This window comes from Grammomys surdaster, unplaced genomic scaffold (assembly GCF_004785775.1).
Source record: "Grammomys surdaster isolate TR1022 unplaced genomic scaffold, NIH_TR_1.0 170, whole genome shotgun sequence".
Taxonomy (NCBI): Eukaryota; Metazoa; Chordata; class Mammalia; order Rodentia; family Muridae; genus Grammomys; species Grammomys surdaster.
The window spans coordinates 21,030,419-21,099,114 of NW_021604618.1; the positions used below are offsets into that span (position 1 = coordinate 21,030,419).

Genomic DNA, 68,696 nt, shown 5'->3' on the forward strand with positions numbered 1-68,696 from the left:
CTCCCTTGGCTGGCTTCTGAGGCTCTCCATGTTGCCCTTAACCTCCCAGGGTTAGCCCTGCACCTCCTCGGACCAGCCTCACTCACTTCTAAGGCCACCCGGCCAGGATCTGGATGGGTGCCCACTCCCGACAAAAGGCTTTTCTTTTTCATCCTTTTCCTACTGCAATGCCAGCCAGTTTTGGTTATATTCTCTTCTCTCTGCTCTGACAGCAGTGGGGAGCCACTCCCGTAGTCACTGCTTCCTATGCAGGCTCCTCATAGGGGATGAAACACTTAGCCATCAATAAGCTAAGCTGCTGCTGGGCTCACTGCCAGTGTGGAACAACTCAAAGACTGAGAGCCACTCCCACTCGAGGTCTAACTTCCTGGCTTTCCTGTCCCACAGACATGAAACCTCCAGCCACAGAGGCAGGCAGTTCCTTACAAATGACACAATCCTGTGCTGTGTCATCTAAGGAAAGAGTGCAAAGCTCTCCCATAAGCCTTGCCTCTGCTCTGAATGCCTCTAAAAGCTGGAGCTTGACCCCAGCTCCTGCACTTAGCAGTCCCTCCTGACTTCGGACAAGTTCTTCAGACACTGAGCTGCAGGTTTCTCTGTGTAGTTACACTCAGGAGTCAGCACAGAAATAAGGTAAAGAGACCCCCCCCTTACCACCCCTGACTGTTAGAAGCCCCACAGTGAGGGCTTTTCTCTGTGCAGCCTCTCTTTCATGAAGTTGTGGATCTTCACATTTCCACACATCTCGTCCTGGGAAAAATAATTCCATCTCCTAAATAGAGAGTTTTCTACTTGGAAATTCCTGTTCCCAGCAAAACCTCCCCTGGAGGAGAGTCTCTTCCGAGGGTCACTCCTGACCCTGTGACATTCTGACTCATGATCCCTCACTCACTCCCCCTCCCCCCATAGCATTGTGACCAAAAGTGGACAAGAAGGGAAAATCTTATAAAAGGGTGATCCTGCTGCTCGCTCTGGGTCTGTGCTTATAACCCTGCTCTCCCATTCCCTAGCTCCCTGAAACGGGTGTTGTGGGTGTGGCGGCTTCTCAGGGAGTCATCTCCACCTTCCTTCAGGTCCCTCAAGGTTCCTCCTCATTTGCTCCTGCCCATTGGCAGCCAGGAATGGAGCCCAGTCCTGGATATTGGAAGGCTCGTCTTCCTCCTCTTTGCTTCCAGGAAGAGAAGCAACCTCACCTCAGGTTAAGACTGAAGGAGTGTGACTCACGGCGGCCTGTACTAGAGGTCACTGGTGGTCCCTTCTCCTGGTACTCTGGCAGACATTCCATAAGCTGATGCCACTGGCACCCACATCTAAGTGTAGAATGGTGGCAGGCTTGCCATCAGACCAGGCTCTTCTAACTTCTGCATCTGACAGGAAAGGGGGAGCAGAGCCAGGAGGGCACACACAAGAGACTTAGAGCATCCCCTAGGACAGGACCCTGGAGTCTTCTTCCCTCTAGGAACATCTTGAATAGATATAATGATTCTCCCCTTTGTGGCCAACACCCTAGAGTGGATAAAGTAGCCTTGGATGCCTGTGACCTCTCCCTCTCAGTCCCCTAAAGGCCAGGATAGGCCAGCTCTGAGGAGCTGGACACATGGGCTCCAGGGACCACACCTGCTCATGCATCCAAACTGTCAAGCTGTTCCTCTTGAGCTTGCACTGGGTTGGGCTGGGGTGGGGTGGGTGTGACAGTCTGTTCTTCCCTTCCAGGCACTGACAGTGTAGGCAGGTGGAGACAAGCCGGGCTCAGTCAGCAAAGGTGGGTGGGGAGTCTGGGGAAGCATCAAAAGATCTAAACTTTTGGGGCCATAAAGGGGACATTTTTGGACACACTGGCCCCAAAGTTTGTGTCTAAACATTTTTATTACTTAGAACAATTTTGGAATTATTGGTTTATGAAAACTTCAGATTTTGTTATCGAGATGGCTTTTCCAAATGCACCCACAGATGACAGTTTAGAGACAAGGTAAGTATATGTTGTTATTCCCACCTAGCTGACTCCCCGAAGGAAGGTCTGTTACTATTGAGTTTGTAAGTATGTGCTCATTCACAAAAACAGAAGACAGCAAAGTGAAAGACTTTATTTTAAAGTTGTGAGGACACAGGCTTGGCTGCTTCACACTGTGAGATCCCTGGGAGCCAACGTGTCCCCAAGACAAGACTGCTACTGTCTCAACAGAGTTACTGGAACGTCGCTCTCAGGACTGCCTCTATGATGGGCCTGGTCAGCAGTAAAGGAAACAGCCAAACCTGTGGGTGGGGAAAGTTAAGTTCTGGTCCTGACTGCCTCGAATTTCCTCTGTGTTTTTGCTGAGTCACCTTATCTCCCCGAGCTGCAGTTGGCGATTGGCATCTTCAGGAGAAGGGGTGGGGCTTCCTGGAATCCATCTAAGCTCTGAATCATGTGTTCTAAGTGAGAGCGGCTGGAGTACAGAGCCCCTTCAGATGTTCACTCATTCATTCAACTAAAGGACACAAGCAGCCACCATATCCTGTCCTAGAGAGCTCACGGGCTACCGGAATGAGAGAGATGATTCCAGAAAGATAAGGAGGGCACAGGATGTGCCACTGGCCAGGACTTGAGATAGCTGAGTACTCTCACTTGCAACAGGCAGCCAAGCCTTTTCAGAAATTCTTTCTATGGCTGGCAGATCTTCCCTTTATATGGACTCTGTATGTGTGTGCGCTCGCGCGCTTGCGTGTTGCGTGTGCTCGCACGTACAAATATATGTACCCACTTGTACAAATGTGTATGCGCACTGCGAGCACACATGCTTACAGCTATCTCACTACTACATTTCTCACCCACGCATCACTCCGAGGACTGGGTCTCAGTCTGTGCAGGCCATCAGTTTTCAGAAGTCCCGAAAGATATGAGGAATCTAAGAGTCAGCAACTGCTGATTGACTCTCAGACTCAGGAACTGACCTTAATTAGAAAAGGTGGAAATGTTATTGTGACGACCCCTGGCTGATGTATTTGTTGTTGACAGTACTTTGGTTGGGGAGGAGGTATCCTGGGACACAGCTCACTTTCCTTTAATGGTATCACTCTAAATTTTCAGCCCACATGATGTATCTTAACAGAGCACTGTCTCCAGAATCTCCCTCCCCTTTGTCAGGAGTGGGCACATGACCTGAGCCAGCCAATCAGAATCTTCTTGGTCCCAGTGCAGGGCTTCAGTAGGTGTTTCAGAGCACCTTTTGTCCAGGTGTGGGCATCTGTGAAGACTGTGGTCAGTGCTGATGCTTAGAGGCCCCAAGGCTGCCCTGATTTCTCTGTTCTATCCTCCGTGCCCGGGCTTGGTATTTGGAGAACGTGGCTGATTTGGAGGGGAGGGGGATGGGCTTGTGTTGCTCTCTTCCTGCACTGGTTGTTATACGTGGTTGCTGGGATTGTAAGCAGAAGGCAGAGTTTCCTGGACTGGGGCTGCTGACAGTTTCTTCAGTAATTTCTGTTACTTCTTATAAACCGACAAGAACTTAGAAATGTCACATTTCCTAAAGAGAGTGGGTGTAATTGTTATTCCAATCAATTATTCCTTCAAATTTAATATAATAAGCAACCTACCTCCTTAACTCCTTCAATCTTGCTCTTCCTTCTAAAATATTTCTGGACATTTGAAAGAAGAAAAAGGACTTTTCATATGCCCACATTGCCTTAAAATGGAATTGTGGAGGACGTTCAGATGTATGTGCTCTTTACAGATTGTGGGCTTCCATGTTAGCTTGGCATTCTGTATTTCAATTTTTAAAACCTTGCTTTTCGTGGTTTTATTTTATGTGTATGAATGTTTGCCCGAATTTTTTTGCACTGTGTGTGTGTTGCCCACAGAGGTCAAAGAGGGCACCAGATCCCCTAAAATTAGGGCTTCAGGTGGTTCAAGCTGTCAAGTGGTACTGGGTGGGAATCAAACCTGGGTCCTCTGAAGAGCAGCTGGCTCTCAGCCATTTCGATATCTCCCCACCCCTTCTTGCTTATTTTTAACTGGGTAATTTTTTTTTAAAGTAGAAAAATATGCAACATGCTCAGTGAAAGTTTGATATAATGCAAAAGTTAAGATTTAAAAGATAAAGTAGAAGATTCACTAGCCCCCCCCCCAACAGGTACAGAAAGAGCCTGTGCTTTGCAATGACCATGAGATGATTTCTATTGCCTCTCAGCACGTGGTGTCACCTCCCTCTGTTGTCAGTGCCATTCTGCCCCCATGGAGAAACAGATACAAATTTTAATTCTTATTTTATTATTACATGTGTGTGCATGTGTGCACATGCGTGTGCATGAATGTCAGGGCACACATGTGGGGGGAAAGAGGACAACTTCTCTCCCCGCCACCATGAGATCCAGTGTTCTAACTCAGGTTGTCAGGTTTGTGTGGTTAGCACTTTTACCCACTGAGCCATCTTGCTGACCTAACTCCACACTTCATCAGGATCTAGGTATTTGGCTGCATGAGAAAGTACCATCCTATATTAGTCAATCCCCTAATTGTGAACCTTTTTATGGCTTCCATTTTTTTATCATAAATAATATAAATATATATATGAGGAGACAAGAGAGAGATATCAGATTCTCTGTAGTCCTGGCTGGCCTAGAATGCTTTACATAGACTAGGCTAGCCTCAAACTAACAGTAACCCTCCTGCCTTAGTTCCCCCCAGTGCTAGAATTGCAAGTATGATCCACCATAGATTTGCTTCTGGCCTAACTTGCTTCTGTCTGCTTTTACAGTCTACATGGATTGTTTATAACTGTTTCCTCACGATGTTACGTTGAAGGACAAAAAGGAAATAGAATTCTCCAAAACTGCCTACCTAGTTCAAGGGAAATGTTTCCTGTTGGCCCCTGAGTGACGTTAGTATTTTGATTTTGATGTCCATGATTTGTGACACTGAAGTTGACACTGCAGCCTAAGACCTTTGCACAGGCAGTGACTGAGAGTCCTGGTTTTAGAAGATAAGCTTGGTGACTAGGTAGATAAGAATGAGCAATAGATGACGTAGGCGAACGGGTAAGAACGCAGGTGTTTTTTGAGCTCTCAGATGAGCAGTCCCTGACTGGGGAGCTTTGTTCACTGAATTCCTATAATCCTGGGAAATTGTTTACATTTTATAGTCGATGACACTGAGGTTCATTTGGTTAAACAGCATGCCAGGGTCACTCAATTAGTGAACAACAGAGCTGAGGTGTGAACTCAAGACTCAGGACTTGATGTCTCGATCAAGACTGAGATGTAAATTCAGAGCTCAGGGTGTTAGCCAAATTTCCAGAACGAATATTCAAAAGTAATGTGTACGCTTTAGTGCCACCTTGGGTATTTAGAATCAAAACAGCTTTTGGCTTTCTCCAGTTAGTACTTGTGGGTCTAGGAACAAGTGCTTGGCATTGCGGGCTGGATCATCCACAATGGGGCAGCTGCTACATAGGTTTGAGGTCAGCCTTCAGCAGATTTTAGTGGAAGCTACAGAGAGGGGGCGTTTCAACGGAATGATGCTTGGGAACATCGAAAAGACAAACAATTGCCCACGATGGGAATCTGGGCACTTCCCAGATGGACATGAGAAAAAATGACCAGTGAAGGAGGCAGGAGGCTCAAGGCAGGAAGGGAGGGGCCAATCTCACCAAGTGCTCTCCAGGGAACTGGCTGATGGGCATCCTGAGAGCCCAAGTCTCCTTTCCAGCAGATGCAACTGTTTCTAGTCATGGGAGGGACGACGCTGAGGCAGAGGAGAACGGACAGATAGTACCCACAGGGCTGAGTACCCCACCCTTCATCCTCACCCTTTTTACCCTTTAGGACAAAACCAGATGAGAACCAGTAAGGGCGTGCAGCCCAGCTGTGGCCACGCCTACCAGGGCTGAGACCCACAGCTGCAAACCTGGGGTGAGGATGGGAAGGGGGTTAGGCTTGGCTGTGAGCCAAGATCTGGCTTCAGGGGAACAACGATGAGGTGAACTACAGTAGGCTCCCTTGAATCCCGCCCCTCAGTCCTTCCTCTCCCTCCCCCTCAGCAAAGGAAAGCAGTGAGAAACGTGTTTTTTTTATAAATAGCTCCAGCCCCAGCTGATTTGTAAATTCAGTGGGTTTTGTGTGTGTGTGTGTGTGTGTGTGTCAATGACATCACCCTCCTCCCCATGGCAACTCCCAACGATATCAAAATTGCCAGGCAACGTTGGAGCTGCTCGCGCCCTACAGGAGCAGGTCGCTGCCTGAGGATCTAATGGAGAAATCCCAAAGTCAGCTGGGGTGCACAGAGGAGGAGGGGTGCGCCGCGGCTGGGGCTGCCGGGCCCTGATCGATTGGCCAGAGGAAGGCGGGAGCGGCTGTTGCTTGCTCCACAGCCTGGACACACCGGGGGCTCCACGCCTGCTCTTCCTGACAGCAGCGGCGGGCCACAGCAGGTGGGGGGAGGGCACTGCTCGGTTCCTGACATGCCGGGAGCAGCAATCAGCCATCCAGGTGACTAAACCGGCCCACCGCCACTGAGTCACCCACCCACCGTGGCTTTTCTTCCTTCCCCCTTTGCATCTGATTATTTGGGGAGCTGAAAACTTGGAGGTGTCCCTGAGGCCCGCCCCTTCTAACTCTCCCCGCCCTACCTCGGCTTGGAGGAAGATGGAACTCGCCGGGAAGCTGCCACTACCCCCTAAGGACATGGAAGTCACGGAGGGAGCCAGAGGTGCCCATGGAGAGACCTCAGCTGGCAGAATACAATAGCAGACATGGTGTTCGGGCTGCCCGTGTGTCCTCTGAAGGTTCTGGGAGAGAAGGGGAGTCTGGTCCACACCGACTGGAGTCCTTCTGGGCTGCCTTTGAGCTCACCTCTCAAGGGGATCTTTCTGTAAAACGTGTGGCTTCCAGGGTCATTGGTCTTTGGAGAGCAAGACTGGATTGGCATAGGCAGGCCTGTGCAGGTAGGTGGCTCTGTACTGGGTGTGACCCACGTGTGTGAGAGGGTGAGGGTGTGTCACAATGGGTATGTGCCCAGGCAGATCTGAGGACAGTGGCTGGTCAGCAGAGAGCTGGGATGGGGACCCAACAGCAGTTGATTCTAACTGATGCTGGGCCAGCCTAGTCTTGAATGCATGCTGGGGAGAAGGGACAGCAAATACATGGCCTGAGCAGACTGAAGAACAGCTGCCTGCTCAGGCAGGCCCAAGCCCTTGCTGGGTCCACAGGACAGAGACATGGCCAGATGCCAAGGTAGGAAGTGGTCCTGAGGCCTGGCTAAGTGTTAAGAACTAAACTCATAGGCATGGGACTGCCGGTTCACTGCTTGTCTTCCTGACAGCCCTGGGTGCCCAGGGAACACCTTCCTACTAAGGATCTATCTTCTCACTCTCCCAGGAAGAGCTGTTCAGCTCCTACATGTGTCCCTGCTGAGCTCATAGACACATTCAATGAGCAGGCTACAGGCTGGGGCTCAGCTGGGGGCCACCCTGAAACCCCCTTTCAGGCATGCCCCAATGTAGGTCAGGCAGAGCGGTGTGGATCCCCTGCTTCCCCCACAGGACTGACAGGCTTTTAGGCACACCGGTGAGTAAGCTGCCGCAGGCAGAGAGGTTGTACCCACAGAAACAAGATGACACCAATCAGGGACCTTCTGGAGAAAAGCAACTGAAAGAGAAAATCACTGGGGTTTTTCTTTTTCTTTCTTTCTTTCCTTCTTTCTTTCTTTCTTTTTTTTTTTTCTTTTGTGCCTAAAGGTAGCAGCAAGCTTCTGGGCTCCAGACAAGCACCAACCTGCAGAGGGAGAGGGTGAGGCCCGCTGCCCAGAAGGAGTGCCAAGGTAAGGTCTCCACTGTGGCAGTAGACTCTGGATTCTTGAGCCGGGGACAGGGTGTCCGTATATTGTGGTCACTCAATAGGTCAAAGAAGCTAACTCCATGTTCACACAAAAGCTGTGAGCTCTTAGACTAAAGATCCCTGAGGCTGCCTGACTGTTGGCCACCCCCTACCTCTTCAGGTAGATTTTGAAACAGCTTGGTGGAAACCAGTTTCTGGCTCTGGGCTTGTTTCTACAGTCCCTGTGTTTGTTTCCTGCTCCTGCCAGACCAAGCCAGGGCCACCAGGACTCCTTCCAAGAAGCCCTTCTCACCTGTCCCTCATGTAGTCATTCCACAAATATTTATGGTGTGTCCTCTGCCTACTGGGTTCCTGCTCCCCACTGGGTGCCCTTTCCCTGAACTTAACCTGGCAGACTCTGACTCTGAAAGTTAGCATGAAGCCAGGGCCAGGGGCCTGCCCTGGGTGTGGGGGGTGGCAAGCTAGTGCTACCCTTAGTTTTGCTTGGGCTCTCCACTTCTGCTCAGGGTTCTGGGCTGGTAGGCTTCATCAGCCCCAGGAACTCAGGTCCATGCTCCAGGGAGCAAGGCTAATGCTGTGCAGCCACTGGTGTAGAGTGCCAAGGTCACAGAAGTTTGCATTTCTTTGGGGGAGACGGGGATATCTTTCCCTAAGTTGGTTATGATGAAAACTGAGTTCCCAGAGTGGGCTTGGGAGCTCACCTAGTTAAGATCAGGGATTGGCCTTTGGGTCAAGAGGGGTACCTCTCTGTAAGCATTTCTACCCACATTTTTTTTTTCTGGTGATAAGCCTGAGAACTTGAATGACAAAGGCACCAGGGAACTAGGCATCAAGAATAAACCCTTCTAGAAGTATCTGACTTGGGTGGAAACTCTGAGTCCCTGCAGGGCATATAGGAACTGCATAATCTTTCTGATGACCCCTCCCCCACCCACATACACTGAGTGCATTTGAGATTTGCCAGGCACAGGGAAGGTGCAGGCCAGGGGGGCTCCAGCCTTCTCTATGTAGTTTTGCTCAGGATGGCCGACACTGCTCCTGTCCTGGGAGAGAGGACACAGAGTACCACAGTCAGGAGAAAACTATAGTATCTTCTATACCTGACTCCAGGATGAGGAAAACTACCAGGCTGTGGAAGGGCTTCTTGTTTCCTCCCAGAAGGTGACTCTTAACCTTGGGAGCCTCCAGGTCTGCAGAACTGAGCAGAAGCCAGATCCCAAGCAGAATGGCAGATGCTAGTGAATATGCAAGCAAACAGTAGTCCCTTAGGGAGGCAGCTGGCTTGGCCAGGAGGAAGCCTAGGGTAGAAGCCAGGCCATTGGGAGATGGAAAGTCTGCTGGGGTCTTAGGAGGGTTCAGTAAAGCCTTTGGGCTGCTTTCTGACATATCTGTCTCTGGGATTCTGGGCACAGAGGACTGGCAGAGCCAGTCAAGGAATAGGCTGAGATACTAGAAGATGGTATTCCTTACCCATATGGCCCAGAGGTTCCCCCAGTGCAGTATATCTCCCTTGCAGAAGGCAGGAGGAGTTTCTGGGAGACCTGTGGCTGAAAGCAGAGAGCCTTTCCTAGTGTCTGCCACCCAGATGTCAGTGGGAACACCCAGCAGTAGAACATGTGGTCAGATCTGGGCAGTGCTGGGCCCTGCAAACCTTACTGTCAGGCATTTTGTAGCCAGACTTGTCAGGGAGGCAGCTTGAGAAAAGAGCTCATTTCTGTGAGTCTCCTGGTAGAAGTGGGCTAGCTAGCAAAGCAGGGCACAAAATGGAAACCTCTTAGCCAAGGTTGGCCCTCCTGTGTGTATGAGCTATACGCATGACCTGGGAAACTGTCAACCCCAGACCCCCTCCCCCCATACACTCTACCTTCCTCATAACTTAGACTTTGGGTCCAGGAAGGAATAAGCAGAGAATGGGACCAATGAGAGGGAGGAGGCTTATCTGTGTGTGTTGCTACAACATAGTACATAGTTTTTGTGTTGTTTTTAAACACAAAATCCCAGCTGTTCGGTCTACCAAATGAAGACTGAGGAGCCAGACACTGTAGTGGAAGCCTGCTAGCTCCAAGAGCCAGAGAAGCACCCAGCTGACCTTCCTACTCTACTGACATCCCAGAGGGGAAATCTCCTTCTCCTTCTCCACGCTGTCTTAAATACCTTTTGACTCAAAGACCCTCCTTTCTGTTTACTTATGCTCATCCCCTGTCAGCTGGTTCCCTGTCAGCTGGTCAAGGCCTGCCTCTTGACCTAGGGTCTTATTTAGATCTGGGATTAAGGGTGCATGCTAGGGCTGAGCCATAATACAACACATTTTTTCTAGTTCATGATCTTGGGGTTCTCAATGCGATCAAATATCTGACAATAATGTACTGCTAAGTAATTTACACACAAAGGAGCTTTATTTGTATCTCAGTTTCAGAAGCCAGGAAGTCCAAGGTCAAAGGACCCACATTTAGCGAAAGCCTCTGTGCTGACTGAGATGTCACATGGCAGAAGGCAGAAAGACAAAGGGCTGCACCCACTCTGATCTACACTGTGTAAGGACAATTCACTCATAAGGGTGGTATCCTGGTGACCCAAATATCTCTCAACCCTGTGGAGTTGGGGGTTGAGTTGCCAGTAGACCATGGTACCTGGCAGGCTGTGAGATCCAGACAGTGCTTGTCCCCTCTCACTGGCTCACAGCCTGGTGTCATTGCCTGGTTACTGAGTACCAAATGCAGATGGCTGGAAGAGAGGGCAGGAAAAAGATAAAGAGAACTCTGGGCCTGGGAAAGTTTGTACAGAGTAGAAGGATGAAGAGAGAAGCTGAGCTTGGGGTCAAGGCAGAGCCACAGAGCCAGGTTATAATTGGATGGCTTCTTATGCCTTCGACGGCCCATCTCATCTCTTAAATTGTCACCCATGATTCATCCAGTCCAAATAATTTATGAATTTGAGCCAGGCCTAAATTAGAACTTCATAAAAATGTACCCCACCTCCACAAAAGCCCTGTGTTATGAGAGAAAACTCTATGTGGAACCAACTCCTATCTCTAGGTCCAGGCAAAGATTGCTCGGGGTAAGTCCCAGACCCGGGACATGTCACTATGCAGAGTCCATAGTGTGTGTCAGGCCTGCATTGATGCTTCTGATGACTGGGATAAGTTATTCCATGCCTCTCCACCTTAGTTTCCTCTCCCAACCCACAAAGATAATTAGCACCTGTGAGCTAGGGCTGTTGAGGGGGGTAGCTAGGATGCTCTGGAAACTGCTGAGACCATCAGAGGAGCAAGGTGCTGGAAAGAAGGGACCCATCTTATTTAGGGACACAGCAAAGGCTTGCCGGGTGACTGTGGAAGACCCTCCCCCTGAGACTAGCAAAGGTACCATAATGCTGACAGGTCCAGGCCCAAGAAAGCTAGGGGAACAGCAATACCAGATCCATTTGCCCCAAAGAGCAAATTGTTTGCTGAGGTTCTTTAAAGATCCCCAGGCTACTGAAAACAGTTCCTTCTGAGGTTCAGAGTTCAGGGTCCAGAGGATTTGGAGTGGGCTGTGCCCATGCAAGGGGTGGGGAGGCTAAGTGACTGCTTGGTACCACTCCTCTGTGGGCCTGACATCTTTTCTCCCAGTGGAGGCTGCAGCTCCTGAAGAGCTATGCCCTCACTATGCCCATCTGAAACACAAAACTAGGAAGGCTGCATACAGAGAGGACCACTGATGAAAGACTTGGGATGCTCAATCCCAAAACCTTTTAAAACTTCTCTTACCAAATGGTTATCTGTCCTAGTCATTTAGAAAAATTAACCACCACCACCTTCTATCACCATACCACCATACCACTTCCACCCCAACCCCCCCTCCACCACCTCCACTGCCAGCGTCACCACCACCACTACCCTCTATGACCACACCACCATCATACCACCTCCAGCCCCCCACCCTCATCCTCCTTCTCCACCACCTCCACCACCACCACCACCACCACTGCCACCACCACCACCACCACCATGCATTCTGATTTCATCTAGAAACAAAGGCAAACCCAGAACACGACAAGTTCTTTTGTTGAGCTGAGAGAAATTTCCTGTCTGGACAAGAAGCCACAGGACCTCAACCTCAGCAAAGAAACACTCCTATTGGTCAGTATTGTCTACAAAAGCTCATTACGGCATTATTGCAGTACAGAGACCCAAGTATTTACAGAGGGATGCTGACGACCATTTTTGGACAATCAGGACTTCTCTGGGGAACTGATTCTGCTCGTGATTCAGACAGCACTATCCTGAGGATGCTGTGCTTGGGTCAGCATTTGTGTCTGTATCCTAGGGCCCTAGACCTCTGGCTAAAGAGGGAGCATCATGGCTGAGTCCTTCCTTCTCACTTCAGGCTACCCAGAGATTGGAAAAGGCTTCCCTGAGTGCACAAAAAAGAAATATATGCAAAAACCTCAAGTCAGCTGTGTGTTGTTCTGGCCTCTGATCTCAGTGCAGGAGGGGCCCAGCCTACTCTCTCCCAGGGTAAATAACAACAAACCAGTCACCTTGCTCAAGGCTGCCTACATGGCATCCCGGACTCCCAGAAGCTCTGGCATCAGCAGAGTTAAAACTGGGAGGACTGGTTCTGTAGTTTGGTATCCTGGCCTGGAGCATCTCCAGTTTCATTTTCTTTCTTCCAGCTTCAAATGAAGCATCATGTGGAATTGTACAAGAAGGTACTGAGGTAGAAGGAGCTAGGGGACCATTCGGCCACTGTACAAGTTGCTCAGTAGAGGAAAGGCTATCCATAAATGAGCTGGCCCTCTTAGACGCTGCAGCACCTTCAAGACAAAGGAGGGGTTCTCTGACAATATTTAACCCAACTCTCATTGATGTATAGAGGAAACCCAGCCCAGAGAGAGAAGGGGGACCCTGAGGCCACCCAGCTAACTAGAGCCTTGCCTCTCTTGAGCAGCAGCAGTGGGTATAGCTGGTGGTTTGATGATTTTGAGAAAGGTGGTCTGGCCTGACAGTAGGAGGGTGGACAGGTCCCTATGCCTCCTCTGTGCATGTTGTTCTTGCAGGGGCCAGCATTGGCTGGCTCACCCTGCATTCTGCTCAGCACAGGGCCTCAGTCTGGGCTGTGTTTATTAACCAAGTATTCCCCGAGGACAGATATCATTCCTGGGCACTGCACTAGGCCACTGGCCAATAAACAGACCTAACGAATTTGAAAGTGGACTGACTCAAGTTCTGTTGTGTCCCAGGAAGTATCACAGGCTAAGAAGGGGGCAATGAAAGAGTATCTGGAAATGAGAGACCCTGGGCAGAGGGGAAAGGAGGCATGTGGGGAGGGAGATCTCTTCACTAGTATATTTTCTCGTGTGTGTGTGTGTGTGTGTGTGTGTGTGTGTGTGTGTGTCTGTCCGGCTGTCTGTGTGTTACATGCTGATGAACTCAGTGGACCCATGAGGAGGCCAGAAGCCGACATCATTGTCTTCCTCAATTACTTCTCTATCTTACTTTTCTTGAGAGAGAGAGAAAGAGAGAGGGAGAGGTTTAGTTTCCTATGTGTGTGTCTGTGGATGTGGACACCAACATGTGTGTACAGGCCAGAAGAGGGTGGTGGGTCCTCTGGAGCTGTACTTGCAGGCAGTCGTGAGCCACCTGATATGAGTGCTGGGAACTTTGTGTCCTCTGGAAGTGCCAAAAGACCTCAAGCGTTGAGTCATCTCTCCAGCATCCCACTTGGAGACAGGGTCTCTCACTGAACTGGGACTCGTTATGTCAGCTAGACTACCTGGCCAGTAAATCCTGGGGGTCTATCTGTCTCCTGCTTGCCCCAGGAGCTAGGGATACACTGTGCTGGGCCATAGCTGGCCTTTTATGTGGGTTTTGGCAGGGGACAAGGTTTGAATTCAGGTTCTCATACTTGCACTGTAAGGACTTTGCCCTCTAAGCCATCTTTTTAGCCCAGAAGAAGGAATGTAAGTGGCAACCATCACCATCAGTGGTCAGTTCCCAGGGGGAGGAGCATGGTCTCATGCCAGCAGGTCTGAGACAGGCAAGAAGATTTTAGGGTAGAACTGGAAGAAGAAGGTGTGCCCAATGTCCAGAAAGGAGGGCTGAGGTAGAAGTGTTAGCCCATGGGAAGGATGGAGTCAGATTCACAGCAGATGGAGCAGGAAAATTAAATATTCAGAACTCTACAAAGCATGTAAGAGCAATATGGAGGACACCTCCCCACCATCCACCAGCTAAGCAGGGGTGCACGTATGGGTGTGGAGGGACCCACCCTGTCAGTATTCAAAGGAATGTTCCAGTAAGTAAACAGGAGCTTTGCCCAGTATGTGCCAAAGAGCCAGAAAAGGAGCTACTCAGGGAGAACAGTCAGTCAGTCAAGCACAGACCAGCCAAGTAGCAGTTAAACAAGCCATGTATTCAGATATCAACCTAGTGGTCAGAGCTCCCCAGTGGTCACACAGCCCAGACCCTGTGACTTTCATGCAACTACACCTAAGTATAGTTTCCTATTCAAAGAATTGGGGTGGTACTTGGGGAGGGCAACATCATACACCCTCAGAAACTTTGGTCCTCATCTGTCCAGGTACTGGTGGAGTCTCCTCCATGACCCCCATACTATCACCATCTATGGCTCCCTGAAAGTCAGACCCAAGGGCTACAGTCATAGCCTTTCCTCAGCCTCAGACCTGAGGTAGCAACTGTAGGTCCAAGAGAGAGAAAGGATAATGAAGGGGTTCTATCCAAGGGGCCTTCCAGTAGTTAGTTCAGCCAGTAGCAGTGGCAGCTAGTGAGCTAAAGCACCAGCAAAAGGCATTTGGATGGAACTTTGGAGGCCATTAATAGTAGAGCCTGCAAAGCAACTGTAGCAAGAAGATATTAAATGAATTCATCATGTCTCTAAAGCAAGTGTCCTTACTGTAGCTTTGTTCCCCAGGCCTTCCCAGGATGGCTTAGCTCATAGTCCATGTACCCAGGAAGGGTGCCATGGTCTGCAGAGAGACCAATGTTCCTGAATGGCTTATCTCAGGGTAACAGATCCCTTGGGAAGGTCTGGATAGTTGAAGTGAACTCCCATTGCCAGTTTTTGTTTGGAGAGAAGTCTAGAAAAGGTCAGAATTTGAGAAAAAAAGTAATGAGAGAGAGAGAGAGAGAAAGAGAGAGAGAGAGAGAGAGACAGACAGACAGACAGACAGACAGACAGAGAAACAGAAACAGAGAGACAGAAAGACAGAGACAGAGAGACTGTTATGGGTGAGGCCAGTATGTCTGAGTTCTTGTCCCCTCAGCAAATAGATGGATGGTCCCATCAGGTGGGCACCCTTGGTCTTTTCCCAACAATAACTGGACGTTAGGAGGGTTGGGTTCTTTTCTAGGCCATAGAGTAGTTAGACCTGTTGAATTGGTTGAGTAGCAGGCAGTTTATCTTCTGGAAGAATCCTGGGATTCTGCTCTATGGCATACCACAATGGGCTTGACTGATCTTTATGGAAGATGTGTGAATACACTCTGTGTGTGTGTGTGTGTGTGTGTGTGTGTGTGTGTGTGTGGTCTTCTTGCTCTTTCATCAGATGTGTCCACTCTATTTGGAGGTCCTGGCCCTAAGGACCCCTGCACTCCAATGCTTAGGTCTCATCGCTTTATCCTCCCAAGGGAAGGGAACAAAGTTTCCCCACTAGCCACATCAAGAAACCAAAGCTGAGATCACGGGGAAGGGTTCCAGTTCTGCAGGAATCAGTGGTTTCTACAGCTAGACTCTGTCTGCCTCCTCCTACAGGAGGACCCAAATGTCTGACAAAGTTAGCTCTCCCAGGTCACACTGCCAGACCCGTAGAGCCAAGCACTGTGCTCTTGTCCCATCAGTAAACTCATGGATGGGCTGTCATGGAAAGGGCAATAGCTAGAACCAATCCCAGAGCAGAAAGAGATAGGTGTAGAACATCCTAGAAGAGAGGGCTGGGAGTTCCAGGAGCAGGGCTGCTGCTCCTCCTAGAGCCCAGTTTCCACAAGACCCCTCCTCCTCCCTACTGTGTGCAGTGTGTCAGTGCCTGCCTACCCAGTAGTCTCTCAGTGTGGGACTCATCAAGTCCATTTGGGTCTGTGATGGACAGAGAGTGTGAAGCAGGGTCTGCAGGCATGGTGTTAACTCATGACTGGTGAGACCTCGTGCTTGATTCCTAGCAGTGGTTAGGTGACCACCTTTGCCTTGCATATTCGGAGGCTCTCCTGTCCTCTTCAGATTCTGGCTGGAGATAGCCACTGTATGGGACTCACCCTTCCTGAGTAGTGGTATAAGGTGGCCTCTTCCCACTACCACTTGTTCAGACTGTCCTTGGCCTCAGGAACTTCTGAGCACCTACACCTGTGTCATAGACATGTGGCTTCTTCACTCAGTAACCAGCTTGGGCCACTGGCCGCTGTGCAGAATCCCACTGACCACATGCCTTGCATACCAGACTGTTTCTCCTGATTCTGAGAGCTCAGAAGTCCAAGGTTAAGATGCTGGAAGATTTGATGTTCAGTGAAGACCCATTTCCTGGTTTATAAGTGGTTGTCTTTTCATAACATCAGGTGACCAGAGATGGGCCTACTCTGGGGCCTCTTGTGTAGGGCACTAATCCCTATGATATGTTCTGGGTTTTTTAGGGTAGAAGCCTGTGCTCTGGCAGCCCCAACAAGCTAGGCTCAGCCACCTCACTGATATAGGGCCAATTAAATAAAGGAGTAGTAGGAATTGGGAGTAGGGGGAAAAAAGATTTATACAATATGGCCACCCTGGGAAGAGGAACAGAAGGGGGATCCAGTGACCCCTCCCCAGACCCACCCCACTAAATCCATCTTCAGAAGTATGACAGGTTTGGTTTTAAATAGAGAGCAATAAGAGTGTATAACAAACCAGTCCTTATTGTCAGTGTGTGGTTCTGCACTTTAGAAGCCCATCTCTGTCTCAGCGACATCCTGCTAGGTGGGTGGATGGGTTGTCAGATCTGTATGAAGTCCCTCCCTGGGAGGCAAGTTCTGGCTGGCACCAGGGATTCCGCTTATCCTTTCCCTTAGAAAGGAATTCAAGCAGAAAATCATAATTCCTTGTGGTCCACTACCTCACAGACTGATAGCTGGAGGAAAGGAGGGGCACAGGTACTTCTCTTTAGAATGTCTCCCTGCTAGCCAGGAGTTACTTTGGTAGTGTTTGTTGTTTGTTTGTTTTTGGAGACAGGATTTCTCTCTGTAGCCCTGGCTTTCTTAGAACTTGCTATGCAGACCAGGCTGGCCTCAAACTTACAGAGATACATCTGCCTCTGCCTCCCACATGTTGGCTGGGGTTAACCATTAGGGTAGTTATAGGGCCTTTAGATGCTAAACACTTTTAAGACCCTGCCTCTTAATAACCTTTTCACACTGGTGATTAGATCACAAACTACGAATAGGTAAGTGTGGGGGTGGGTGGGGAGGACCTACACATTTGCTTTACACAGGAATGATTAGTCCTTTCTTAGCCACAGTGTGCCTCAGTTTCATCACCTGTAAAGCAAGAATAATAGTACTGCATTTCCACACAGGGTTATCATGCAGACCAAATAAGACAGTGTATGCTAAGAGCTACACTCAGGGCTCCGCCCACAGGAAGCATTCAGTAATTGGCAGGTCTGATTACTACTGTTAGAGAGTGAGGCATCCAGAGATAGGAAACTCGCAGGGAGCTTGTCAGCAAGCTCCTGGTTCCTAGGAAGCGTTTCAAGTCCTGAGCAGAAAGGTGCCGGGAAGGATAATGTGTTTGTATTTCTAAACCACAAGTTGATCCATATCTTCCCTCTTTGGCCCTAACCTGGGCTCACAGCCCTAGCTGTGCCCGTCAGATGTTACAACAGGCCCGACAGCCACTGGCTGTCAGAGAACTGGGAAGTGCTCACCCCACCCCATCTGCCACCCCAGGCACTTGAAGACTGCTCTGGCTGGCTGACTGGCCAAGAGTCCCAAGAGCCCTTTCTCCTGGTGTTACCTGTGCTTTCTCCAAAGCTCCTGCCTGATGTGTGGACATAGCCCCTGCACTCCCTTGGCAACAGACCCATGCTAGAGACCATGTCATGTCTCCTCAGGGGAGTGTGTGCCTGCTTGTCCCATATCCTTGGCACCACCATGGAGAGAGAGGCCTAGAGTGAGCTGCATGCACACTGGAGACAACACCCTTTCATCTGTTGCTAGGACTTTCTACACTGTGGTCCTGCTCTCTCCTCTGAGGCAGGGTTGAGCTGGGCATGGATCAGAGGAGCACAGAGAAGGGGGAGAAAGAGACACAGGGGAATCAGCTCCTTAATCTACCCTGCAGGTCCCAGTCACTCCAACCTGCTGGGCATCAACCAGCCTAGTGCTGCTGAACTTGTATAAAGCAGTGGGAAGTGTAGAAACGTGGCTTGGTGTGTATTAGACCACGCACCTGGGAGGTCCCCCAGTGTAGTCCTGTACTGAGCATGGGAACTTTTCTCTAGCAAATCTTACCAATAACAGATTTGGTTAACTTCATCAACAGAGGAGTCATTACCTCCTCAGTCCATCTTGCTTGGGAGCCCCTGCCTTTCTTGAGGCCCCCGTCCTCAGTTCAGCTTCCAAGGGTAGAAGGGGAACCCAGAGTTTTCTAAACCATTCCCTGTAAAGAAAAGATGAGACTTGGCTGATAACTACTCTGGGATATGTAATCCTTGCTTCAAACCAAATTTCTTATAATATTCTAATACTTATATCTTATTGTAGTTCCACAATTCAAAATTAATGCTTAGAGCCATGGTTTTAGCATATAAAGTATTTTATTAAAAGATAGTAGTTGACATGTACGCTTGTGAATCAGTAAAAAGTAATTTGGGGTGTTGGTTCTAGATTCAATGCTCCATTTCTTTCCAGCTTTGGTTTGTAGTTCATTTTAAACACACACCAACTAATCCTGTCCTTCCCTCCACACAGCACAACCTTCTTCCTACAGCCAACACCAGACAAGTACCTAGGCCCCAGAGATTGTGGGAAGCCATTTATATCACTGCAAGGGACTCGGGCAGCTTCCTGGCCACAGAAGTCAAGGTTTTGCTTATCATGTCCAAAGGAAAGAGAATCCACTTAGGAAAGACACAGAGGCAAAGTAGAGAGCAAAGAGTCACAAAATGTGCATGTATATGTTGGGCGGGTGATCAGCTGCCAAAGCTTCTATACTACCCTTCCACTGCACATAAGCCTGGTGCCATGCCTTCTCCAGTACAGCGGAGGGCATGGAGGTCTGAGGGGCAATCAGACAGGGCATAGGCCTTTGTGGGTCTGGCAAGTTCCCATGGATTACCTTCATGCTGGTTAGTGGGAGCCCTGTCATAAACTCTAGGTAAGTTACACGGCCCCCAACGCAGATGACTTAATCAGAAATAAACCTATAGGGCTAAAGAATCCGTGAGCAAAAAAGATAGGCGGCAAGCATGATGTCACTTAAAAGCAAAGTTTGAGATACCAGCAATGGTGGCAAAAGAAGCAGGCTTGTACTGTCCTGTGTCCATATTCCCTGTCACCAACAGTCACCTAGCCCCTTGGGTGCCAAATGTCACATATTCCTAAGCCAGAATCCCCTTAGCACTCAGCAAGTACAGTTCTCTTCGAGGGCCCAAGGGAAGGACAGCGAAGGCCTTTTCCATTCCTTGTTTGGGGAGGAGACAGACAGGTGGTAGGTGGCCATTGCTCCCCCAAGCCAGGTAGAGGGCTCCTGCAGGGACTTATAATTCTGTTTCCGTGTGCCAACATGCTGGAACCGATCTCTCCCCAAAGTCCCTTTCCTGTTATCTTAAAGCCACATAAAGTTCTCAGGTCTAAGCCAGAATGACAAAGAAATCGGAATTCCTTTATATCCTTCTCTCCTGCCTGCACAAAGAGGCCACCCCAGGACAGTCGCAGAGCTGGGGAACTTGTCCAGACTGGCAAGCAAGCCAAGATGCGGGATTTCAGGGCTCCGGATGGGGCCCTGAGAGATGTGCGAGTGGGCACATCTTGGAGAGTGGACCCGGGGCTCCAAAGCAGGCATTTGCGAGTAATTTAACTAGCTGATTGCACAACAGCCGCTTAGTAGATAATCCGGGTCTTGGCCTGCCGCCACGGGGAGGTCGCGGTTGGCAGGCGGTGGTCGGCGGGACTGGGGCCGAGCTACTGGAGGGAGGGCGGTGGGGATGCAGCCGCCCCTTAGGTCGAGCCCGGAGCGCCCCTGGCGATCTCTCCAGAGCTCCAGCGCTCTGGGCGTCCCACCTGAAGCCACACCCTGCAGTCCAACTCCGCGCCAGGTGAAGCGGGCGTCGCACCGACGTGCTGCCGCCCCTCCTTGCCGTGCCCGCGCTGAGGTCCCTCCCGCGGAGGGCGGGCCCGGCTCCCGCGGCCTCTCGGGGCTCTCCGCGGCTTCCCGCTTGGCAGGTGGGTGCCTGGGGCCCCGCGGCGGACCGGGGATCCCCAAGACCCGAGCGGGGATTACGACTCCCCTAGGGGACAGACTGGCCGCGCACTCACGGCCCCTGCCCCGGGTCCTCAGTCCCCGAAGTTCGGGGATGGCTCGCCGCAGCTCCTAGGGGCCTTTGAGCTCCGGCACGCGGGCTCAGCGACCCACCTCTTCGTGAGCGCCGCACGGGACCGAGCGCGCGGGGACAAGGGCGACCTCCGAAGCGGCGCTGCGCCCCCTCCCCCACCTCTCCAGCCCCACTCTCTGCGGCTCAGCAGGCACCCGAGTTCGCTCTGTGGCTAGAAGGGAGGGGTGCGGTTCCCAACGTCCTGGACTCCAGCCAGTCGCAGAATCCACGGGGACAGTTAATTACATTGATCAGAGTGTGCTTCTCCCTAGGTCGGCAGAGGACTGGCTCTGTAAGGTCCTGGGATCTTCCCTCACCTCCATGCTCTAGAGAGCTGACCGCAGAAGGGAGAAAGGAGAGGAGAGAAGGCCACAGGAGGTGAGTGAGGGGCCTCCTGCTCCAGACCTTCCTAGAGGGGTAGATTGGGAGGGAAAGTGGGAGGGCAGGGTGCTTTGCTGAGCTGGATTCCTCCAGGTACTGTTAGACAGTAGCAGTGGCCGGTGGAGGTGCCATTTCTCAAATTTCTCAATCCATAGCGTGTGTCAGATAAGTCGTTTGCAACCTCTTCCAGCACATGGTAGGCCAGCAGGGAGTCAAATGGCCCGCCCAGTCTTGGGCCCAGCCTCTGATGTCATCAGGTTTGATAACCCGCTGAACAAGGCTGTATTCCACAGCCCAGGTTCACAGAATACATTCAAGAGGCTTCCAGACAAGAAAGACAGTAGCGAACCCAAGTTTGTGCTGATTAGTGCAGGAAGCCCTGGTAACAGGCTCATTCCTCTCTCTGTGTGGGGGTCTGCTGCCGGGAACACCAGGGGCTAAGGTACAAGCGTTCCGGGGATCTGAGTTATATTCTTTGTATTTTTGCCATATTCTAATGCTTTTTAAGTTCTTTGGCTTTTTTCTGTGTAAGGTGGGGAGCGGTCCCTGGTCCAGGTCAGCTTATTTTGCACCGCCATATGTTGAACAGTGGGCTGGGAACATACTTGGAACCAAATGGGGATGGGCTCAGACCCCCAATTTGCTGTTGATTACTTGGGCAGTTGTTTTTCCTCCTAAAAGTTTTAATGTCTGTAAAGTGGGGTTCTGTGCCAAATGTCGAGGATAAAGCTGTCCACATAGGACAGCTGAAATGTGAAACTGGAATGGCTAATGTTCAACAGCCCAAGAAGGTACCTCACCAGCCTTCAGCTAGGAGGGTTTAAAGCTACCCTGAGCTGGGGACTACCTTGAGAACAATGTGGTCCACTCAGTAAGATAATTTGGAGGGCATTAGAGCCAAGTGATAGACATAAAACCAAGGCAGAGAGTCAGTCTAAGGAAGGGAAATAATAGGAGGCCCTGACTAACTCAGCATCTCTAGCATGGGGGAAGGGACCATACCTAGGAGACCCAGCTTCACAGACAGGCCAGCAACATCTGTATGTATTCACATGCATTCTCACATATTTATGGCCTGACCTGAGCATATTGTTACCTTGAGTACTTTGGGGACACCAAGAGTCTTTGGCTTGTGGCTTCTGTGTCCACCTATGCTCTTAGGTAGCTGTGTGACAGAGCGGGCTGTTTGACATCTCTGGTACTCCTGGTGGAAGAGCTTGGAGTCAGAGAAACTTTGCATTCCACTTCTCCATGTATAATCAAGGGGAGCAGCTTTTCTCAGAACCTCAGTTTCTCCATCTGTAACATGGAGCCTAGAATGGCTGCACAAACCATAGATACAAGAATCAAAAGCATCCAGGATGGCATTATAATTGAGGAGCAGAGGCAGGAAGAGCTCTGTGAGTTCAAAGCCAGCCTGGTCTACATAGTAAGCTCTAGGACAGTGTCTATGTAGAGAGACCCTGGCAAAGCAGGTTCTACCTACCTCACAGTGGTTTTGAACATAAAGCAAGGAGGTCAACAAAACAGATCTGGAAAGCTAAGGGCTACAGACATGCAAAGCCGTCTTGTGGTTGGGGATTGCTGCTGAAGTTCTTCTGGAAGTGTACTGAGGACCAGGGCTTCTACATGAAATTTACTGAAATCTGACAGTAAGAAGGACCCTGGCCTGTAGCACCCTGAAGAAATGTCATTGTTCATTCTCCTTAGGGGCAGTGCCCAACTTAGAGCCTCATGCCCAAGACAGCCCAGTGCTGTCTTGCATCTTGCACCAGAAGCAGGATGGGACAAGACTGAGATTCTAGGCACAGCACACAGAGGTCAGAGAGCTGGGCTAGTGTGAGCGGCCACTGGACCACAGCACTGTCAGAACCGTCTGGAACGGGGCCCAGACAAGGCCCAAGTCAATATTGACCATCCTGAGCTGGCTAGCCTGCTCTTCAACCTCTCATTCAGCAGGAGTGTTGACATTAGCTACTGAATGAGCTTCATCATTGGATTCTTTTAAACAACAGCCCATTATCTCTCCCCTGGGATTCTCTGCAGGCCTGGAGTGTGGGAGTGGGAGGAAGGTTTAGACCCACTTCTTCTCCCTGGGTCACACAAGTGGAGTAACAGAACCTCTGTGTCCTGCTCAGCTTTCTGGGACCTTCTACAGTTTAGCACCATGGCCCTGTGGAGCTCTACAAAGCCAGTAGAGAGCCATAGCTTGAGTCTAAGGTCTTATGTGAAGGTAGCAACTGAGCAAAAAGCAGGTGAAACATCCTCCTAGTGTGGTTTGGAAAATCAGAATAGGAAGCTGGGTGCCACCTTTTCTGACTCTCAGAGCATGTATAGAGAAACGAAGGGCAGGCCTGGACCCTAGTGGAGGCTGAGCAATAAGGGGAACAGACAGGCCTGGGCAGGGACAGGAGCTCCTGGTTGCTGAACATATTTAAGCAGAGCACAGCCGGACTCCTCTTGGGAATGCTGTGGGGATAGAAATCTGGGTGGAGGCAGAGGGTAGGTCAGAGGCTTCATGGGATGGGCGTCTCTTCCTCTGGGGCAGGATAACCAGCATCTATTTGGACGACTCAAGCTTACCTTTCCCAAAGGTAAATGATATAATTTGATATTTAGGCAAACTCCAGATAGTAAGGGCTAAGGAAAATCTTCCTGGCCAACAAGACAATTGAAACCATCTTCTGTTTCCAGAAATTTCCAATCAGGGGGCTGAGGAGGACCCTCATTCCTCCTGGGGGGTGGGGGGGATGCTGGACCTAAGGTGAGTTTCAAGGAAGCTCACATGGAGCAGGGCTCCCCTACCGCCACACGGGGCCTTAATAATGGCAAAATGGGTACATTTCTAAGCACTGTAGAATCCAGGAAGGTTGTCTCTGTCTTGCAGTCTGCTTTTTGAAGTATGCCCTTCCTCAAGAAATCTTGGGAAACAACACTTAGGTGGTGTGGGGTCCTGACAGTTGACTGCAGCCAAATTTGCCTCAGGTCTAAACAGATCCACTTTTCCCTTGCTATTCTCCTTGGGCAAGTAACTTAGTTTGTGTGGCCATCTCATTCATCATCTCCGTGATAGAGAGTAAAGAGGGCTCTCTCAGACCAGTGGATACAGATCTTGAATTCTCAAGGTGCTTGGCCTGCAGCCTGGCCCTTCAAACCTGAGGGATTCTTGTTAAAAATCACTCTAACATCTCCCTTAGTAAGAACAGGCTGTTCTCCTCTATCTCTGTGCCTGAAGAAGCTGGCCAAAGGAAAGAATTTCTTCTCCCATCAGCACTGGATACAAAGGCTGAGACCTAAAGATTAGGTCAAGGCCACAGATTCCAAGATTCCTGCCGAGCTTTAGGGCCCTAGACATGAGCTTCAAGAAGCATGGCCTGAAGCTTTGTGAGGAAACTGGGCCTTTACACCCCACTATGTCACCGGCACCTGAGCTAGGTGTCCTTCACTGTTCTATGATTCTCAGCTTCCTTCCAGTATCCAGGAACTCGCATGCATAAGTAATTCAATCTAACCTGCCTCAGTCCCCTTCCCAGGAGCTTCACACCCCTCTCCACTCACGTTTGTTCTCAGCCTGTGGTCCCTTCCCTGAATCCCTTTAGTGGCTGTTTTGAAAGGTATTCAAAGTGCAGAAACCTAAAGTCATCCAAAGCCAGGTGTGGCAGGGTAAGGTGGGTGACCACACTGGACACTCACTCCTGGTAAAAGCAGGGCTGTCAGGTTAGAACAACTGGTATTGATTCAAGATAGGACCCAGAAGTGATTCCAAATAGCAGTTGCAACAGACGTATATCCATCCCAAGGACTCTGCTGTAAGGTTTCTGTCCAACTCGGGCCTCTATAGCTCTGTCCTGGATCTGTGGGAGCAGCAGTTTGAGAGCTACCCTCTCATCCTCTAAGTGGATGCTTGAACTGTTTTTCCTTTGTCCCTATGGAATGATGGCATCAAACATGGAACCCTGCCCTCTCCCCTGTGAGTCAAGTCTATGGTTGCCACCCCCAGGGGCTTTGTTTTTAATATGCCAGTTCCCAGTCATCAAAGTCCCTAGTGAAACCTTTAAAAAACATCTTGCCTACCCCTTACAGAATACAAAACGTTTTGGTTCCATATAAGGTAAGGGACAGTATACAAGTCAGGATAGCCCTGCTTACCTGGGCTCAGACAAGCCCCAGGTCAGGTGGAAGGAGAAGGCCCTGTCCCTCCCACTTTAGACTTCCATTGTTTTCATTGGTCCATTAGCTAGACCTTGTTCCCTGCTGGTGAAGACTTCCAAGAAGAAGATCGTTAGCAGAGCTTAGCACATAATGCATAGGTGGGCATAGGGACAGCACTGTTCACTGCATAGGTGGGCATAGGGACAGCACTGCTCACCATGCATAGGTAGGCGTAGATACGGCACTGCTCACCATGCATAGGTAGGTGTAGATGCGGCACTGCTCACCATGCATAGGTAGGTGTAGATGCGGCACTGCTCACCATGCATAGGTAGGTGTAGATGCGGCACTGCTCACCATGCATGCATGGGTGGGCAGGCCTAGAGCCGGGCTCATCTGATCTAGGTTTAGTCCCCACCCCACCTCACACACATAGACAGTCATTTCCTGTTTCTATGATCTGGGGCAGGCTCTGCCCTCCTGAGCCTCGTCATCTAGATAATGAAAGATGATTACTCCCTTACAGAGCTGCTAGCCCTCAGGAAAGGCCTGACAGACACTCAACATCTCTGGCCTTTTCTGATTCTTCTGAGTCTTCATATCTTCTTGGACTCCAATCCCTCTTTCTGTGGTCCCAGGCCTGTGGCTCCCCGAACTGTCACTCCAGCACTCCTGGGTTTACTGCGTATGGCAGCACTTCACCCAGAAAGCTTCTGCCAGGAACTGCTACATTCTTTCTGCTAGGCTCCCTGCCAGAGGAGCCTCCTTCTCTAACTGGAATTGGCTGGAATCAGCCCTCCCAGCACTGGGCACCCTGCTCTGATCCAGTTATGGGTCAGAGAGCTGGAAGGTGATGTTGAAAGCATGCCTCAAACACCATAGTGCATGCCTAGCCTGAGGTCTGATTCTCAGCCAGCCTCCCTCTTCTGGGTTAGAGCTGGTGTCTGACAGAAGGGGAGAGGCCAGCCACCTTGTGTCTGCCCACTTCTACATCAGGTCTGAGGCCACACCCTTTCTCTCAGGCTAGGCAGAAGGGAAAGTATGGTTTGGGAGGAAACTCCTGCCCTGCTCCTCTTTGGTGCTAGCTCCTCGTTGTATGAATAGAGCGGTGACATTTGAAGACTGGCGTAGCCTGATTTGATTGAACACCCCAGCATGGTGGCAAATGCAGCAACTGCCCTCTCAGGGCTCTTGGAAATATGTGGGACAGAGGCCCTAGATGCCAAGTTGGAGACCTCTGACTAAGCACCTGTTCTTGGCAGAGGATGTGGATATCCTAAGTCTCCCTCATGGACCCTGGGCAACACTGGCTATCATGGATCACTCTTCCATTTTAAAATATTTTGAGGTCTGGAGAGATGGCTCAGTGTTTAAGAGCATGTACTGTTTCTGCAATTTGGTTCGCGGCACCCAGGTCAGTCTGGTGGCACACAGCTGCCTGTAACTCCACTTCCAAGGGATCCTACACCCACTTCTGGCCTCTGAGGGTACCTATACTCACATGCACATACAAGAAGAAATTAGATATCCTGACAGTGAAGATCAAACTTGCCCCAAGGAATTCGATGCCCCTGATCAGCAGGAAGTAGTCTATCGAAAACGTCACCCCCTTTCTGACCCCTGACTTTATTCAGGGATCTCTTTTCTTTCCTCTCTATCCTTTTTTTTCTCTCTTATCTGAGGGAGTTGAAAGAGTAGAACAAGAGTGGAGAAGGGGGGCTAGAGAGATGCCTCAGTGGTTGAGAGCACTGACTGCTCTTTCAGAGGTCCCGAGTTCAATTCCCAGAGCCACATGGTGGCTCACAACCATCTGTAATGGGGTCTGATGCCCTTTTCTGGTGTGTCTGAAGACAGCTACAGTGTACTCATTATATATATATAAAATAAAGAAAAAAAACAGTGAAGAAAGGTAAAAAACACAAAGACAAAGTATTCAGAGAAAAGCTACAAATGTTCTATAAAGCCTATCTAAACAATGGGCTGTTTTCCTTAGAAGACTAGGTAGGTGGCATAGGAGGAAATCTCATTGCCTCACCAGTTAAAGTTAGCGATTATTTTCATGTATTTCCTTCCTACTGCGCTGACAAATGGCAGAGGTGAGACTTTAAGTAACGATCCCCATTCCTATTTAGACAAAGACAACCTTGGTGGTTTAATTTGCCTCTGGGATCCATGAACACAAACAAGTTTGGAACCCAGCATGTCAGCAATTCCAGAAGAAACCATCAAACTTGGGCCCAATATAGTCATCACATATTGGGGGAATGGGGAGGGGGAAGCCATACTGTATACACACACACACACACACACACACACACACACACACACACACATCTGCCACCAGCTTTATGATTTTCCCTTTCACATGTGGGTTATGGTTTGTCTTTAGTTAATTTGAGGGTATGCTAAGAGCTCATCTCCTCAGGCTCATTCTCCCCCCACACACCCCCATGGATATTTAACTGCTTCAGCTACATTCAGCTACAGAAAAGATCATCTATTCCTACCATATTGCAATGTCACCTTTGCCGTAAATCAAGTGACCTCATCTGAGTGGGTCTATTTCTGGATTCTTGCTTCTGTCCCGTTGCTCTGTTTGTCAGTCCTTGTGCTGTTTCTACAGCATATTAATTACGCTAGCTTTATGGTAAACCTCGATGTATATTTAGTATAGTCCTCCAACTTTGTTCTCTCAGACTGCTGCAGCTATTCCTGGTTCTCTGTTTCCCTGCACATTTTAGAATCAGTGTGTCAGTTTCTGCCACAAGAAATATGCTGAGCCTGAAATAAGTCTGTAGGTTGACTTGGGAGTAACTGACATCTTCACAGTGTGAACTCCTCAGCAGACGAGCATTCTTTAATATCGCTAATACTGTTTCATGGCTTTCAATATGAAGGAATTTATTCCTAGGTGTTTGGTATTTTTAATGTTAGATGATAAATAATGCAATTTCATTTCTCTCTTTTAAAGTTTATCTTTATTTTAGTTTGCATGTGTATATGTGTGCTTTGTATATCAGCCTGCAGAGGTCAGAAGAGGGTGTCAGATCCGCTGAAACTGAAGTTCCAGGCAGCTGTGAGCTGCCATGGGGGTGCTGGGAACCAAACCCAGGTCTTCTGTAAGAGCAGTAATTATTCTTAGCCACTGAGCCATCTCTCCAGTCCTCCTCCTCCTCCTCCTCCTCCTCTTCCTCCTCTTCCTCTCCCTCCTCTTCTCCCTCCTCCTCCTCTCCCTCCTCTTCTTCCTCCTCCTTCTCCAAGACCACTCTTTAGCCCAGGCTGGCCTTAGTGCATGCTAGCCTTGACTTCCTGACCCTCCTGTCTCACCTAGCATTACAGGTGTGAGCTACTATGCACAGCTTTATTTCATTTTATATTGAAATTCAATTAACTTTTACTTATGTTGACCTTGAATTGAGAACTTTCTAAATTAATTTGGTTGTTGCAGATTCTTCTGACTTTTCCACTTTTACAAACATGTTATCCTAAGTACAGTTGGCCTGACGGTGTTTTGGAAGAGCCCTAGTGGCTGTCCTTTAAGTCACAGATTTCCCATTGTTTAAATAGTTGGCCAGTTTTTTAAATCTCGATCTGATCTCCTCCTACCCAAAGCTCCATTGACTACTTCTGTTAGCCTCTAACCTCTGTAATCACTTGGCTGGTGGCCTTTCTCCTCGGATCTCTCTGCTCCCTCTGGGGAGATCTTGTCAAGGGATAGCTGTTAGGGTGAACTCCCGGAAGGAAGGTATCGGAGTCACTGACACAACTTGATGCTGATGCCTTCCCTCCCTGTGAATTCCTGTGCAAGAGCAAAGAGCTGATCTCCTGGTGGGCATGGGGGAGTTGAAGAAATCAGGGTTCTTGGAGGAAGGCCTCAGGCAGTTCCTTTGTGGATCTGGATGTGTTTGTACCTCTAGAAGATTTCCCAGCTACGGAGAAAGCAAGTGGATCTGTGTCTTAGTTAGGGTTTCTATTGCTGTGGTGGAACAACGTAACCAAAAGCAAGTTGGGGAGAAAAGGGTTAATTCAGCTTACAGTTCCAGCTAACAGTCTATCACTGAGGGAAGTGAGGGCAGAAGCTGATGCAGAGGCAATAGAAGAGTGCCACTTACTGACTGACTCCTCATTGCAAACTCAGCTTGCTCTCTTATAGAACCCAGGACCACCAGCCCAGGGATGCTACTAACCACAATGGGCTGGGTCCTCCCCGTCAATCATTAAGAAAATACCATACAGCCAGATCTTATTGAGGCACTTTCTCAATTGAGACTCCCTCCTTTCAGATAACTCTAGCTTATGTCAGGTTGACACAAAACTAGCCCACAGTGTCTGCTAACAATCCAGGGAGAGGATCTGCCTGAGAGGCTGTGGAGATTGGCCCTGCTGACTGAAGCAGGAGGCAGAGGCCTAAGCAGTCCAAAGAGGCTGCATAATGGAGATGTGAAGTATAGTGTCTGGGCCCTGGCACCTAGAGTTTTAGTCATGACCCCTTGAAAAGTAAATGAGAGAGGAAAGAACTTTGGCATCACTCCCAGACCCAACCCTACCCAAGTGTCAGTGTCTGAAGACCCCAAGCATAGGCACAAGGTGAGAGAGAACACAACTCAAGAGATGGCTAGCATCCATTGGGAATCTGTCGCTTGCCCTCCCTAACCTTGTGAGTTCCCCTTTACGAACACCACTAGACAGATAGGTAAGGCGCACAGAGGCTCAAGTTGCTTGGGTAACTGTTCCAAGTCACTCCTATTTAGGGTAGAGAGTCTCTACAACTCAGTGATGCACTTCAGTGTAAAGTCTTCAGTCTACAGGGGCTCTGGAGTCATCTGCCCTTAGGGAATGTTAGAGTCTGCTGATCTTCTAAGGGGTGTGCCATGGATTCCACTGCCTTACATATGGCAAGTTCCCGGTGAGGAAGTGGTGATTCTTCCACCTTTTTTGGTGAAACTATTGCCTGCATCCTCTCCAGAACCTGCCAAAGTGATGGAAAAATTCTCTGGAAGGAGGGCAGTCGGAGATGGCAATGGCCCTCCATGGCAACTCTTCAACTGGAAGAGTAATCCAAACCTTCACAAGGAGAAACAGTGTAAGCTCTATAAGGCAGTGCATTTAGAGTCCCAGCTTCTCCAGAGACAGAGGCAGAGGGATAACCCTCAGGGAAACACAGTAACACCCTATTCAGAGTCAGAGACATATTGATTCATTCCATTTCTGAAATGTTAAAAGGCACTCAAGTGTAGTTTATCAGTATGCTTACTCCAGCCTGGTTCTCCCTAACAGTGACCAGGACAGCCCTTTGGAAGCCCCTCTACCCTCCAGGTTACCATTCCCCCCTCTCAGATCTAGTTATAGTACCCTTTCCAAGCCTACACCGTTCCCATTGACGGAGTTCAGTAGAGCCTCATGCTAACTCCAGATCAACAAGGTGAGAGGTGCAGGCTTGACCACAAGAGACATTTTGTGAAGTATCCTAGGATAAGATTAAAATCTACAGAAAGTGGCTAAGTGGGGCTTTCGCTGCCTTTTTGTGGAGAACTTGACTTGGCCAGCTACCCTGGCCCTACCCAAAGCTGACCTTTTGGCTCAGTCCTTCTCAGAATTAAGGCAAAGCACATGTTCCTGAGGAGTACCCTTTTGTCATTGCCAAGTTGTATGATACCCACTCGTCCTGGGCATCAGTGCTGCAAATTGGCTGTTTGGCATTTTGCTAATGTCGTGCGTTGCTTTAGCAGGTTTTCTGTTAGTCAGTCAGCAACAAACAGGAGTTGACTGTGATGAAATTTTTGACAAATCATTTGATTCAGTTTGCTAGTTTCATTTAGGCCTTCCACATCTATGGTCATTTGTCGGGGTAGGGGTGTCACAGTTTAGACAGGGTCTTGTAATATAGTTCAAGCTAGCCTCAAACTCACAGCAATCCCCTTGCCACAACTTCCAAAGAGCTGGGATAACAGCCATATAACACCATGTCCAGCTCAAGTGTGTGTTCTTAAGTGAGATTTGTTCAGACTTTCCTTTTCTTGAATTATTATTTGGCTGGAGAGACAAGATCATACCAACTGCAAAAACAAGTCTGCTGGTCTTCCTTCCATTTTTTAATTCTTCAGTGTGGACCGATACTTTCAATGGGCTTTGAGTTTTATAAAAGCACTCCTTGGCACAGCTTGGCATTAGCAATAAGGTGGATACCTCCTTTCCTTGCCTGTAGTCTATGTTGTCTATTTATTTATTTATGTATTTATTTATGTATTTACTTATTATGGCACCTTTGTTGTTTCTACAACTGCTCTGCTAGGAGCTAGCCATTTCCCTGAGGAAGTCCAGAAGAGAGTGAGAGAAGCCCCAGGGACAGAGTAGTTATGCTAAGAGAGACACACAGACCTGAGCCTGATACCCAGTGCCCACTGAGAGACATCCCATGGTCCCTGGAACCAGTTCAGCTAATCTTCCTCTTGCAGGCACTATGTTCCGTAAGAAAAAGAAGAAACGTCCTGAGATATCAGCCCCACAGAACTTCCAGCACCGTGTCCACACCTCCTTTGACCCCAAGGAAGGCAAGTTCGTGGGCCTGCCCCCACAATGGCAAAACATCCTGGATACTCTGAGGCGGCCCAAGCCTGTGGTGGATCCTTCTCGAATCACACGGGTGCAGTTGCAGCCCATGAAGGTAAGGGGGACAGACTTATAGCCATGTTCAGTCTCTCCCACTCCACAAGAATCTGTCTGTGGAACACCAGGAAGGGCCACTTGCATATCAGAATCAAGTCTCCTGTCTCAGTTCTCTGTTAATCAGCCTTCCTACCTGGAGAGAATTTTAAGCCGGATGTGGGGGCCCTTGATTATAAGCCCAGCGCCTGAAGGCTGAGGCAGTCGTATTGCTAGGAGTTGGTGGGCTAGTCTTGGCTACAGGGTGAGGCCCTGTCTTGAAAAAATACTCCCCAAACCACCGAAATTAATTAATTTGAATTTTATTTATTAACAATCTTTAAGAATGTCTCATCCTTTAGACCTGTAGCCCCAGAGGAGTTGCAGTTGTCACAGACCAGGGGTCACGTGAGGAGATTTAAGAGTTGGTTGGGAGTTGAGGTCAGGAGACTTGTCATAGTGTAAGACCACTGGAAGATTTACAGCCTGAAGTGCCTCTCCTGAGTTCGCCAGCTCCCTAGGTTCAGCTGGCCACCCACTTTTCATGTTGGACCCTAACCCTGTGGCTAACCCATCTGCCCTGCTGACCAGGGCTTTCTCCCCACATCCTTATAGATGGCACAGCATGGGTCTGACCCGCTGTGAACACAGGAGAATGTCTAAACCCTAAGAAATGGATGATACCTTAGCAGAGATGTGGGAGTGGGATTACTCCCCAGGGGCCCCTGGGAGGCTCTGAGGCACCACCTGCCATTAAGGGGCTGTTTCTCCATACTCTTTTGTCTTCCTCCATAGACGGTGGTACGGGGCAGCTCCGTGCCCACGGAGGGCTACATCTCGGGGCTGCTCAACGACATTCAGAAGTTGTCAGTTATCAGCTCCAATACCCTGCGTGGACGGAGCCCCACCAGCCGGCGGCGGGCACAGTCCCTGGGGCTGCTAGGGGACGATCAGTGGGCTGCTGACCCGGATATGTACCTCCAAAGTCCTCAGTCTGAGCGCACTGATCCCCACGGCCTCTACCTCAGCTGCAATGGGGGCACACCAGCAGGTCACAGGCAGATGCCATGGCCAGAACCACAGAGCCCACAGGCCCTGCCTAATGGGATGGCTGCCAAGGCACAGTCGTTGGGCCCTGCTGAGTTCCAGGGTGCGTCACAGCGCTGCCTGCAGCAGCTGGGTGCCTGCCTGCAGAGTTCCCCACCTGGCACCTCAACCCCTATGGCCACAGGGAGGCGTGGGGTGAAGGTTGCCAAGCATAGCTCCGAAGAGGTCAGGCCACAATCCTGCCTGGTAGGCTCAGCCATTGGCAGGCCAGGTGGAGAAGGTAGCCCTAGCCCTAAGAACCAGGAGAGCAGCCTCAAGCACCGGCTCTTCCGAAGCATGTTCCTGTCCACTCCTGCCACAGGCTCTGCAAGCAGCAGCAAGCCGGTCCCTCTGTCACAGAACAAGGTATATGACCTGGGGCTTTCTCCTGGGGCCACTCTAAAGAGGACAAGGAAGCACACCTAGCAGACATCCATAGGCCAATAAGTATTAGAGATGCCAAGCCTAGTGGGGCCCTCCCCACTCACTGGATAAGGATAGGAATGTGGGAAATCAAAATGGCCGACCAGAGTGGCCTTGGCTAACAGCTATAGCCTGAATTCACCATCTGAATCCATGTCTTCCAAAGACTTAGCATGTGTGAGTCACAAGTTGTAAGCCAAGTCATTTCAGGTAGAGAGAAGAGACCACGGTGGCTCACATTGCTGTTCTCTGAGGCTTGGAAGTCCACAGTGAGAGGCAGACCCTCCTTTAAAAGCATCTTTAACCAAAATCTCAGGCAGAACCTCTAGGCCCAACTAGGGATGTGTGCCCTTACCTGGAGAGGGCAGGGTCTCTCTGCCTCCCTCTTTGGGGCAGTTCTGAAGCCCCTGCTTCCCTGAGAACTGCAGGAGATTCTGGGTATCGCTTGATGCCTACAGTGACCACCTCCTCTTCCTCTTTTTTCCCTTTCTCTCCATAGTTATTTCTTCTGCAATGTGTCATAAGAAGACCAAAGGGTCAAAGAAGAATTAGGCCTCAATTCTCACTTCTATAATAGTGTGTGCTTAATTCTTTAATGTCCCTGGAGGAGTACAACTTTCCAGAGAGTGTGTGTGCTATGAGAATCAATAGAACTGACTTTGTACCAGAACTTGGAGTAGCAGGATAGAGAGGACTTCTTAGCAGGATGGTAGACAAAGAGGGGAGGGAGTCTTGGTGGCATTTCTTGGCAGGCAGATTAGTATGCTTCCCTCATTGCCTGCCTGCCCATCCTAGCTGCAGTGACAGGTTCACCTTTTCCCATTTGGCAGGTGATGACCTACTCAGAGTGACCTAACACTAGGGTCTCCAGTGAATCACAGGAGCGAGCAGGGAAGGTCCTCTCTCAGAGTTGTCATCCCGTCTCAGGCCTTCCAGGCTCCTGGATCTAGTCTACAAAGCTTTGCAATCATGGTGGATAATCACCATCTAGCCCCTGAATGACAGGATGAGCTTGAGGGTTTTAAGCTGAGGCTAAGAAACAGCTGCTGACAGTGCTGGGGCCTTCCCTTGAACAGGGAGGCCATTGAGAACAAGCTGGATCTTTGCTGTGGTGATAGTATGACTGAGGTCTAGCCTGAACTGGGAATGACCTGAGCCTACTAGTGCTCCAGGTCACTTCTAGCTGAGCCACTGAGGAGGCCTTTTGGCTTTATACATTCATGTCCCTCACATATCTGTGAGATTAGGGGTCTCTGGAAGGCTGAGACTTGGGAGACATCTTTATTAAGCTAAGATGTGGCAGGACAAGGCAGCATCACACTAGGGAGATGAGGGTCAGTTGATCCCTGTGTCTGCTTGGGTGAGCTGCAGGGGTCTAAAGGAAAGAGGTGCTAACCCAAGCCTGGCCCTGACATCATTTGTTTGAACTGCCAGTCACCACTGTCCATCCCCATGGATGACACTGGATAAGAACCCTCATGGGCCATTTTGTTCACCAGGGCACTCCCACTGAGGAAGCAGTTGATAGTTGTCATGGGCTCAGAGACAGCATGGTTCCAAACTCAGGGCAGTAGTTTCTTTTGAAGCAGACTTTCCAGATAAATGCTCTCTAGCTGGGGCTCTTAAAGGCATGGCTGAATCTCCCTTTAAGCATCCCCGTGTACCTGCAGACTCCCAGCAAGGCCCTGGTCGTGCTTGGAGTGAGTCCCCGAAGCCTAGGAATGGGATCGCAGAGCTGGCAAGCCTTTGGCAGACCCAAGATTTGGGGCACCTGAGCAAGCCTAAAGTGGTAGCTCCAGGAGATTGCCTTGAGTGAGTTCAGTGCTGTGTGCAAAACCTAGTGAGTGCAGACATCTGCCTCTGGGGTAGACTAGGGAAACCCTAGGCAACCTTCTGTGTAGCCCCTATAAGGTCCCTCTTGATGTGCCTGATCCCTGAAGGGTGGTGAGGGGTGGTCCCCTTTTGCTACAGTGTTGGCAGGAAGGCTCAGATAGGAGAGAGTTTCACCAGCTTTCAGGGATGGGCTGTCTTTCCTCTGCCTCACTCCCAGCTGAGGCTAGCTCCCCACTTCCTTCTCCAAGGGTTCTTTAGCCAAGAGTCTAACCTCCTAGATACACAGCCTCAAGAGAGCGCTGCCACACAGCAGTCATGGCTTCTTCCCTGTCTTGATTCTGGGAGGCAGTCACAGCTACCCAGTGCCCCTTACCCAGGGCTTCCTCCGCTCACACCAGGAGCCTCTGACCCAGCTTCTCTGAGAAATCTGTCTCCCTGAGGTCTGCTTGTCAGTTGCCCAGGAAGAAATACCCGGCTGGAGGACACCCAGGGGACTTTCTGTCTTTGTCTTCCCTGGAGCGGTAGAGTAGGTATAAAGAGATGGTCTTGAGCCTGTCACCTGGGAGCTTGGGGGTTAGGGGATACATCTGCTGCCCTGGTCAGGTTCTGCTTCATTGCTTGCTTCCTCAGTTTAATCTGAAGTCCTGGGTGACCCTGCTAGGGTCCAGGTCACAGCAGCCAACCTCGCCTCAGGAAGCTTGTCTCAAACGTTCCCTCGAACACCCACTGTTATCTCTTGTCTTCACAGCTCAATTCTGCTTTCCGACCACCACAAAAAGATTCCTCTTCAAACCTGGTAGCCAAGGCCCAGTCCTTGCCGTCAGATCAGCCCATGGGGACCTTCAGTCCTCTGACCACCTCGGATACCAGCAGCCCCCAGAAGTCCCTCCGCACAGCCCCAGCCACCGGTCCTCTTCCAGGGCGATCTTCTCCAGCAGGTTCCCCCCGCACCCGGCATGCTCAGATCAGCACCAGCAATCTATACCTGCCCCAGGACCCCACAGTGGCCAAGGGCGCCCTGGGTGGTGAAGACACGGGCATTGTGACACATGAACAGTTCAAGGCTGCGCTCAGGATGGTGGTGGACCAGGGTGACCCTCGGCTGCTGCTGGACAGCTATGTGAAGATTGGGGAGGGCTCCACGGGCATTGTGTGTCTGGCCCGGGAGAAGCACTCAGGTCGCCAGGTAGCAGTCAAGATGATGGACCTCAGAAAGCAGCAACGCAGGGAGCTGCTCTTTAATGAGGTGGGGACCTGGCAGGATGCCAGCAGGGCAGTAAAACTGTTCAATGAGGCTCGGCACGTGGGGCCGACATGGCAGGGGCATGGGGGGATGGGGGGGGTCTAACCACAGGATGCTGTGCCAGGTACTTAGGCCTCTCTCTGCCCTCAGGTGGTGATCATGCGTGACTACCAGCACCTCAACGTGGTGGAGATGTACAAGAGTTACCTGGTAGGAGAGGAGCTGTGGGTGTTGATGGAGTTCCTGCAGGGCGGGGCCCTCACAGACATCATCTCCCAAGTCAGGTGGGCAGTTGAAAGGGCTGGGCTGAGGGGAGACCACCCCACCACTGCTTTGACATGGAGATCAGTTGCCTCTGGCCAATAGGACAAATCATCTTAGACTCCTGCCTATTTGGGGTACCTGAGACTCCATGATCTTAGAAAAATGGGCAAGGAAAAGTATACTCCAGGGTTACAGCCTGCTGAGTATGCTGCCTGTCTGGGAATTGTGGGTCCCTTTGCCGGGGACTGCTCTGTACCCAGCCCAGCCACCCTGACCACATGGATTTCCCATGGTGACTTGTCTTCCCTGTCCAGACTGAATGAGGAGCAGATTGCCACTGTGTGTGAAGCTGTGCTTCAGGCCTTGGCTTACCTGCACGCCCAGGGTGTCATCCACCGGGACATCAAGAGTGATTCCATCCTGCTGACCCTTGATGGCAGGGTAGGTCCTCCCTTTCCATGGCTCAGCTGCGTGCCCCATCCTCTCTGGCACCGCTTCTCTTCCTGGTCTCCACCTACTTCCTTTTCAACTCCAGGTGAAGCTCTCAGACTTTGGGTTCTGTGCTCAGATCAGTAAAGATGTCCCCAAGAGAAAGTCCCTGGTAGGAACTCCATACTGGATGGCTCCTGAAGTGATTTCCAGATCCCTGTACGCTACTGAGGTAACTATTCCCTCCACCTCTAGCCCTCCAGGCTTAGGATCATGTAGCTCCTCTGTCTTGCTCATGTTAAGTATTTCCACCACTAATTACCCCAGTTCTGAGGTCCCCACTTAATCAGTACCTGTCCCCTGACTCCTTTTTGAGACAGGGTCTCTCTATGTCCTGGATTTCCTGGGACTCAGGAAATCCAGTAGATCAGACTGTAGATCAGACTGGCCTTAAACTCACAGAAGTATGCCTGCCCCTGCCTTCTAAATGCTGGGATTAAAGGCCTGCACCACTACACCCTCTCCTTTTTGATGGAATTACTCTCACCTGGACTTCACTATGGAGCAGGCCCTGCCACACACTACTCTCTTCAGCTCAAGGGAACAGTTTCTTATGGCCAGTGTTCTCCATGAGGGGTGGTCTCTATGGTCACTGGTCACTCATACAAAAAGGGGCAGAGCATAGTACATCTGACCAAAGGTCGGGGGAGGCAGTGTCACTAAGACATCTGAAAGGAGACAAGATCATCCAACACACTGCCACCAAGAGCCAGGCCCCAGCAGTAGAGTCAGGGCTATTCTCCTGCAGGTGGATATCTGGTCTCTGGGCATCATGGTGATTGAGATGGTGGACGGAGAACCCCCTTACTTCAGCGACTCCCCAGTGCAAGCCATGAAGAGGCTCCGGGACAGCCCTCCACCCAAGCTAAAGAACTCTTACAAGGTCAGTACTGTGTTAGGTACTCCCCTACCTCATCCCTTCAAGCCCATTTCTCCTGAGACAGGAGGACGGGGATGTGGCACCACGGAATCAGAAGGATATATATATCTGCTTTGGTCTTTTTCCACATAAAACCTGTACTGGATGCAAAGTCACATGTATGGATCAACTCTCGGGTTCACGCCAACAAATTTCCACCTGCAGCTGCAGCAGGAGAGCCACTCCTCAGCAGGCTCTTGACAGGAACCCACCTATACCTATGAGGAGGCCTAGCTGTCTCCCAAGGAGGAATCCAAAGTACAAATCCTTCCATCCTGCTTGTCTGGGGCCCCGTACCAACACAGTGCCATCATACGAATAGGCTTGTCCTCCTGTATGGCACATCCTGACCATAGCTGAGCCACTATTTGTACCTTAGAGCCAGTATATATACTTACTATAATTACTCTCTCCTGCCAAATCCATTCCCCTGCTGCCAGGTTGGCACAGGACAGTTAAATGGTACTGCCACCTAGTGGCCAAAACAAAAAATGTCCCAGAGGATTGAAGCACACTTTTTAACAAGCTCTAAGACAGGTTGGTCCCTGGAGACTGCCCTGCGATGCCCGAGATGAGCAAATCTCAAAGAGCACCCGTTAGTTAACTGCCCCAGGGAGGCAGCCTTCTGTAGCATCTCCAGGCAGCCTGGTAGATCAGGAACTGGATCGCTGATCCCAGTTCCATGCGCCTTTCGCAGAGCTGCAGAGCCTGAATGCCAAAAGCCCCGAGAAGCAGGCAGGGGGAAATGGGCCGTGTACGGAACCCAGCCACCCAGACTTCCAGACATCCTCGTCCCATTCATTGCTTTCATAACAGCTGAACTGGCCTCCTTCTCCTGCCTCATAATCCAACGATCCTGGGAGGAACCAGGATGTAAGAAAGCAGAGAAGATGAGGTGTGAGATAGTGGGGCCCCAGCAGTCAGGCTGCAGAGACGTGACTGTGAGCCCTGGCTTCTCCTTACGGCTCTCTTCCACAGGTCTCTCCAGTGCTGCGGGACTTCCTGGACCGGATGCTGGTACGGGAACCCCAAGAGAGAGCCACGGCGCAGGAACTCCTGGATCACCCCTTTCTGCTGCAGACCGGGCTGCCTGAGTGTCTGGTGCCTCTGATACAGCTCTACCGCAAGCAGACCTCCACCTGCTGAGCCCGCACCCAGGGTGAACCTGCCACCTGTGCCCACAGGCAAAGGACACTGGGCAGCCATTCCATTGGCGGGGCCAACCCGCCTTGTCCTCTCAGTGTTCTCTCCAAAGATTGAATGTGAAGCTCCACCCCTTCCCTCTTGCCCTTTTGCCCGCTGGGCCAGGCCGGACCTGCCCCCCTCAGTCTCACTCCCCAGAGTCCCAGTTGCCTTTGGGATGACAGTGACCCCTTCTGCAGGTTTGGCCCTTTGTTATTTGCACAGGGATGTTTCTAAGAAACATGGAGAGTGGTGCTCTTGGCCATGAGCCAGCAAAGCTGACAGGCTGCTTCAGATTCTTAAAGGCAGTGTCCACAGTGACCCGGGGCCACCAAGAGGGTGCATGCTCCATCTTCACATGGACACTTGCTATTCTCAGCTAAAGCTTCAAACCCTGGAGTCCCATAGGGCCACGGGGAAGGATTCCACTGCCTGAATCCTTCTTCCTCCTTTGGTCTGACTTCTGGAAGCCCCACTTGCACCTGTTTCCTGTCTGTTCCCTGGCACTGCCTCTCTCTAGAAAGCCTGCCTCTACAGAACTGTGAATCGTCTGTGTGAGCCATGGGGGCAGCAAGGGGGAATCTTCTGAGAGAGAGTGGGGTTGGCAGTAAATGTAGTTCCATTTTTCCAGGACGTAGGGAACATATTCTCTCTCTCTCTCTCTCTCTCTCTCTCTCTCTCTCTCTCTCTCTCTCTCTGTGTGTGTGTGTGTGTGTGTGTGTGTGTGTGTGTGTAAAATTCCCCCAATGGCCCAGGTTCTTCCAGTTACCCACAGAGCCCCTCAGAAGAGCTCCCCACCTCTTTTCTACCAAGCTCCACTCTGAAAGAACCTGCTTCTTGGACCTGGCTTTCTGCCTCTCAAGTGTCATGTTATTACCTAACCAGTGTGTGTATGTCAAGTCTAACACATGCTGGGGGCCCTCAAAGTTTCTGAGTTTCTCCCATACTGAGGCAGGAATAGTAAGGGAATAAACTTTGTTTTACCTGTCAGCAACTTCTCAGTAGCCAGATCAGGGACCCCTCCTCTTCAGAACCCTGGGCTGGGACAGAAAGGTGAACCACCTCCTGGGAGGGGGTCCCTCATGCCAAGGGATGGGCACCTCCTTTTGTGAGCCTGCTGCCCCAGTTGCCCTGCGGATACTAACCTGCCTCCTTGCCCTCCCTCCCTTCCCACCTTCCTGGCTGTTGTGAGACAGGGAACGCCAAGGAAGAACTCCAGTGTCTGGACCCTATCCAGATAATATTTTTAGACTCCTCTGTTCCCTGATGACCTGCATTAGGGAAAAAAAAATGCAAGGTCTTTTTTTTAAGGGTCAGAGTTTTAAAACAAAAACAAAAGCATCCTTCCCTAGAAATGTTTGTGACTTGTTTGCACTTGTGCCTGTTTTAAATTAAACTAAATGTTCGAGCCTTTGGGTTTTCATTCTCTGCAGTTGAAGCTGGCCAGGCTTTCTTGGAGCTGGGTGCCCTTGGCATGGGTGCCTTGTGGGCTCCTCCGTGATTACTCGAGTCTATAAAACACCCAGCTTTTTTGGCTTGGACACCTAGAATGAGGGCTAAGGAAGCAGGAGACAGGAAATGGAAGGCCCTAGGGATGGAAGCAAAGGGGAAAGAAGGCTCTCTGGTCAGGGCTGAGCCCCGAGGAGCCACGGGGTGGAGGTGTGTGGGAGGGCTCTGGCAACCTGTGGCCACAGAGGCTGACCTCTTTCTCTTCTTTTTTCTTTTTTTTTCTTTTTTTCTTTCTTTTTTTTTTTTTTCTGAGACAGGGTCTCTCTGTATAGCCCTGGCTGTCCTGGAACTCACTCGGTAGATCAGGCTGGCCTCGAACTCAGAAACCTACCTGTCTCTGCCTCCCAAGTGCTGGGATTTAAGGCATGTGCCACCACTGCCCAGCGAGGCTGACCTCTTTCAACATTGGTTTCTCCCTTCTGGTCTTCAGGCTGCCCATAGCAAGTTCCCTGAAACTTCTACCTGAGAGAAAGCAGCCCCTGTTCATTAGTTAAAACAGAAGGACTCTGAAATTTCAAAAGATCAGGGAAGTGGCCAGAAACTTGGGTTCTAGCCCTGGGGTTGGGGAGTGGGAAAGTTACCTTTTTGCTTTTTCTTTGACAGTGATTTCAGTCTTCCTTTTCTGAGCTCTATACCCAACACAATGCTCATTGGAACCACTTAACTTGGAGCAAGGAGCCAGCCCCAGCCCCAGCCCCAGCCCCAGCCCCAGCCCCAGCCCCAGCAGCAGTTCTCAGAGAAGCAGCCCCTATGACTCTCTAGCTGTAGAATGGCCATGGGCTGATGAAGGCAGGAAGTGCCTCCAAAGTGCATGCTTCCATCTTTTCAAAGGAAGCCAAGAGGCAGCAGTGAACAGGAAGGCAAAGAGAGGCCAGTTCTCCAATGGAATAACACTGGGTTTATTAGCTGCTCCTACCCTTGCTAGTCTTTTTCAGCATATCCTCCAAATGCATGTGCCTATGCCCTTCACACCCTTCCAGGACAACCAGCGCTAAAGCGCCAGTGGCTGGGGCAACTCTTCACAATGATTACAATAAGAAAAGCAGAATATGCAGCAGTCTTTTCTACTGTGGGAGGGGACAAGAGAGGATGGCAGCCTCAGTATACCTAGAACTAACAGGAAGTCCAGATCGAGTGAAGTGTGCTGGAGTTCTGTACGGAGCCTGCCAAGGCTTAGCTAAAGCTAAGGGCAGACAATAAGGCTCACAACTCAGTTCAGATGGGAAAGATCTACAGTGTATCAGAAACAGCACTTTGAAACCACCCATCTTCCAGCAACTCCATGGACCACAGACAGGAGCAGTCGTTTCCCCAACAGAGACTCACCAAGATGACACTCCCACAGGGTACACATCAGTGAAACTGGATGGTTGGCAGCACCTCTGACACAACATGTAAGCCAAATATATTTGTATCTTTACATCATTAAAAATGTCACTAAAAGTAAACATAGTTGGAAACGGAATGTGAGCGAGGAAGGGTCAGAGGAGAAGCTTGGGTGTCCCAGCCCTGACCTCCTCTGACTTTTCAGACACTGTGGTATACTGTTCATCTGCCCCTCAGGGTGAAAAAAAAGGCAGTTTTTATGTGCAGGTGTGGGAGGCAGAGGCTGGGAGTGTCTGTGTGTGTCTGGGTGGTGTGGGGTGGCAGAGAGATCACCCCAGAATGGATAGCAACTGTCACAAGACAACACACATGGTCAGGTCGAGGCTCAGAAGCCATAAGGGTTGGCAGCTCCAGCTGTTCTAAAGATAGCAGGAGATCTTCCAACAATAGCCTTAGCTTGCAAAATAACTTGGGGTCTTGGTAAAGGGATCCTTGGTGGGCTTCTGAGCACTTCTTACCACACCCAGTGCTGACTTTCCTTGTTCACTGTTCCTCACTTCATTGAAGTGAAGTGACTTCAAGTATCCGGATTTAATATTTTTATGAGAGCAACACGCTTCATGGGTAAAAAGCACAGAGGCAGAAGTTACACGTTGATAATCTCCCGATGAAAGCCAAGTCTGAGCTCCCAGGGCGCAGCGAGGAGAGTGCAGAGGTGCCACCAGGGGGCAGCAAGGATCACGGTCCCAATTGTGGGCTGGCGCGCGGCCTTGGACGCTAGTGAGGGAGGACAGGAACTGCGGAACTCTCTGGCCCCTGCAAAAACTGGTTTCCGACTTCCTACCCTGTGACCGCAGACCCAGTTTCTGAGCACCAGCAGTCTCTCTGGGCAGTTCCCTCGGAGTTGTTGGTGAAAAATCTTTCCACTAAGACGATCTTCCACAAAGATCAACGTCTTAAAAGACTTTATCGCAGGCAAGTGAGGGGCTACATGCTCACTCTTCGGGGTTCACAAATAGAAACCCGAGGTACTACCACGGCCAGAAAACTTTCACTGTCTTGAAGCAGGAGGGTTTTTCCCCCCACCCTGCTGGTACAGATCTTCCACCAGGAGCTAGCACTGACACCAGGGTCGTAGAGCATGCAACCTGTCAAACTCTTTTCTTCGCCCCCTCTCGAGGCGGCAGTGTTGGAGGGCAGGGGCGGATCGGGAGAGGACAAAAGACTTCGCCGGGAGGGGGCCTAACTACTTCTCCACAGTTGCCTCTGACTCACTAATCTGCCCAGTTACAAAAGCTGGAAGCTGGGCTGGGCCTGCATCCCACGCGGTGGGGCCCAGGCAGGGGTCCTTGATCTAGCATCCATCATCTGCCCTGCCCTCCATTAACAGCCCAGCAAGAAGCAGGAGGCGTTTAGCAGCCCCCTCCTATGCTCCCTCGGGAGTTTGATGTAATTTAGACCCGGACCTGCGGTTCGTGTGGGCTCTGACTCCCGCGCCCGCCGCCGTTTAACGTTGCAAACACTCCAGTCAATTATCCCCCTCGCGGAGGTGCTATTTAAAGAGACGTTGTCAGGTTCTTAAGCCTCGGATCAGACCTGCTGCTTTCTGCTTCATACACAAAGGCTCAAGACACGAGTTCTTTTGAGGGTTGGGAGAAATACAATTAAGCAAATCCTTCCTAACTGTTCCACCCTACTGGAGTGCCCACGTGAGGAATGGGAGGGCTGGAAGGAAGGAGGAGGTGGGGGTGCTATGTCTTTTCCATTTCAGGCCTCTGGGACTAAGTGGAAATATAAGTAAGACTGGGCCAGGATGAGGGAAGAATTGAACCTCAAAGATGAATTTCAAATGCAGTCATTTGGGGGTCAAGCTGGCCCAGAAGCCAAGTGTTAGTAGGGGCTTGGGGTAGCAGTGACCCTACAATATCAATGAAGTTGAACCCTGGGCCTGAATGAGACAGAGTCAAAGGAAGTTTATTTCCCAGAAGGGAAAGCTGGTAAATACCTAAAGGGGGGGGGGGGTGATCTTAAGTCCCAAATATTCTTGTGGCCTTGAAAGAGGAGTTTCTGCCTCAGAAAACCTTAACCACTGGATTCCTTCATAATCAGCCCTCTTGTCCAAAAAGCTAATGGAACCGCCGCATTTCTCCCTTTTCTCCAACACTTACAGAGAAAGGAGACTTTGGTAGTTCGTCAAACTATTATGGTCAGCATCAGCAGGCACAGCCGTCTGGGCGCTTGTTTTCCAAAGCCAGCGCTACTGTTTCCTGGCTGCTGAGGTGATGGGAAACATTAGAAACAGGCAAGGGATGCTGCAGGACCCGAACCTAGGCAGCTGAACCTCAGCGCTGAGGGTGGGCCTGAACCATCCACCTTTCCGGCTAGAAAGCTGAAGCCTACAGAAACAGCTGTTCACACCTCCTTTTTCCCCAGGACATGGAAGTCAAGTTGGAGGAAGGTGGGAGATTTACGTAGGAAATACCAAAATACCAATGGGCACACAAAAAGATGGGATCTCTTTCTTACATCTGGTGGAGGACTAGAGGAGGTCTCCCTTTAGCAGTGGGGCCGGGAGGGACAGCAAATTGCAGAGAAAAAGAAGGACTTGGAGGAAAGGGAGACATCTCAGTAACTAGAGACAGAGTGGACTTTACAGGTCTCGACCTTCATGCTCCTTACCGCTGAGCCTGTAATACCACAGCCTCTGTGCCCGCCTGCCAAGGCTTTGGCCCAGGCAATGAGAAAGGCAGAGCGTTGTTCTCCAATTCTGGCCCACTCTCGGGCCCGGAAGCCTCCCCGACGAGGCTGGGGATGTCTGGGGCTGTAGAACGTCGGCGCAAACCCAGGCGGCCAGAGCCGGGGCCACCCTCGGGATGAGGACTAAGGCCGACCGGGGCTTGCTTTAAAGCCAGTGGCGCTCCCTCCAGCACCTCCTGTGAACGCCACCGCCCACTCCCCGAAGACTGCGGTGAGTTTGGTCGGGCCATCAGAGCTCCTGCCCTAAGGCGTGCTGTCTCCTCCTCCGTCATGGTACCCAGAGCTAGGCTCATGCTCCTGCCCAACTCTGGCCTCTCGTTGCCTTGTGCCCTGTGACGGCCCGAGCCCTTGCCAGCAGGGGCAAGCTCACCTCCGTGGCCGTGGCCATGGCCGTGACCGTGACCGTGGCCTCCGGCAGCTCGCGCAAACCGTGCCAAAAGAGGGCGCGGTAGACGACGGGGGCTGGGTCGTCGACGCTCTGGGCTGGGCGCCGGGGCAGGGTGGCCAGGGGGACTGTCGGAGTTGGAGCCCCGGGCCGCTGCCGCAGCGGCTGCCCGACCCCAAGGCCCGGTAAGGGCTTGCACACAGGTCCCGTGGCCGCGGGAGGCAGCCAACTGCAGCGCGGTGAGGCCCGCACGGTTGGTGCGGTCAAGGCGTAAGCCCAGGCGGCGGAAAGAGCGCACCAAGAACTCCAGCACCGCCCCGTGACCGCACGCAGCCGCCCACATCACCGGGCTGTTGCCCGCCGAGTCCGTCGCCTCCGGATCGCCGCTGAACTGCACCAGCAGCTGCACGGCGTCTAAGTGGCCTCGCTCGCAGGCCAGGCTCAGTGCAGTGCGGCCGCGCTCGTCCCGCAGGTTCACGGCCGCACCCTGCTCCAGCAGCAGCCGCACGAAGCGCGAGCGCATCGCGGGGTCCGGCAGCCCCACGGCCACCATGAGCGGCGTCCGGCCCTGCTCTGCGCGGCAGTCGATGATACTGCGGTCCAGCGCGTCCAGCACGAAACGGGCCAAGTGCACTTTGCCCGCTTGCATGGCCTCAAGGAAGGTGCGCGTACCCGCTCGGGGGCACAGGTCCTTGGGCTTGAGCATGGCTCCGGCGGCCGGGGCCCCGGAAGTCCGACAGCTCCGCGCGGGGGCGCCCCTGTTCCCTCACCCCACGGGGCTACGGCCCCGGCCCGGACACCGGTACCGCTCTTTCCGCACGGCGCGTAGGTGGCTGCAGCCGAGTGTCCTGCAGTTCTCGCTCAGGTCTCCCTGCTGCTCAGCTGCCTCGCCGCTCCCGGGGTGTCTTACTTTTCCTCCCTGGGCCCCCCCTCCCCGCCTGGATGTGTGGGCTGCTTGTTGCTCCCGACTCCCGCTCAAGCGCGGACTCCTCAACTCTTGGGCCCTCTTCCCCGTATCCGACGCCCCTTGGTCCCTCGTGGCTTGGAGCTGCGCCACTCACCGACACCCCGGGCAGCCCCTGCTCCCCTGCTGAGCGGGTGGCTCCCGCCTGGCGCGCCTGTCTCCTGCCTCGGCGGGGAGCACCGCTCCTCCAGCTCCCGGAGCCTCTCCCCGCCTCCTCCTCTCTTGCGGGGGCTGGGACGCTTGCTTTTTTACTTGGGGGGCTCAGCGGCTCGTGAGGTGCTCCACGCCTAGATACCTGGCTTTATAGCTTCGGGGGTCTCCATGGCAATGGCTGCTCTGGAAGCAGGCTGCACCTTCAGGGCAGACGGACAGGGAGAGGGAGACCGCCCCTGACCCCCACCCTTTCGTGGGCCACGAAGTTGGGGAGCGGCTCCTCCTCCGCGCTCCCCTGGGAATGCGGCGGCGGTTGCAGGGCGGGGGCGGAGGCTGCTCGCCCGGGGCCACATGCACCCGGCGGGGCCAATCCTAAAGTCTCAGTCTTCTTTCCCCGCCCCCCGCCTCCGCCAGAATCGGTAGCCTCGGCTGCTTAGAAACTGGCGGGAGCTCCTGCCATCGGTTCTAGGTTAAAGGGACTGGGATCCCATCAGGACAGAACTGGACAGTGCACGAGCTTGAGGCAGGCGAGAGACAGAAGAGTAGTAATTTGGGGTATGAGGCATTTGCGCTCCGGACTAGGACGCTCAGTCTGGCAGGTAACTACCATCTAAAGTGCAGCGAATCACAGCCACACACAATTGTGCCTCCCGCACACGCTCACTCAGAGCAGGGCGGGGGCGCATTCTCCAATTTCAGACGTCTCCAAGCCTGACAGCGCTCCCGCGTGCCAGCTCTACTGTTGGTCGGTCGCTGTGGAGCAAGTTGACTAGACGCTGGCCGCTGTGACCCAGGGCAGATGCCTTAGGGTGTGCAGGCATTAGGACTCTCCAGGCATTACATCCTATCCCCTCAAAGATGAGCTAGAGATAGGGTCCAGGAAAGGAAAAAGACATAAGCAAGAATTCCCCCGACAGAGCTGAGTTCTCTTGAGCACAAAACCATCTCTAGGCCACAGAGCTGTAGGCCTGACCCCTAAAGAGAGGAGAGAGCCTGAGACCCATTTTTCCCCCCCATCAGATGTGTGGAAAACCCACTGGACATCCTCTTCCTATGGACAATCAGCTCATGGGCGCTAGGAAGGGGTGATACTGAAGGCCTCCGCTGAGTCTTACAATGACTGCCCCACAAGCTCCCAGGTCTAGAGGGTTTGAGGATAGTTGGAATGGAATTTATCTGTAGAGTGAGTGAAGGGCTAGGGACTTTTCTCAGCTGGTAGAGCATTTGTCTAATATACACAATTGGTTTGAATCCCAGGATGAAACCAGGTGCGGTGCTGCACACTAGCACCCCAGCACTTGAGAGATGGAGGCAGGAGGATCAGAAGTTCCAAGATCATCCTCAGCTACATACTGAGGTTGAGGCCAGCCTGGGCTACATGAGACCCTATCGTTATGTTTCCAGCAATGGGAAACACAGATGCACAAACTGAATTCTGAATGAACGAGATTTGTCTTCTCCCTCAGGAAGACAAACCCAGGACTGACAACATCTGCTAAATATAAAACTCAGACAACCAGTGGAAGGAAGGGCAAATGATGGGAAGAAGAGAGAACTGAGGTCTTCTGAAGGCAGTGGCAGAGATGGTCCTTTAAGGATGAGTGACACTGACTAAGAATCAAGGAAGATAGTCCACACAGAGGTTTACAGGGGACACCCGACAGACACCATTTTGAGGGTTGTGTTCAGGGGTCCTATGTTGTAAGAGAAAGGAAGCTCGGTGAAGAACTGAGGAGGTGTTCCGTCTGGGAAGAGCAAGCTGCCTTGCAGGACACTCCTGAGGATACTGTGAGGAGTGTTCTTGCTGAGTGAGGGGTGGGGGCAGAGGAGGCCCTGGAGCATCCCTGCCTTCTGGAACACTTAGGCTCCAGGATGGCTTAGGAGAGGATTCAGGCTAGACCCTACAACAGGGACTCACACTCCCCTTTGTCCTGTGAGGCATATTACTAAGTGCACAGTCGGTGAAGTGAGCCCCCACATGATTCTTGGCAGGAGAGTCAGGTCTCAGCCTGTGTCATATACTGGCAGTGTCACCCCACGGCTGCACATTCCTGTCTGTAAGAGGAAGCAGAGACTCAGCCTGCACCACACAAGATCAGGGAGCCAGTGTTGGAGAAGTGTCACTTAGAGGGTCCTCAAAGTTCGTCCCATCAATGACCAGGTGACACTCTCTACTCCCAGGAAGGGAACAGGGACGCTCCCCCTCTTTCTTCAGCAGAAGAATGGCTTTTATCCCTTTAGGACTCAGTTTTCCCTGTCTGCATCATGAGAGAAAATCCTTTCTTCCCTTCTGTCTGCCTTCAGGTTCAAGAGGTAGGTTAGGCTGTGTACCTCTAAGAAGAAAAGCACCAAACCCCGGAGAAGAGGCTGTTGGCCAACCCCCTCCTCCCAAGAGCCTCCCTGAGCCAGCTCAGCTTTGCCTGTGCCCCTATTGCCTATGGTGGAAGGAAACAATGTATTTGTGGGTGGGGGGGGAGGGAATAGTGGAAAAATTGGTCCAGTCTTCAGAGCCTCACTTGGTCTGTGCTGAGTTCCCAGATGGGCAGTGATTCCCAGGGCTCAGAACCTAGAGCCTTTGCTCTGACTTTCTTCCTTGGGCTCACTGTGTTCTGAACAGAAAAGAAACAGCAAAGCTGGGGGAAGAAAAAAAAGCTTCACTGTGGAGCACAGAGGCTCCAACAGCCGGAATTAGAAGCTGTCGTTTAGGGAGCTGCAGGCTGACAGGAGAAGGAGCTATGCAGGCAGGGGGCAGGCAGGCACTTCACTCTCCTGCCCTCCCACCTGCCCAGCTTCTTCTCCTGCTGTCCCCAGGTTGGCAAGAGGGCTTCCTCCCAGAGGCGCCTCAGTTTGCAAGTCTGTCTGTCTGTAACTGCCCCTCCCCACCCCCTCCTTTCCTCTTCAAGTGTCACCAGCCCCCTCACCCTGTCACATTGCACTTGCTAGCTCCTCAGGGTGAGTCTAGTGGCACGTGCCTTGGAGCTGCAGGGAGCTGGGAGGGGAGGGTGTGCGGAGGGGGGGTGTGAGTCAGCAGAGGATCTGGTACTGAGTCAACCATGGGACTCCTAAGGGGTGAGGACCCTTCCCCATGTCAAATGCTAATGGAAATCATGAGTGAAGAGGGAACCTGGCCCTATGGCACAACAGCGATGGAACCCAGGTGTCTTTTACCTGTCCAGTGCCCTGTGCCCAAGGGAGGGCATCAACTCTTCCTATGTACTTCCCCTGTGGCCACAGATTAACCTATCTCCAGGGTTTCAAACCAGCCATTTTGGGCATCAGACTGAAAGCAAGCAAGTGGGTATCCAGACTGCCAGAGACACTATTCAGAGGCCCCTTCCGAAGGCAGGATTGCAACCCCTTCCCATTTGCTCAGCTGCATCCTGACCTGGCAAGAGGAGAACTGAAGGCAGGCTTTCCTGAGGGTTCATGGGTATCCACTGCCCAGTGGGGCCCTGTTAGCTCTGACTGAGGCCCATGTACCTGGCTCAGTGAGTTCCCCTCAGTCTGGATCCTCATTTCCACAGAGTTGCATCCCCAGGAGGTAGGAGAGAAGGGCAAAATCGGCTTTCTGGGAATGGGTTGAGGTCAGGGCATTGCCTCGGGGTATGGATGTCCAACCCTAATGGTGTCCAGTGTGGCTATGGCAGGGAGGCTGGCTGTCAAAAGCTAGGCTTTAGATGTATGAATGAACATGCCTTAGCTTTTCTCTGTGGCTGGGACAGGTAGGGACCCCTGAGGTCAGGCCCTGAGAGGGATGGGTGTCCCTGTTCATTTTCCAAAGCCACAGGTGTTCACAGCTAATGGCATCTGCTGTAACTCTCTGATAAGAAAACAACCTTTTCCCAGCATCACCCCACCCTGCCAGCCCATTTGGGATTTGAGACTGAGCTGGAGGTGTGGCCCACAAGCTATGCCTCCAGAAAGTTTATTGGAATCAACCACAGCAGGGTCAGGTCCCTGTATGTGTGGTCACGCTAGGTGTTCCTAAAGAGACCCAGACAACTCAAAGGTTTGGGTTTACCAAGAGGGTGGGTGCACTTTTGTACTGGAATCTTCTGCTCCAGTCCTGGTCAGGGGAAACAAGGGAAGGGCACATCTGTGGGGGTGTGGAGAAGAGAGAGTAACATCATCTTCTAAGGGTTCTGCCATCAGGGCCAGCAGACAGAGAAGCCAGAGGCAGGGCAATTTGACAGGGCCCCAGAAAGGCCTTTGCCCTTCCTGCAGCTCCCAAGGTACCCATTCACTTCAGAGGCCTTCCACTTCCCTTTGTCTTTTCCTAACTGGAGAATAGAGGCCAGTCTAAGGCGGGAGATTCTGGGTTTGGTAGGAAGGAGAAAAATAAATAAACCATATAAATCCAGTAAAGAAAATGATGATGAACTCAAGCCCTGACCTAATACTGGTGGCACACCTGCTAGGAAGTGCCAGACCCAGATCCAGAAAAGAGAGTGAACCAATTTCAGAGTTGGAGAGAGAGCACATGAGAAGCTAGTCTCCCTTTGTCAGCAGGCATAGCCCCAAGCCCCCAGTACTTGATCAATCAAGGGGCAGCGGAGAAAGCTTCCCCATGTAGCCATCTATCCCCATAAGCAAGAGGTGAGGGCAGGGGCCTTTGCTGCCATTCTGGAAGTAGCCATTCCCAGAGAGCTCCGAGGCAGTGCCAGGCTCTTCCTTAAGAAGTTAGCAATGCTCTGTACTCAGGGCAGCCGAAGATGCAGCCTAGAAGCCTGTGTAAGGTACTGCATCAAGGCAAGCATCAAGGCAGGAGGCCTGGTCCTGCTGGAGCCATGTCCACAAGAGTGAAGGTTCCAGGGTGCAAAGCCAAGCGTCCAGGAGAGAACTGAGCTCCAAGTGGAGAGCCCCTGCTTGTAAGTCAGGAAAGGCAGAGGGGAGGCCAGGGCCCAATTTCCTCTCTCTTAGTCCATATTCCTTTGCCTTCAATGAGTTCATGGCACTACAGGTGGGATAGACAGAAGAAGCCATCTTAGAAAAGATTCAGGTTCCATGGGGACTCTTGCCCTGATAGTCTCTTATTTCTGCCTTATCTGTCTGAGAAGGGGGGCCACAGCAGCCAAGGCAGCCCCAGGCTCCCACAGCCCCAGAGTATTAAGGTCCTTTTCCGCTGGGAAATGGGACCATGTTCCAGAGAAGGGTGTGGATATCCTTGCTAAAATGTCAAAGTGAGATGCTGGCATCAGAGGCGGCTCTCCTGAATGTCTGCCTTGTTCACAAGTGGTTCCTCTGGACACGACTCCTCAGAGGCCGCACAGGGCTTCTCAGGCTTGTCTTCTGCTTCAGCGGGGAAGCCGACCTTGAAGTAGGCCCGCACTGACTCCTTTACTTCAGCCTCCAGGCCCTTCATCTTGGCCTCATACTCAGCCAGAGCCTTCTCCTGGAACTGTAGGGACAGCAGGGACCATTACCAGGCTCAGGAGGGGACCCTGCCTGCCCTGGACTACAGAATACTAAGATTCTCATTCTATTCAGGACTTCCAGGAGACTGGGGTAAGAGATAGAGAGAGAAGTTCATCAGAACCTTCCAGGAGAAACATCAAGCAAAGAAATCTGTAGAGGCATCTCATTTGAAAGGGCCTTGGGACACCATGAGAACCTGCCTGTGACCCACTGGTGAGGTGTGATTGACCCTTCCCTGACCTCTTGTGTGGTGTCCCTGGGGTTGGTGATGGACCCTTCCCTGACCTCTTGTGTGATGTCCCTGGGGTTGGGCCCCTTTCCACCCATTTAGCCCCACTGGGACCAGGACAAAGATCTTCTCACCTGCTTTTCCATCTCCTGAATCTGCTCCAAGCAAGCTGTCTGCCTCTCTTCCAGCTTCTCCTGGTGACGCTCCAGGGTCTCTGTCATCTAGGTGCAGGTAAGAGATAGAGAATCAGGTAGATAGGCAAGCCACATAAAGACTGGACTCTAGCTCTAATCTCAGCTAACCAGCAGTGAGACTTGGGGCAAATTCCTTAACCTCTGGGCAGCTTTTACAATGTGTAAAATGAGGTAATCACACTTGGCTCGGGATTGTGAAGGATCACATGTCTGGTCCACAGGAAGCACTTGTCATAGTGTCTGACACAAGGTCAGGCCACAGTAGGTCTGTTACTGTGGCTAGCAATGCCCAGGGAAGGAGCTTTCGGTCCATTCTCAGTAGTGTTTCCCTTCCTCTTTTCATTCCATGGTGCCCCAGGAAGCCTTCCTCTCCTGTCCCATCCAATCCCATCCTTCTACGACCTGTTAACTCATGTTTCCCAGACAGTTCCCTTCAGGCTGGCTGGCTCCACCCACAGGCCAGAACCTTGGGATAGTTCCTCCGATTCCTAGCTGCATGGACACTTCTGGACAGCCTGCTATCAGACACTCACATCCCCACACATACTTACGGAGAAAATGATTGTGAAGGACACAGCCCTGCATACCTGCTTGACAGCCTGGACCACTTCCTGGATGTGGGAGGTGTTAATTTCTCTCTTGAGCCTGTTGATAGATTTAGAGTTTTATAAAGGGACAGAGTCAATAAATTATTATTCTTACAAATAAGAATTCCATCACTGAAGCAGGAAGGAGCAGAGAGACCAACATGGAAGATGGAGAAGAGGTATTTGGGAGCCCTGGGTTCACGTCCTCATTAAAACACTCCGACAGAAAGGCATCCAGGGTGGGCTCAGTGGAGAGTGCAGACATCTAAGGGGACAGGCTGCTACCCCTAGGCTCCATCTCCCTCTCTTTGTGCATGGTTTTCCTTCCATTGCTCCTCTCTCCTTAAGCAGTGTTAGCATCTGGGGTTTGATCAAGGGAGACTCTGAGAGAGACAGCAAAGGAACCAACTTGTGAAGGGTTAAGACAGAGGCAGATCTGCTGGAATCAAGTTAGGAGCTCTTGTAGGGTGACCCTCTTCCAGCTGGAGTACGGTCTGCTCACATGGGTCTCCCCTTCAGGGTTTACCTCTCCTGGGCCATCTTGTCTGTGGTGACTTTGGTCATGGCTTGGATCCGTTCCAGCCTCTTGGCCTCCAGTTTTTTCTTCATCTCTTTGGTGTCACTGCGGACAGACAAGGAGGAGATATTCTGTAGACCATGGCCTTTGGCTGGAGGTAGGAGCAGGCAGACAAGAAGGGTGACTTTACATTTCTGAGGTCTCCTTGAAGGTCTTGAGTTCAGCAGCCTGTTTCTCTCTGGCCAGCTCCATCATCTTGGCGATTTGCTGCGAAGGAGGAAGAAGGACAAGCTTAGCTTAGTGAGAAGCCCTTGGCTGTGTAAAAGGGGTGGGGTTGGCTGCTGCAGCCGCTGTTGTCCCACACCTCGGTCACGTGCTGCTCCTTGCGTTTGAGGACAGAGCGGTACTGCTCCTCGCCTTGCTGCTGCAGCTCCTGCTCCAGCCTGTCCTTCAGCTCCTGCACGCGCGGGTCCGCTCCCTCGGGGAGCTCACTAGGCGCCACGATGGTCTCCTCACAGGGCAGGGTCCTGCGGAAGCCACGAGGGCACAGGCCCTGAACCAGGCGCCACTACTCTTGGGGAGGGCAGGGTACCACTGATGCCCTTACCTCTTCTTGCGGGAGCCCTTGCCCGGGCGGATCTTGCAGCCTGCTGCTGGGGCCTGGAGCTCCGCCAGCTGTGCAGCGCCACGCTGCAGCAGCTCCTCCCAGCGCCGGGCTCCACGCCGCTCGAGCTCTCGGAGCTCCTTCTCGTGTCTCCGCTGCAGCTTCACCACGCCCTTCAGCTCCCGCAGCTCTTCTAAGCTGGCGGTCTGTGGTTCTGCAGAGGCATGGCTGAGGTGCCATGCCATCCAGAGCATCCTCCCCGGAAAGTCCCAGGCCCTCCTTTCTGATTCTGCCCCATGATCACATGACTCAGCAGGCCTTACCTGCCACTTCTTTCCTGGCTTCCTCCTTGGCCTTGGTCCCAGGTACTGTAAGAGCACAGAGCTGGGCTGTCAGGTGCCTTAGAGGCACCTCAGTTTGGTTCCTGCAGGGTTGTAGTTAAAGCCCTCTGCAACTCCCCCGGGTTTCCTAGTGTTGAGGCTTCAGATTCAGATTTTCTCTCCCCGGATGAAAGTGTTAGTCTTTTGGTGGGAGAGGGGCAGAGCTATCCTCTAGGCAGGTGGACCAGAACTACCTACCTGTTGATCCATTGCCTGCTGAGACTGGAGCCCCATTGGACTGGCTGGCAACAGGAACCCCAGAGGAGAAGGGCTTCTGTGTGAGGGTGGCCTGTTAGAATGGTGGCTCTAACAAGATGTTCCCTGAGTAGGGGACTCCGCCCCTCCCCACTCATTCCACAGCTCGTGGAGGGTTCTGGCAGTGGTCCAGGCAACACACACCTCAGGCAGACTTCCGGTCACTTCCTTGAGCTTCACGGACTTCTTATCATGGGCACTGAAGTACTTGATCGGGTTGGCAAGGGCCACAGTGAGGTCTGGGAAGCACAGGGTATGACCGGTGCGGTGCGGATGGAGTTTAAGGCCGAGAAGGATTCACCTACCACCCTTTCACGTTCCATTTCAGATACCGGCTTAATGAATCGAGAGGGAGTGGACAGCTTGGGACCAGGCACAGGTCTCCTACCTGCCCACGTGTCAGGTACGTAGTCCTTCATCTCCAGGAAGACGAAGAGAGCAGGCATGGTGAGGGGCATGTTGCTCTCACTGCGCAAGCACAGATGGTGGTATCCTGTGGAACATGGTGAGGTGGAGAGTAAGCCAGAGCCCACTCCTGCTCAGCACCACAGCACAAACAAGTACTTAGGACTTCTGGCTTTAGAGTCAAAGACCAGGGTTGTAAGTCTAACACTGTGCTTTCCTACTGTGTGGCTTTGGGCAGGTTAGGTTATCACTAGGTTAACTCCTCAGCTATCTGCCGTGTGTGTTTATTATGAGGATGTGTTATAAGCTCTTCACACCTTTTTTATTATATTTTAATTTATCTACTCTGCGTGTGTGCGCGTGCACATGCAGAGGTCAGAGGACAGCTTGTGGGAACTGGTTCTCTCTCTTGCACCATGTGGCGTCTAGGGTCAAACTCGGATCATTAGCCTTAGCGGCAAGTGTCTCTACCCGCTGAGCCATCTCACAGCTCCTCTCACACATTCTAAGTGCCCAGAGATGCCAGCTGCTCAGGAATCTGTAACAGTGACTCCAGAAGATCATGGGCATTCTGTTAGGTGGGCAGAGTTCCCACCAGTCAGGTTCCTGGAGAAAGTCTATTCCTGTCCCAGATAAGCTGATAACCTGAGGGAGGATGCTGAGGCCTCAGAGACCCTGCCCGAATGCCACTCCCGCCCCAGACAGGATGCTGGTCTTGTCTCAGACTCTTTGCAAGTAGTTAAGACCCTCAATTCCTTACCAGAATGTAAGGCATTGATGGGGATGATCCGGTGTCCAAGAAATTTACTGCCTTCTTCCATCACAGCTATTCTGAGGGAGGCTAGCTCAGGTACCAAGATCTACAGTAGTTTAGGACAACGGAGTCTGAGGAACAGACAGGGGTCAGGGGAGACAAGCAGCCCTTCCCCTTGACTCCAGAAGTCTCACTCAGTGCCAGGATGAGACCATGGCAGGTACTGCTAGATTTGGTAAGGATAGGCAGGAGCAATGCCCTATGGTACGTACAAGCATCTTCCATTTTGAGCCAGACTCACATGGGAAAATGGACTTGATGTACAGCCCAGGACAGTGAGCCCATGCAAATAGCCCTTGGCAGCTTTGCCAACCAGTGTCCAAAGAGACAAAGAACTCTCCCATCATCCCCTAGCTTCTGGGCTGAGAGTTCATGTTTCTATTTCTAATCCTAATATGTACACACACACACACACACACACACACACGTACACAAACCTTGTGAACTTGAGTTTGGGACTTCTAAATATAGTAAGGCATACCAGGGACAGGCAAAGAACTAGGGACAGATACCAGTGTTGGCCCCATCCCTAGTACCTTCTCAAAGATGAAGGGTTCCTCTTTCCAGACAGGATTGATGGAGTTAGCAGTAGGTGACAGCTTGGTACGATAGCGCCTTTTAGGGTCCCCTGGGAGGCCGAACAGCTCTACTTCCACATAGGTGCGCACACTGCGCTCTGACAGGAACTGCCCAGAGATGACCTAAGGGTGAGAACCCAGGGGAGGCCAGCATTAGATATCTCACTCCCGTTGATTCCTAAGCCCGTGGGGCTTCTGTCTCCATAGGCTAAGTATCTGCTGTAGGTATTGTAAAGTTCCCCCTTCAGCACTGGCCATCAAATAGCAGCGGTGTGACGCAAGATTTACAGGCAAGCTCTAAGGACCTGAGTGCTTCCAGGACTCAGGAGAGGCAGGCCACCCACACTTCACCCAGACAAGAAAGGAGCAACAAACGTTTACCCCCTGGTCTGAAGCCTGGGCTCCTGCTGCCCAGCATGGCCCAGACTCCTTCTCCCCTCCCCCACTAGAGTCTCAGCCCTTCCCCTTGGTTTCCATGGGGACCAAGAGGCAGACTCCAGTGCTGAGGAGGAGGCAGTTTCCAAGGCAACTTGCTACTGCAGGAACTGGCTGGGGCTGAAGTCTTCAAGGTATCAGGAAAGGGGGCTGAGGTAGAGGGTGGGTTTCTTGGCCTTTCTCTCAAGAGCCCAGCCCTCCCAGCTACTTGTCAACCCTGGGCCTTACCGTAATGGAGAGGGTGGTGGCTACCACCACATCAATGCGGTCCACGGAGAAGGGGTTGAACTGCTTGTCCAGCCTGCGCATGAACTCGTGCTTTAGGAGGTAGCCACTCTGCCCATTGAATTCAAACAGTGCCATGTTCTGCTGCATGGGCAGGTCTGGGGGACGAGAGGATGCGGTGAGGATGGTGCAACCTGGATCGAGATTCAGTCTCTTTGCAATACTTTCAAGCTTTTTTTTTTGGGAGTGGGGAATGGGTGAGTTTGGGTCGAATGAGAGTTTCACATGTCCCATCCCAGACCTTTGGGAGTACCTAGCCTTTCAGGAAGGGTCTTCAACCTAGAGTCAGCAAGGAGTAATGGTAGACCAGGCTGCAAATTCACAGAGGATTCGGGATAGCTGGTACAGATGTGACATCCAACCAGAGCATCCATGCCAGCCTTTGTGTCTTATGTATGCTCCAATATATGAACAGCTGAACAAGCATGAGGGAATGAGCCCCTTCCCAAAGTGCTCCCAATACCAGGGTATGCTCCCAGAGCTTACACAAACATCACTTCCAGTAGGCATCAAAGCTCTTTATCCAGGGAGGAGTAAAGATAGGATAAGCAGGGCCCAGAGGAGGGTTTGGGCTAGGGGTGTCTGGGAATGCAGGGCCCAGAGGGGGCTCTCTTATTTTGGAAGTGCCCTTACCCATTGTCTGGAAATTGAGGGCAACCATCTGACATCCAGCATTCCAGAACATCTGGGGCATGAAGTTGGAAGAGTCCATGCGTGTGCCCTTCGGGTACACACGGCTCATCTGGCGTTTATTATAGCTGTTGCTGAGTATAGGAGGTAGCCAAGGCCACTTGTACCAGGAGGAGCCCAGACCCTCCCCCAAACCGCACCCACCAGGGACCTTGTCTGGCAAAGCCTCAAGGATACTCCACAAACTGCATGGAGGCCTTGGAGAGCAGCTCATAGGCCTTGAGCTCCGTGAAGGAAGAGACAACGTAACTTCTGTTCTTCTCTGTGCAAGGGCGAAAGGGAGGGGAGTCCACATCAGGCTGCCCCCTCTCTCAGCCCTGCCTTCCTTTTGGGTAACTTTCCTCTATAGAGAGCTGCTTCCAACCTAGGATTCTGTTGAGGTCTGAAGGTCTAGCAGCCAGATTTGAGAGGAATGTACTGGGATAAAGAGACTTCATGGCGGACATGCAGAGGGAGGGAACCTGCATCATGGTGGGAAAGGGTGAGGACCATATGCCATGGATAGGCATGTAGGGTATGGCGGACATATGAGGCTGAGTCCAGGGTATCAGGAACATGTGGTATACACACCTGGTGAGAGAACAGCTGGGGCATGTAGTTGGAAGAGACTATGTGTATGGGACACACGAAGCTCACATATTGTTTGCTATAGCTGTACCTGAGTATAGGTGTTGGCCAAGGCCATTGGCAGGACCCCAGCCCTTCCTGCAAGCCTCCAGGCAGGGGATGGTGGCTGGTGAAACCTTAAGGATACTCAGGCAGTGATGTTTACAGGGAGTGAAATGTGCAAGCAATCGGCAAGTGCAGAGGAAGCTGTATAATAAGGTTAGTACCCCATACCCTCCAAACGTATCCTGGGTGTGCCTAGGTAGCAGAGCGGGTTGGGAATTCAGATATGGGGAGTCAGTGTTTCAGAGATTCACCTGCACAAGAATGTTCAGAAAGGTACTCATGTTGAGGAGGCACACAGAGTGGGAAATGCACTCAAGGGCATCTTGAAAAGATCAGGACAAACGTCATGGCGACACACAAAAAAGGAAGGATCTGATGGGATAAGTGAGCCTCTGGAAACTGCTCTGCCTGCCGCCCCCTTATGGGAATTCTCTTCCCTCCCCATACTCTCTTTCAGATAGGGTCTCTCTATGTAGAGTTCTGACTGTTCTGGAACTTGCTATGTAGACCAGCATGGCCTCTAATTCACGGAGGTCAGCCTGCTTCTGGCTCTGAATGCTAGGGTTAAAGGTGTGCTCTCCCAGGAACTCTTCCTCCCGGGCTGGGGCTCCTAGTCTTGGTGCAGCACTTGATAGAGTTCAGGCCTGAGAGATGCAAAACCTTAGGAAACTACAGAAGCTCCAGACAGGCCTGGCTGAGGTGGCCTGTCATACCGACCTGCCTGTCACTGACACACAACAGAACATTCCGTTTGCAGCCAAGTTCTTCAGTCCAATGCTGAGAGCCACTGTCACTTAAATAAGCCCTTTGTCTGACTCCTAAGCTGGGTATTTATAGACAAGGCCCTTAGTCCAAGAGGGAGCAGGTCCCTTCCTTTCATCCCACTCACGAGGACATTCTTGAACCAGGACAGCCTGTTCCTGAACCCGGCCTGCCCTCTCTCCCCAACCATCCTATACTAACGTACATACGTGCAGAGAACTCGAAGGAGATAAACTTGGTTGGCTGGATGTAATTGACAAGGCTGGACATTTCCTCGTAAGCTGTCACCTCCAAGCCTGCTGTGCCCTAGAGGACAAGGGGAGAGTGGAGAATGGAATAATACAGAGCCCACACGGTAGCCCGTGTCCACCTAGAAGGTAGCACAGCAGAGTGTCCCCACACACCTCATCCGACTGCATCTTCTTAATTTCTTCTTCATCCAGGCTTCCTGACTCCTCTTCTTCCTCATCTTCCACCACCACCACCTCCTCCTCCTCCACCTCAGTCCGGTCCTCAGCACTCCACCCTGCTAGACTCAGTATTGTCAGTCCTGGCTCTCCACAAACTCCACCCAGTCCCATTACTCACTCACCTGTGTCCTCTTCTACAGGGACACTAGACGGGAAGCTGCCCTCGGCCACCCCACCAGGCTTTTTGCTGGAGGAGGCTGGCCCAGAAAACTGGTTCTTCTTATTCTTAATGAGGATCTTGCCCCGGAGGTCCTCAGGGCTGGGCAGAGGGATGCCAGGTTTCAGCTGTAGACAGGAAAGAGGTGGGTCCCATTGCCTCCCCTGTGGTGTGTCTCTGTGGTGTGTCCCCGTGGTGTGGGCCTATGTTGTTGCCTCACCTCCAACCGCTGCCCCTTGTGTCTTGAATTCCGATTTGACTGAAATCACTTGTTCCTTGGCAGGAATGTCTCTTTCACCCATTCCCTCTGATTAGACCTCTCTTTTCACATGGTCACTGAATCTCTGTCATCTTCCAGATTTCACCTTACCCATCACACCCTTCCAGAAAGCCTTCCTTGATCGTCTAACTCCTGAGCACTGTCTCTCATAGCAACCACTGGCTGTAGTTGGCCTGGACAGTTGTCTGTCTCCTCATGAAGTGGGTCAGAAGCCTGGGACAGCACTTGTGGCAATTGGGTTTGTTGTTTTGGCTTGTTTGTTTGTTTGCTTGCTTGCTTTAGATAGGGTGTCAGTATGCAGCCCAGGTTAGCATGTAACTTGAGATCTTCTTGCCGCAGCCTCTCAAATGTAAGTGCCGCCATGCCTAACATTCATTTCTGTCATGGGCAGACCCCTAATTCTAGCATACTCTATGACACATGGTAGATGACAGGACCCCAGACTCACAATCTATCAAATAAACTCAAGTATCTCTGTCCCGCTGACCTGGTTCCTGATGCCCAACAAGACTGTGAACTCACAGGAAAGTTTTCCAGCGGATCTGTGAGCAAGGTCTCTCCAAACATGGTCCTACAGTACTCAGCCATCTTGGCCTGTTGGCGGGGTCTGTTAGCAGGAAACAAAGTACAGGTAGGGGTTGGTGCCAACCTCTTGCCCTGATGACCCAGATCAGGGGCCCAGGAAGTGGGGCAGGTAGGAAGAGAGGAAGGAGAAGCTGAGGTCCTAAGGAGACGGAATGAATGCCTAGAGATGGGGACAGTATATGTGTGTTGGGGGTGAGGGGGATTCGGGCAAGAGGCTGGGGCAGAGGGAGAGAATGAGGCTGAAGAGGCCAGGACACGCACGAGTCCACATGGTTTTCAAATGACAGGATGACAGGATATGGGGAGGTCTTAAAGGCACTTTCTGCAATGGCTTCGATTGCTTCCTAGAGGAGAAAGGGACTCTGTAAAGAGGGCAACTTCTCCCCACTACTTAGCCTCAGCATACACATAAAACTAGATAGCCACGGTAGCCTCCCAACAGCTTGAGGTATTCCAGATGCTTCTCTCCTTCAGCTTCACTTCCCAAACCCAGAAAACACCCCAGGCCCTTTCTGATGGCCACTGTCATCCACTTCCATGCCCCAAGACCCACCTTGAACAAGATATCTGTGGTCATGGTGAAGCCATGGGTGATGATGGGCTCTTCGTCGGGGGGCTTTCCCTTCCAACAGTCTAACTCTACACAACGGCAGCCAGACAGCAGCACCTGGCGGTACATCTCAGCCGAGGAAAGACCTGAAAACTGGCCAGCTGAACCAATAGAGAGAAGGGACAGGGATGTCACTCACAGTCAGGCCAGGCCCCTCACTACCTCATAGTCTGTCCTGTCAGCAGGACAAGCAGTAGTTGAGGAGCATCTATGAAGCATCCGGAGCTCGGGGGCAGGACCCATGAGGTCTCCAGGACCCACCTGTCAGGTAGGTGTTGTGTGAAGAGTTGATGAAGTAGTGATTCAGTGGCTGTGTCATGTCTTGGTGGGTCAGCAGAGTATCATGGGCCAACACACTGTTCTCTGGTCCACAGAGAAACCAGACCATGCCCTCTGGCGACAGCTGGCCTGCAAGACAGTGGACAGCAAGCAGTCATGGCTGCAACTCAGCCCCCGGGGTGGGACAGGACTACAGGAGGTAGGTTTCCTTGATCCTCACCCCTCTGCACATTGATGCCGCTGGGCTCGTACTTGTCAATGAGCACCTGCACCTGCTCAGGCCGGGCTGGTGGGAACAGCAAGGAGTTGAGTCGAGGGTCTCGCTGCTTCTGATTGATGAATTTGGTCAGGTGCTCCTTGGTCATGTAGGGTTTAGCTTTAGCATGGCTGCAGGCCAGAGAGAGGGGCACAGTGTATGTCCTTTGGACCCGGAGGCTTGGACTACCCTCTTCTCTTGTACAACCCTGTGATTCCCAAAAGGACGAGTGGAAGGAAGGAATCACTCCCTTACCAGCACTCCATGCCCAGCCCACAGAACTCACTAAGAAGTGAAGATCTCATCGATTTCTGGCCGAGGACAGAGGCTCATGAGGAAGCTCTTGTACACAGATTCTGGGAAGTCCTCGGGATTGATAGCATCATTCTGGAAGAACCATCACCTTGTTGTCATTCATCTACCTCACCTGCTCAGAACTAAGACCCACCACGACCTACCTACGCCTGGCTCTGGGGAAGGGGGGCCTGATCAGAGAGGAGTTACTCGAGGCAGACAGGTGGCAGACACATCTCAGGGAGCTTGGTGCCTGACTGCAGGGCTGGTTAGCTGGCGTGCTCTGATGATGATTTTGGATAGTGGCTTGTTCCGGGTTTGGAACGAGATTGGGACTAAGACTGAGCAGAATGAAGAGGACAGAGTGTCATAAGCAGGGGTGCCACTGGCCTGCCAGCATCCTGGGCTGTTATTCTTTTTTCTTTAAGTGAAAGACAAACTTTCTAAAGAATCAGTTTGAATATAGACAAACGTAGAGCCCTGGACTGTGAGAGCTAAAGGCTGACAGAACTGGAGGGAGAAATATGATGGCGCACCAGGAGCATTCGCCTGACGTGGACGAACCCCAGTACTTGAGTACTTGAGAGGCAGAGGCAGGTGGATCTCTGTAAATTGGAGGCTAGCCTGGTCTACAAAGAGAGTTCCAGGGTAGCCAAGGACACACAGAGAAATCTTGTCTTGCAAAAACAACCAACCAACCAACTAACCAACCAACCACCACCATCATCAACAACAACAAAATGTATGCTTATAAGGACACCATGAAGAAGCTGAAGGCAAACCTGAGCTAAGGAATTAAGGATGGGAGGGAAAGAAGAAGGGAGAGAGGGAGAGGATAGACAATCCACAAAATAAGATAAAATATTTTCCAATCCATTGCCCATTAAGTGTTAATCCAACAACAAAAAGATAGTCCAAAGGTTGGGAAGATGGCTTAGTTGTTCAAGTACCTGTATGCAAGCGTAAGGACCTGAGATCAGATCCCCAGCACCCACATAAATGCTGGTCTCCATGGTATGTGTCTATAGCCCCAGCATTGGGAATGGACAGAGACAAGAGGATCCCTGAAGCTCACTGCCAGCCATCCTCACCACACATGAGCTCCAGGGTTAGTGAAAGTCCAACACTGAAATGGGAGCAGGAGAGATAGCCATCCTCACCACACATGAGCTCCAGGGTTAGTGAAAGTCCAACGCTGATATGGGAGCAGGAGAGATAGCTCAGCGGTTAAGAACGCAAGCCAACAGTGACCTTGCAGAGGATCTGAGTTCGATTCCCAGCACTCACAACAGACAGCTCACAAGTGCCTGCAATTCTAGCTCTAGGGGATCTGATACCTCTGGCCCCTGAGGACACTTGCAGTCACATGTACATATCCACACACAGGCACACACAAGCACGTAATTAAAAAATAAATAAACTTTTCAAAAATAAAATAGAGAGTAATTGAGGAAAGACTTCTGACATCGACCTTCAGCCTCCACACATGTACAAACTCATGCACACACATACATACACCACAAATACACATGCACACACACAAAAAGAAGTGAAAGACAACGAATTAGAAATGGTGTTTCTGTAAAGGAGATACAGAAATGATAAATAAGTACATGAAAGAATTCACTATCATTAGTTATTAAGCAAATGCAAATTAAAATCAAGATGAGATACCATCTCATTCCCACTAGGACAGCATAAAGAAACGACAGACTGTAGCAATGTTGATGGGCCATAGGAACATGGGAACCCTCGTGCATGCTAGCAGGAGAGTAAATTGTGGCAGTCACTTGAGAGAACAGTTTGTCAGTTCCTCAAAATGGAAAACATAGAATCACCGTATAGTCATACAAACAATTTCATCTGTATATATAGCCAAGAAGACTGACAGCAAAACCATGACAAAATGCTTGTACAAGCATTATAGTAAAAAAGTGGAGAGAAGCCAAGTATCTATCAACATGGAATATGATAACTGCTATCTTAATATACATATTATATATAACTGATATATAATATACTCCATATATATGTATGTATATATACATATATGTGTATATACATATATGTCTGTATTATACATATACACACACATATATATGAAGTACTGATGCTACCACATGGATGAATCTGGAAAATACAATGTTGAGTGACAAAAGCTCAATATAAAAGACCACGGACTGTATGAGTCCAGAGTATATAATTCTATAGAAATAGAAAAAGAAATTAGACAGTATATAGGGATTCTGTGCTTTTCATTTTGTTCCTCCAGAAAACAAAGCGTTCAACACTATTCAGGACACACTGTAGGATCAACATGAGTCTTGGGGGATGAAGGTCTGAGCAGGAGAACATGGCTAGATCTTCCCCAGCCCAACTCTGTCTCTGAAGTTGGCTGTGGCTTTTACTGGGACACCGGGGAAGCAGACAAGGACCCAGCTAGGAATAAGCTCAGGAGAGAAAGTGGGCGGCTGTTACTAGAAGCAGGCAGGCAGGCAGTCTGAACTGTAAGGACCACCTCAGGAGCCCAGTCCACCATCTCCCTGCCTCATGCTTGGATCCAGTGTCTCTGGCTACACTTGGGATCACCAGTGCTACAAAAGCTGGTCCTGGGGGAGCATCCCTTGTGTGGTTCATGAGGAGAGCTGCTTGGAGACTTAGTTTCACTCATTTCTGGTGTCCTAAATTCTTACCAGGAGAAATGCATCATGGGGTGAGGCTTGTACTTACACAAGGGCACTGGCCAAGGGGAAAAAAGGTCTGAGATCCAACACCATCCCCAAACCAGGCCTGGACCTTGGCTCTGGGTCGTATCTACCCAGAGAGCTCTTTTTTTGGTAAATCACAGAAGACATCTCATGGGGTGACCCTGCTTCTGATTTGTAATTAAAAATTAATTGCTTAATTAAAAAGAAGTGGAGAATGTGTTTCTGAATTGAGCCAAAGTCTGTGCCCTGGCAGCTTCCACTCTTGGCTCTGCCCCTCTCCCCAACACCCAGCAGAATTAGTCCTTTCCTGGAGCTCTCAGACCCTGTGGTCTGCCTCCTGTCCTGATGTCCCTATCCTGATCCCCCACAATGAAAACATCGAACTCCTATGCCCAAGGCTAGGATAGGAAGGCTTGCCATGTCTGCTGCTGTCCTCCCCAACACTGCCTCCTACCCTGCACACTCCCTCGCCCTGGTCCCACCTTTAGGCCTAGTGTCAGTAACCAGAGCTTCTGTTTAATTGGCTTTGGGAGCTGTGGGACAGCAATGCCATCTCTGCCATCAGTCTCCCCCGCCATGTTTGCTCTGGTGGCAATGAGGGTTAGCAGAGTTGGCTGGGGCTGGAGAACTGCTCACCTTGCCTTTTGCAAGGTGACAGGCACTGAGGGCAGCTTCTACACGTTTGCGATCGGCAGGAAACATCTGGAAAAAACTGAGGGAACAAGGAAAGGTACCAGGCAGTGGAGGAGTCATGCCTAGGGAGGAAGGGCTTGGGGAGCTGGGTGGGCAGGTTGGAGCAAGTTCAGGAGACTCACTTCTTCACAGGAATTTTTCCTTCAGGATTGAGCTGCATTTTAAGCTTCACCAGGCTGGAGGGGTGGACAGTATCCCATCAGTCTGGGGGCTGGGAAGCCAACCCTTTGAGCTCAGGCGGGGAAGGGGGGAGGCCAGGGACAACGGGGAAATCGGCACTTACATCTTGTCCAGGAATGTGCTTCGGGGAGCATTGGCTGTCATTGGGTGTTTGGCGAGAGCCAGGACATCCTCAGCCCAGTCCTATAGAACACAGAGCCCAGAAGTCAAGTTCCTGACCACGTGGCCACCTGAGCCCCTTGGTCCAGGCCTATGACTCTCAGGAAGGTCAGGCTCTCCCAAGGGTCAACACTCTATCCAGGTGTTGCCAATGCACCTTGCCTACATTCTCCTTGTAAGAGACAAAGTTGTGGAAGGTGAGGTCCACCATGTCAGGGCCGGATACCACTGTGAGTGTTTTCAACAGGAAGTGGTTGTCTGGAAAGTCCATGTTAAAGACCTCCCGGAGTTTCTGGCTCTGTAGGAAACAGTGACACAGTAAGTCAGAGGTATGCTCTTAGTCTTGCCCAATGTGTCTTTTCCTGTATCTCCTCATCAGCCACTTGAACTGCCAGCCACTGAGGCAGAATGGCCATGGAACCTAGGGACCATGGAACCACAGGCCTCAGCATCCCCCTGTTTCTGGCTGCAGCAACTGCCATGGGAAGGAGAGGCCCATGGGAAGAGCTTGGCTAAGGCAGAGGGATCTGGGAATCCTGGGAATTTTGTTTGAAGATAGACTCTTAGCTCCTAACTCAGGGAATCCTGCTTCCAACTCTCAGTACCTTCAATCTTCTCACAAGCTTTAGGCAAATGTAGGCAAAGCATCACCAAGGAGTGGGAGCAAGGGGTAGAAGACACTTTCCAGACAGTCTGGCATACTTAGGGGCAGGAATTCCCAGGGTCAGAATCCAGGCAAGTCGAGCAGCAGCCACCATACCAGCCTTCCTTGGCCCGAGCTTGCATCCTTGCTGCCTAGCAGCCTAGGACCCACTCATCTGGTTTCACAGACAGACGCCCTAACACCAGCAGAGACTCACTCCTTGCCCTCTGCAACTAGTGGCTGCTTCTGGGTCCACTTACCTTGGGTATCTTGGCAAACTTCCCAAAGCGAGTGTCTCGGATGCTCGTGACATCCAGAAACTCCATCTCCTGGTAGCAGTTCCCAGTGGGAGCAAAGGAGGGTGGGGACAAGAGGGTCAAGTGGAGAATAATGACTCAGAGGGGAGAGAGCTCTCCACATCCCTTAACATCCTAGCTGCTGCCTTCTCTAGATGCCAAGACTGCTCCAGGCTTCCTGCATCCCTCCCTTCACGTCCTGCTCATCAGCTTCTCTCTACTTAGGGTGAAGTACTCTTCATCCCCTCCCTGGAATAAGAGCTGCAACCTGCAGCCTGTTTTTTATCCTGGAGTCTCCCACCCTCACCCCCATGCCTTCTTCTGTTTCTCTCAGTGGCTGTGCAGATCCTCTGAGCCCTGAGCTCTGAAATGACCTGGCCCTATCAGTAGCTCAGCAACTTGTTTTCCCCACTCTCTCCAAGAGATGGTAACTCAGGACTAGGCGGGCCCTGGCCAGTCATGGAATGAGGTGACTGACTGCACCTTCCCTCCCCGGCCCATAGGAGAGCCCCAGGAGCTACACTTCCTGCATCTCCTGCATCCATGTTTCCATCCTATACTACCAGGAGTCTAGCAGAGTTCGTTGGATCGGTTGGAGCTGAGGGCCATGTTGGGTAGAGTCTTACCTTACTTTGATATGTCCAGTATAAGTAGTAGCCCTTGGGATCCACACGGAGGATAACAGGAGAGGCTATTGAAGTTTCCTGAGGAAAGAAAGGGTCAGCTATCTGCTTTAAGATCTCAAGCCAACCTTCCTGGCCCAGGCTAAGGATTCAGATAGAGTCCATCCCCTTCCTAGAAATTAAAAAGGCATTTCCCTTTGTCCTCTGAGCTAACAATGGGGAAGCCTTGAGGAAGGGAGGCGGGATTATCAGATGAGAGGTGCACTTTCTGAACCCCAAGCAATGTCTCTACCTCTCCATGGTCTCAGGGGTCATGGCTCCGCTAAAGGATAGAATATCTCTCCAAGATTCCTTGCTACCATCTAGAAAGCTTGGCACAGTGGGAGCTGAGGCCCCAAGCTCTGATCTCCACAGCCAAGGCCCTGTACAAATCTAGCAGTAAGCCCTGATCCTCAGATTCCTTCCGTTCAACCATGAGCACTGGCTACCCCTCCCATCCAAATGACCCCAAGAGACACCAAGTTCCTTCACATCTCCAAAGTGAAGTATTCAAACCTCCTCAGTCTGAACTGTCTCAAAGGACCAGCCCACATTTCACTCCTTCAGGAAAGGATTTTCTGAAGTGTGCTGTTATTAATAAGTGGGGTCCATGGTCAGGAACTGGTTCACAGATGTAGAAATACATCTGGGCGACTCCTATGAATTCAAGAACTCCAAGGGCTGTGAGCCAGCTAGACCTTGAACTTGGTGCTTAGTGGTTAACCTTGGAGTGTTCTGAATGAGTACATAAGCGAATGAGCAAACTGGCCTAAATTCCTATTCCACTCACACAGTACTTAGGCGATCTTTTATTTTAATAGCCTTTGCATATATAAACAAGATATTACAACTGAAGTTTCCAACAATGCGTGACTATTGCTGCTGACACACCAGACCAAATACAGGATCTACCAAGGAAATGGAACAAGAAAGGTTCCCACGTTAGAGGTGGTTAGAGTGTGGGGGAAAGATTTTGTAAGAAAGCTGATTTTGGAAAAAAGCTGTATGGTGAGCTCTGAATCCCTTCTCCCAAGGGAGGGTCAGTGCTGGTTCCTTGACCTTAAGACTGTTTAGTGTGGGGTAGTGTAGACAGGAGCTGGTCTCTAGCCTTGGAAACCCAGAAGGTGCCCGGTGGACTGCCTCTGATTACACAGTTGTTTGGACAGCAAAATGTGAGTATTTGCTGGGCCCAAAGCAGACTCATTCGTGAGGGATGAGCAAAAAGGCCCAAAGCTGCAGGGAGAAAAATCAGTAATAAGGAAACAAAAACCCAATTGCGAGTGATCCCCTGAATAAGGATATTGGGAGATTTCAAGCAAGTGAGCCCCAATACATGGAGGGGGGACTCCCCCAAATCATCAAAAAGATCACCAGAGAAAGAATAAGCTTTAAGTTCTGTCAGGTCTAGAAACTCCAAGTCTGCTGTCGACAGCAACGTATTCAAGAAAGAACTCTCATCCTTCCTTGCGCCCCACATAGAAGGCCCTGGAAGAGAAAGAGCTGAGGACCCCTCTTTCCAGGGAGACTGCC

At 51.2% G+C, this 68,696-nt stretch overlaps 3 protein-coding genes across 11 annotated transcripts in view; 1 reads left to right on the plus strand and 2 right to left on the minus strand.

The window, feature by feature from the left end:
• The first annotated feature begins 6,475 nt into the window (after positions 1–6,475).
• Positions 6,476–40,386, plus strand: Pak6 (p21 (RAC1) activated kinase 6). 2 transcript variants are annotated; one of them, XM_028767040.1, is made up of 11 exons: positions 6,476–6,917; positions 7,710–7,792; positions 20,637–20,742; positions 31,353–31,561; positions 32,335–32,991; positions 35,630–36,127; positions 36,275–36,408; positions 36,703–36,829; positions 36,924–37,049; positions 37,626–37,760; positions 38,775–40,386. In XM_028767040.1, the coding sequence occupies exons 4-11, from the start codon at positions 31,358–31,360 to the stop codon at positions 38,940–38,942; spliced, it is 2,049 nt and encodes a 682-aa protein (XP_028622873.1). In that variant the 5' UTR covers positions 6,476–6,917; positions 7,710–7,792; positions 20,637–20,742; positions 31,353–31,357; the 3' UTR covers positions 38,943–40,386. The 2 variants fall into 2 exon arrangements, with proteins under 2 accessions (XP_028622873.1, XP_028622874.1); XM_028767041.1 differs by lacking the exons at positions 6,476–6,917; positions 7,710–7,792 and adding an exon at positions 20,160–20,215.
• A 3,718-nt stretch (positions 40,387–44,104) lies between these two features.
• On the minus strand, positions 44,105–45,661 carry Ankrd63 (ankyrin repeat domain 63). The gene has a single exon (XM_028766819.1). The coding sequence runs from the start codon at positions 45,659–45,661 to the stop codon at positions 44,489–44,491; it is 1,173 nt and encodes a 390-aa protein (XP_028622652.1). The 3' UTR covers positions 44,105–44,488.
• A 4,320-nt stretch (positions 45,662–49,981) lies between these two features.
• Plcb2 (phospholipase C beta 2) overlaps positions 49,982–68,696 on the minus strand; it is a 20,763-nt gene continuing 2,048 nt past the window's right edge. For 2 of the 8 annotated variants that reach the window (XM_028767187.1, XM_028767181.1), the window contains exons 2-32: positions 67,131–67,208; positions 66,469–66,537; positions 65,723–65,863; positions 65,510–65,589; positions 65,349–65,402; positions 65,170–65,245; positions 61,818–61,918; positions 61,496–61,662; positions 61,258–61,404; positions 60,940–61,097; positions 60,648–60,730; positions 60,324–60,408; positions 59,487–59,649; positions 59,299–59,423; positions 59,104–59,200; positions 57,638–57,722; positions 57,404–57,528; positions 56,714–56,904; positions 56,009–56,173; positions 55,419–55,518; positions 54,642–54,746; positions 54,398–54,492; positions 54,197–54,287; positions 53,942–53,986; positions 53,622–53,832; positions 53,379–53,541; positions 53,205–53,281; positions 53,024–53,119; positions 52,498–52,555; positions 51,851–51,937; positions 49,982–51,470 (exon numbers count right to left, since the gene is read on the minus strand). In XM_028767187.1, the coding sequence (XP_028623020.1) occupies positions 51,267–51,470; positions 51,851–51,937; positions 52,498–52,555; positions 53,024–53,119; positions 53,205–53,281; positions 53,379–53,541; positions 53,622–53,832; positions 53,942–53,986; positions 54,197–54,287; positions 54,398–54,492; positions 54,642–54,746; positions 55,419–55,518; positions 56,009–56,173; positions 56,714–56,904; positions 57,404–57,528; positions 57,638–57,722; positions 59,104–59,200; positions 59,299–59,423; positions 59,487–59,649; positions 60,324–60,408; positions 60,648–60,730; positions 60,940–61,097; positions 61,258–61,404; positions 61,496–61,662; positions 61,818–61,918; positions 65,170–65,245; positions 65,349–65,402; positions 65,510–65,589; positions 65,723–65,863; positions 66,469–66,534 (3,441 nt within the window). In that variant the 5' untranslated portion in view covers positions 66,535–66,537; positions 67,131–67,208 and the 3' untranslated portion in view covers positions 49,982–51,266. Of the gene's footprint in view, positions 51,471–51,850; positions 51,938–52,497; positions 52,556–53,023; positions 53,120–53,204; positions 53,282–53,378; positions 53,542–53,621; positions 53,833–53,941; positions 53,987–54,196; positions 54,288–54,397; positions 54,493–54,641; positions 54,747–55,418; positions 55,519–56,008; positions 56,174–56,713; positions 56,905–57,403; positions 57,529–57,637; positions 57,723–59,103; positions 59,201–59,298; positions 59,424–59,486; positions 59,650–60,323; positions 60,409–60,647; positions 60,731–60,939; positions 61,098–61,257; positions 61,405–61,495; positions 61,663–61,817; positions 61,919–65,169; positions 65,246–65,348; positions 65,403–65,509; positions 65,590–65,722; positions 65,864–66,468; positions 66,538–67,130; positions 67,209–68,696 lie in introns of those variants that run through there. The other 6 variants (XM_028767186.1, XM_028767182.1, XM_028767185.1 and 3 more) reach the window with 6 other exon arrangements.

Excerpts from the sequence above, each read along its gene's own strand:
- Pak6 (XM_028767040.1), top strand. The coding sequence starts at position 31,358 with ATGTTCCGTAAGAAAAAGAAGAAACGTCCTGAGATATCAGCCCCACAG. Across the intron at positions 32,992-35,629 it reads TCCCTCTGTCACAGAACAAG|CTCAATTCTGCTTTCCGACC; the intron begins GTATATGACCTG and ends TTGTCTTCACAG. Across the intron at positions 36,830-36,923 it reads TGCTGACCCTTGATGGCAGG|GTGAAGCTCTCAGACTTTGG; the intron begins GTAGGTCCTCCC and ends TTTCAACTCCAG.
- Ankrd63 (XM_028766819.1), bottom strand. The coding sequence starts at position 45,661 with ATGCTCAAGCCCAAGGACCTGTGCCCCCGAGCGGGTACGCGCACCTTC.